Genomic DNA, 71822 nt, shown 5'->3' with positions numbered 1-71822 from the left:
GTTATTAAATTGAAACGTATGCGCGGGTGCAGTGAAGATGAATAAAAGGAGGAGAAGGATTTTTCCTAGTATCCCCATTCTGTATCCCCGCCGGTGGCTGACAGCCGAGGTGGAAGCCGGTGGTCAGAAACACGACAAGAAAGTGTAAGACTCCTTAAATTCAAGGTTAAAACAATTTTTTTTTTTTTAAAAAAAAGTAGGATATATAAAGAATGGATGTATGTATAAGTTATTAAGATTTCTTAGATGTTGATATTGGTAACTACATATATATTGATTCTTATTATTAATTGGTTTCCTAATATTCCAATTTTGAATCACCGGTGGTCAAAAAAAAATTGTAGATATATGATCAAAATAAATAGATTCATACCATAAAAGTCTTATGTTTTTAAAGTGTAATTGGAAAAAAAGGTAACTATCTTTTTTATTATTGATATGTCACAATTTTTTCGCAAAATTATCACTCTAGTTCACTTAACGAGTTTTATGGTTAACTCTTTTATCTTTTTTGCAAAATCAGTCAATTTATTTTTTTATAGAGACCGACTATTATTATTATTTTTGTTCTTTCCTTTACACCCTTTTCCCGAGTTCAACTTCAACGAGAGAAATGAAAGGAAATGGGTGGAAATGAGAAAAAAATAAAAGAAATTGGTATTCCCGAATTTCATTAAAGGAGGGAAGTGGAAGGAAGTAGAGGGAAATGGGAGGATCACTTTCTTTTCCTTCCGATTTGGGAGGATTTGGAAAGAAAGAACAAAATGATTCATTTTCCTTCCACTTCTCTCCAACTCGTGAACATAAAAGAAAATTTTGTTTTTCTTTCCTTTCTCTTCTTTTCTCTTCTCTTCTTTTCTTTTGTTAAACTCGGGAACTATGTGTTAGTCTATTATCAAATTGACAAATATTATCTTGAATTTAAACTATTGATATCACATATATAAATATGATTTAATTTACAAGTTACATCCGCCAGTTTGTGAGCCGCTCCAACTACAAGACGCTGGAGAACATGTTTGCTAGGGATCATGAGAGGGAGATTGATTTAGAGATTGAGAGGAAAAGGAAGCCAGAGTCGGTGTCTGGCGTGGAGGGATCGGGCAAGAAGCCCAAGACAGATTCCCGAAGGAAGGGCCAGCAGGGCCGAGGCCCTGCGGCAAGTATGGCAGGTCGTACAAGGGGGCGTGCAGGGCGGGTAGTTTAGGCTACTTTAAGTGCGGCCGAACTGGACATGTGAGCAAGGATTGTACTGCTGCTTCTACCACTACTACCACCGCATTATCTGATCTGATTTGCTTTCAGTGCAATCAGAGGGGCCACAAGAGGTCCCAGTGTCCGATTTTAGCAGCATCACGGAAGGTGGTGGCACCCACCCCTACTACATTGAGAATTACAGACGGACGTCAGGGCCGGATAAAGGCGCCAGTGGCAAAGAGCAGAGCCTTCCAATTGACAGCAGGGGAGGCACGAGCAGCTCCTGATGTCGTTACAGGATCGTTCTTAGTGAACAATATATCAGCTTTGGTACTGTTTGATCCGGGTGCCACCCGATCTTTTGTGTCACTCGCACTTAGCAAGCGATTCGTAGGAGCTCCGGAGGAGTTGGATTGCCCACTTGATGTAAAGATAGCATATGACAGGACCGATAGGGTCATGAGGGTTCACAGAGGATGTACGCTACAGTTATTCGATGAGCAGTTTTCAGTGGATCCGGTTCTTATTCCCTGCGAAGGAACAAGGTTATAGTGCGTATGGATTGGTTGAGCTCCAATGGAGCAGTGATCGACTACGAGCAGTATCTAGTGAGGGTTCGGACTCCTAGTGAGGGAGGGTTAGTGATTCAGGGAGAGAGACCGCAGCATGGAAACCCAAAAAAATACATGATCTCATCGTTGACCAAAAAAAGACAATCAAATGATCGCTCAGAAAACCCTAGATCTAGATCTAAGAGAACGACGATTCGGAGAACCCAAAAAACAATAAAACAAGGCGATCTAGATGAGATCTACACAGAAACCCCTACATCACACTGATATCACTAGACCGACACGAAGCACCCAAAAAAACGAATCGATCTATCACCTCAAACAAAAAGCAGAAGCAATAAGAACAAAAACATGATCTCATCGTTAAGAAGAGTTAAATCTAATTTTGATACCATGCTAAAACTCATAAAATGAACTCTTATTAACAAAAAAAAGCCAAGTATACAAGAAACCTTACTACAATACATGCTCTCACTTAGAGTATCTCGAATGGGAGCTTTTTTTTTATAGGTTATTACTATTGACTAATTAATAATGAACACTTATTCCCATTGGAGCAAATGACTTTTTTGCTTATTTTTATTGACCATTCAATATATATTGAGTGGTCAATATATTTTAACCATTTGTACATTTTATCCCCTCGTCTTCTAATCATATTTTAATTTAACCCTTATTTTTATTTTAGCTTTCAATTTATTTATTTGTTTACTAGTTAATTAATTCTACCATATATTTAGTGACATTTTATTTAAGAAATATAAATATAACGATAATATTAATTAGAATACTTTATATTAAAGTATGATGTGTATTTAAAAATGACTAACTAAATGGAGGGGGTTATATAGATAATTTTAAATAGATAATGATAGATTAATTAAATTTAAAGAAAAAGCTATTTGAAGAGTTTAACCATTGAAGAGACCATTTATTTAGAGGTTAAAATTATTAGAATGGTGATGTGGCAATAACTTTAAGTTATAAATAGCTTAACCATTGGAGATGCTCTTAGTAACAACAAGTACACAGTCTTGATTAAACATATTGTAGCAACAAGAATAAGATCTAAATTGTATCAATGAAACCCTAATTCTACCATATATATATATATATATATATATATATATATATATATATATATATATAGAGAGAGAGAGAGAGAGAGAAAGAGAGAGAGTCGGTGTGAACCCAGTGCAACTCGACCAAGCAGGGTTCGCACCTTTATTGACTTTAGGAGAAAGGAGTCATACCTGTCTCACTTCAACAATCAACACTTTCGATCCCTACACCTTTAAGCCTCTTAACCTCCATCTTTTTCTAACATTTACGCTTTCTAACCTCTTGTAAATATTTGCACTAAACACCTTAAGTTATTTATATTCAATGTCAATCTTGTACAATATAATGTGATATTCTCAACAATTTGATGATTATTGATCCTTTTATTTTAAATTTTTTTATCTATTGTGTTGCCGCAATTTTTAAACTAATTATAACAAGTTTCTTTTTATATTTCAAAATTTTATAGGTTGAATTATCCAATCTAATAATTTATTTACATTCTTCTCGATGTTTAACAATTCTATGTTCTCAATTCCATGCCTAACTTACTTATTTGCTTCTATTGACGAAATCAATTAATTAACAAATATCATCAATATAATGTCTTATTATTTTGTATCAATAAAATCCAGATAACATTTTGACCATCATTTTTTTATCATTAAAACTTGGATATTAAATTAGACTTGAAATAGATATATTATATCTTACCCAAATGAGTCCTTATGATACTATAGTCTTAAGTTGAAAATGTAATATTTACAATAATAAAAATAAAATCAATTATTAGTACCTTGAATGAATATCTTAATCCATTAACACCACACATTTTAAAAATAAAGTTAATGGAGTGTGAATGATAAGATAGAAACCAATTGTTTTGAAATGAATTGTCTATTTTTGTGTAAAAAAAATGAATTGTTTTGAGGAGTTAAATAATCATGCAAGGGTTCAATGATGAGAATAAGATGGTCATTAAAGTAATGAATTATGGATGTTAAAAAATAAAATTGTACATATATATATTTAATTAGTGGTTGTAGCAATCTATGAATTATGGTTACCACTAGTAAAAATAAGCATATATAGATATGCTGTTTTTACAGTAAACATTAAAATAACCAATAGATATAAATTGATTTTTACAATAACCATTAAAATAATAAACATACATAAGTTACTTCTCCGAGCATCCAAACATATCATATTCTGAAATCTGAACTAGCCACATTAAACACATTATATGAAAATACCAAAATTTTAACACACTGTTGATATATATTATTCCATACTTGTTATGATCAATCAAAAAATGAGAACATCAAATTCTACCATGAAAAACTAGCTCCTAACCGACGAAACAAAAAAACCATACTCAATATATGGAATTTAAAAGCCCAAGCTCCACATCATCCCCGAAACTCATCTTGGCTGCCTTTTCATCAACAATGCATTCGTCTTTCTCAGATGGCCTGAAAACGTAAAAGAGCAACATACAGAGCACAAGATTAACGGTTTCATCTAACACAATATTAAACACCCACGGGCATTGGTAAGCTGCATAGTCAGGCCCTCGACGTAAAAGAATGCTCCATATGTTAAAATATACAATAGACATCACCAGCCATGATTCTGGTCTTGCAAATCTAGCCCTCGGCGACCACTTAAAGGAGACAAAAACAGGCGACAAAAAACATCTGCCAAAATAATTGCTAGTATCCAACTCAACCGGTCTATATAACTATAAGAGACAGTTTTGCCTATCAAGATTAAGGTTACATTAATGATAACCTGAATGAGGATAACAGTCATAAAAACCAACTTGTCCCTTCCTTGCAAACAAGGCTTCCAGAAACACCATCCGCAACCTGTCAACATGATCACGCAGTAGAAAAGCACAATCCTGATAAACTGAAATATATAAAGCAACAGATCCCATCCATGAGGAGTACATGAAACCTCCAGGTAATGCTGATCGGCTAAGGCACACATAACAAGGTGAAAGAAAGTCGTAACAAGCAACCCACCCATGATTAAATGAACCCTGTGAAAACATCGCCGGTTTTTTAAGCATACTGAGATCCAAAACCCTAGTAAACACAGATAAGCGAGGGAGAAAACGAAGTAAACAAACGGGAGCTGCGGTGGCCGGGGTGGTATATAGTGTTTAGTAGTAACCTGATCGGTTTTATTGGATGGTGATTTTAGTGTGATGTTATTAAACTGAAACGTATGCGCGGGTGCAGTGAAGAGGAATAAAAGGAGGAGAACAGCAGTGAGGATTTTTCCTAATATCCCCATTTTGAATCCCCGCCGGTGGCTGACAGCCGAGGTGGAAGGCGGTGGTCAGAAAAGATGAGACTAACACGACGATAAAGTGTAGCACTCCTTAAATTCAAGGTTAAAACAAATTAAAATAAGGAGTATAAAGAATGGATGTATGTATAAAGTATTAAGATTTCTTAGATGTTGATTTTGGTAACTATATATAAATTGATTCTTATTGATTGGTTTCCTAATATTCCAATTTTGTATCACCGGTGGTCAAAAAAAATTGTAGATTTATGATCAAAATAAATGGATTCATACCATAAAAGTCTTATGTTTATGTTTTTAAAGTGTAATTAGAAAAACCGGTAACATCTTTTTTATTATTGTTATGTCACAATTTTTTTCGTAAAATTATCACTCTAGCTCACTTAACGAGTTTTATGAATTATGATTAACTCTTTTTTCTTTTTTGCAAAATCAGTCAATTTAACTTTTTATAGAGACCGACTATTATTATTATTTTGACAAAACTTCAAAAATGGTCCATGTGGTTTTCAGGAATATCAAGTTTAATCTCTAAGTTCAAAAAACCTCACAGATAGTCCCTATGGTTTCAAAACTTTTAACAAATGGTCCTTCCGCCTAACTCCGTCAGCTTTCTACCGTTAAGTGAGGGGCATTTTCGTCATTTCAATACACAGGGACCATTTATGAGGTTTTCTCTATTTAATATATATATATATATATATATATATATATATATATAGTGATTTAATTAAAGGGCCTCTCTCTCTCTCTCTTCTCTCTCTCTCTCTCTCTCTCCCTCCTAATTGGAAAATTGGGGAAAATTGACTCGTACATCCACCATACTCGTTTACCCCATTCCATTTTATCTTCATAGAAACAGGTCACGACCTTAATTGCTTCTCCAATCGCTACTCGATCATTTGGTTTGCGTTCAACTGCAAGTGACCCTACTTTCAACATTTTTCTTCATCCTTTCGTGCTATAGCATTGTGCTCCATCATGATTTCACTGACTTCTTCTAATGGAAGTCTCCATTCCTCGCCTAAATCTCCCAAATTGACTATCACTTTGCTTTTAGGAGCTGAGAAACTGTCAGGGGTTGAGGAGCTACAAACTTCAGCAACATAAGCTCCCCCTGAGAAGGTATCCTTTCTTTTTCTTGGAATGAGCTGATCATCATCAAACTCAATGTCACTATGAGACCCTTGAGGAATCTCCCCATCAGAGAATGCATCAAGATAGATGACATTAAGAGGAACAACAGTTTACCGCATGAAATCTATATTCAAAAAACCTTCATAATATTCATAATCTTTATCAGTCTCAAATTGATTATCAGTGTTTTCAGGCTCAGGATCTGGTTATGAGGAGGATAGGGTGTGCGAGAGAGAGAGAGAGAGAGAGAGATTGTCTGCGGAGGAAGCACTGAAGGTGGGAAGCTACAATGCATTGCTGAAGAGTACACTTCCAGAAGAGTACACGTACTACAAAGCAGAAGAAGAAACCTTCGAATCCTCTCATGACGTTTTCCGATCGGCGTTTCCTCGTGAATTTGCGTGGGAGGTGATCAGCGTTCATTCCGGACCTCCGGTGATATCGTACAAATTACGGCACTAAGGTTGCTTCGAAGGTCCGTTCAAAGGCCATAAACCTACCGGCAAAATGATTGATTTCTATGGCATGGGCATCCTCAAGGTACTCTTCGTTTCTCCGACTGAAATAAGTATAATTTCCGATGTATAAACTAAAATTCGATTTGGTTTTTGGATGAAATCGGAAGGTTGATGAATCGTTGAGAGCAGAAGATGTTGAGATCTATTACGATCCGGCAGATCTTATCTCGAAGCTGCTTAAGGGGGAGTTGATATCTCAGGAGGAAAACGCAGCCACGGATGCTCCTCCGGCGAACACCGCTAACTGCCCATTCGAGAAGCAAGTATGATCCATTGAGATCTGTTCATTCAATCTCGATCTGTTAATGTCTGATCTTCTAGTGTGCGTCTTTAATTTTGAGAGAGAGAGAGAGAGAGACCCTTTAATTAAATAATTATATTTTTTTCTTTTTTTTTAAATAGAGAAAACCTCATAAATGGTCCTTCTTGTGTATTGAAATGATGAAAATGCCCCTCACTTAACAGTAGAAAGCTGACGGAGTAGACGGAAGGACCATTTGTTAAAAGTTTTGAAACTACAGGGACTATCTGTGAGGTTTTTTGAACTTAGGGATTAAACTTGATATTCCTGAAAACCACAGGGACCATTTTTGAAGTTTTGTCTATTATTTTTGTTCTTTCCTTTACACCCCGTTCCCGAGTTCAACTTCAACGAAATAAATGAAAGGAAATGAGTGGAAATGAAAATAAAATAAAATAAATTGATGTTCCCGAGTTTCATTAAAGGAGGAAAGTGGAACTAAGTAGAGGGAAATGGGAGGATCACTTTCCTTTCGATTTGGGAGGATTTAGAAAGAAAGAACAAAATGATTCAGTTTCTTTCCACTTCTTTTCAACTCGGAAACATAAAAGAAAATTTGGTTTTCCTTTCCCTTCTCTTCTTTTCTTTCATTACTTTCTTTTCTCTTCTCTTCTTTTCTTTTGTTAAACTCGGGAACTAGGTGTTACTCTATTATCAAATTGAAAAATATTATCTTGAATTTAAACTATTGATATCATATATAAAAATATGATTTAATTTACAAGTTATATCATACGAAATATTAATTGTCAATAAACAAGTTTTTTGTTTTTTATAATTTTTTTTTCATAACATAAATATAATAACACTAAAGAACAAAAAAATAAATAAAAAAAATAAGCTGGAGCAAAATTATAATATAAATATAACTTTTTTATTTACTTTAATAGAAATAAAAAAAAAATTATAAAAACTATTAATTACCAAAATTGTAACATACTCTAATATATTAACAAATTTTATATTTTTTAAAAATGTTGAGAAAAAGTTAAAAATATGAAAAAATGAAAACAAATAATACGAAAAAAAATGAAAAAATTAAAAATAATATATATATATATATATATATATATATATATATATATATATATATATAATATGAAAACAAATATAAAATAACTAAAAAATACAAAATGTTTAAAAATGTATGAATATATTAGAGTAAATAAAACACTAAAATAAATAAAGTATGAGTGTGTGTATATATAACAAAAATAAATTTAAAAAAGACTAAATTACAAAGATGGTCCATGTTGTTTGCTCAAAATTGTCACTTTAGTCCAAAAAGGTTTTGACTAGCACCAGAGGTACAAACTTTTCATTTTGTTGCGAATTTGGTCCAATTTGCTATGGACTTTTCCATAATGACGAATTTGCCCTTTCTTTTTTTTTTCAATTTTTTTATTATTTAAAGATTTTTTCTGATTAAAAGAAAAATAAAAAAGAAAATTTTCCTTTTTTCTTTTATTTTTATAATTTTTTATAACAGAAAAAAAATATACAAACTCTCTCTCTCTCTATATATATATATATATCGTGTTTGTGTCTCTTTCCCACATCATGTTACTTTAAACTTGAAAGAAACCTGCATGCCATGAAAGAAATTTGCAGCCTCCACCACCACCACCGGATCTGAATACTTGGAGCCCTAAATGGGAGGAAATCAACTACCTCCCCCATCGTATCCATCTCTTTCTCTTTCTGTCATCTCTTAATAACCCAAAACGTGTGGAACTCAGCTGACGCTGCCCAATATATCAGCACCGTCGTCGCCCATCTTAAACTGACCACCGACGATAACTTATTATCCTCATATACGCCGATTTGAAACTCATTGACTGTCTCAACAAATCAGTTGTGTTAGAACCCTAACAACGCCATGATTGAGATTCGCCTTTCCTGATCTGAGTATGGCGGTGACCCTAGGGTTTGCTGTGGCTCAGGCGACCTCAACCTTCATCTCTGTCCTTATCTGGCGGTAGTACAGATATGGTTTCGGCTAAGAGATAGCGACTGTAATGGGAGGACGATGGCTAGGGTTCCATTAATTGTGTTTCCGTCAATGTTGGTTCACAACAGTGGAAGAGGAGGCGACAGGTTGGCGAAATCGAGAATGAAGGTTATTAGGTGAAGTTTTGCATCAAACAGGTGGCAATGACTGACGTTTGGTAGTATGGAATGTGTAACGCCCGTAGATCAGGGCTAGTCGATTTAGAGACGATAAGCGTCAAAAATGAATTTTTGATGAAAGATTATTTAGAATGAATAATCTTAACGAAGTTGTAACATATGTTACAAGGATTCCGTACATATAAAGAACGCCGAAATCCGAGTTATAACGAAGAAGTTATGACCTGTCGAAGTTTCGCGACAGAACCGGCACGACACAGCGCGACGTAAAAAGTGAATTTACGTTAGAGTGATATTTAGCCTTAGCAATCTAAATGAAAGTCGTAGAATATGTTAAACCATGAGCGTGCATAAAAAGAACGCCCAAATCTGACTTCGTATGAGGAAGTTATGATTTTTCGAAGTTTCGACTTAGCGGTATGCAGCCCGAATGCTCGATTTGAGACCGAGCGGTTTTTAGCCGAAACAATCTAAATGAGAATTGAAGATCTCATTAATTGTGGTAAAACGATAAAAAGATAGGTGAAAACGGACGTCGGATGAAGAAGTTATGATTTTATAACGGAGTTTTCCTGTCCCGGCCTACTAAAAATAAATAATAAAAATAAAGTCAAAATTAGCCGACGGAGTCTAAACGAAAGTTGTAGATCGTAGTCTCACCTACGCGTGGATATAAAGAACGTCGAAAACGGAGTTCGTATGAGGAAGATATGAATTTTTGAAGTTTATTAAATATTTTCGAAATTTAATTTATATATATATTGGCCGATATTATCCATCGGGGGAGTCAGCGACCTTATCGTCGTTACGCCCCGCGTAAATCGGCCTTCCAGCCCCTATAAAAGGGTGTCGAGGGCAGCCGAGTAGTTTGCTCATTTCTTCCCTTTTTCTTGCGTTTTTGCATCGGTTTGCGTGCCAAAAATACCCTGAAGCCCCGGTATTGTTCTCGAGCCCCGAGGCAAGTCCCGAGATCCCGAAGATCCCGAGAAGTGCGGTTCCCGAGCCGAAGCTCTGCCCGCGAGAAGTTCGATTTTTGTAGAGATCTTCCAGATCTACCGGAGAATACTACTTCTGCGAGTCGTAGTGCTGTCCGATCATCTTCTAATCAAGTGAGTGTGTGGTTACTTTCTTCTAACGCATAATTATGAAGTATTTTATACGAAATACGTGTTATGTGTATAGTTTTGTTGTTATGTGTGTGAATGTATATTCACTTTCTTCTATCTCATAGATCTGATTTATTCTCTATGAAATACGTGTTATGTGGGTGTGCCTCATCTGTTATGTGGAATAGGTATTGAATGAGAATGTTATACAGGTTTCAAACTATGTATAAAAATATATATTTTTATCTACTAATATGTTGGGTAGAACATGGGGAGATATTTGATGTGTGATAAACAGATGAGGATCAGATGGGGTGGGTTAAGAGTTGCCTTTATATAGTGAAATTGTGCAGGTTTGAATGTTCTATATTTATAAATATATGATATAACATTGTGGGATGAAAACCCTATATGCTCACCAGGCTCCCAAGCCTGACCCACTCAGTTTTCTTTGTATCACAGGTATTAATACGAAGACATATTTCACAGAGAGATTTAAAGGAGATATAAATCAATTGTGTAATTAAATGTAAGTTCTGTTTATGCTTATATGTCTGTATCGGAACATGACATCGCGAGGTTTTATTATTAAATGAAAATAAATTCTCTTTGAGAAATGTTTTGATAAGTTATTATCATATTTTGTTTTTGGAACAAATTCCGCAACTGTTTTCTTTAAAAGGATACTCTGATTTTAAAAGCAAGCATAAACAAATCGGTCTTTTCTGGCCGTGAAAAATGGGGATGTCACAGAATGGTATCGAGAACAAGAGTGTCACAGCTAGCATTTTTAGCTAGGAAACTTTGTCCTCATGTAGACATCAACTATTGTAAGACTTGTACTAACACGTTAAAGATTTCACTATGGATCCTAATGAACCATGTATTGTTATAATACAAAGCATATATATATATATATATATATATATATATCAATCTCTCCCAAATCTCTCTATGTATCTCAAATCTCTCTATGTATCTCAAATCTCTCCAAAATCTCTCTATGTATCTCACATCTCTCCCAAATCTCTGTATGTATCTCCCTTAGTCGAACCCAACTCAAAACAAAAGAAGAAAACTCAAAAGAACAAGCTCATTCTGGAATACACTATTCATGCTCAGAACCTCTCTTCCTGGTCCGGAACCCTCTTGGTCCGGAACACCTCCTACTTCAGAACATTCTGACTTGGCTTCGGAATCCCTTCACCCAGACAATCTCGCTCCGGAAGTCTGCTGATCCGGAACTGTTGGACTGCTCTGGACCATCTCGTCTAGGAAGTCCTCGCAGCTCCAAAAGATCACGCACTTCAAACCGGAAGCCTTCACCACTTCAGAACCCTCGACTCTGGAAGCTACAGTGCGACTCCGGAACCTGAACCTCGGAACTCATGGTTTGACTCTGGAATCTCTTGACCCCTTTGGACACTCGCAGATTCAAGACTCCACTCCGGATTTTTTTTTTCCATTTCGGACATTTTCTTCATTTTAAAGTATTTTGACGTCGGGAATCCCACCAAACTCGTATTTTTCATAACTTAAACCCCTATTTTATGCCAAAATTGAATATTTAAAACATATTTACGTAAAATAATATTTATAAAAGTATTATTTTATGCCAAGTTCGGAACCTTCTGACTTGGCTTCGGAATCCCTTCACCCGAACAATCTCGCTCCGGAAGTCTGCTGATCCGAAACTGTTGGACTGCTCCGGACCATCTCGTCTCGAAAAGTCCCCGCAGCTTTGAAAGATCTCGCACTTCGAACCGGAAGCCTTCGCCACTTCGGAACCCTTGACTCCGAAAGCTACAACCCAAAATACCCAAAATCCCCTAAGTCAAACTTGGTCAAAGTCAAAAGTCAACCTACAGCTGACCGCCACGTTGTAGCCATCCTTGGCCGTGTCATGGCAGCAAGACGACAAAAATAGATGTAATGTAATCATCCGCCACGTCATGGGGATCCATTCACCATTAAATTAATAAATTATTTTGATGAATAGATCCATTCACCACTAAATTAATAAATAGATGCAATGTAATCATCCGCCGCGATAAAATATGATGAAATCAATTTTAACCTTACCCAAAAATTACATCACCTAGACGGCTAGTCTAGACATAATCCATAATGGAAAACTTATTCTGAAAAATAATTTTTTTTATTTATTGACTTTTCAAAATACAAATAAATTAATAAATTATTTTGAAAAACAATTACAAACACCATTTTAGTTTTAAGAATAGGTTACATGAATAATTTTTAGGACACAATAAGTATCTTTTCAAAATATCACATACTCTTCTACAAATCTCTATTTACTCCTTCCATTTTCCATTTATGTTATATGTAACCCTTCTGTTTTCGACTTCGAGTCTCTTTTTTTTTTAACATCAACAGAGGCGCTCTCCCAAAACCGTTCGTTTCCATCTCTTTTTTCCCACTCAGACCACACTAGAGATTCGCCCACTCAGATTAGTACCGAGTACCGACTACTATCATCAGCAATGGCTGAAGCTTCCGACGACACTAGAGACATCGAAAAGCTTTATGAATACGGTGAACGACTCAACGAAGCTAAAGACAAGTCTCAGGTTACCAATCATTTTTTCTAGGGTTTACTTCGTTTATCGTCATTAAATCTGAAAATTAGGTTGTTTTTTCTACAGAACGTGGACGATTATAAGAATATTATCGCCTCAGCAACAAGTACAAGCCTGAAAGCGAGGCAATTAGCTGCTCAGCTGATTCCCAGGTTCTTTAAGTTCTTTCCTGGTCTATCGGGGACGGCGGTTGATGCTCACCTTGATTTATGTGAAGCAGAAGAACTTGGGGTTAGTCTTCGACATTTTGAGAATATATTATTGTGTTTTATGGATTTATCTATATATAACTGGATGTAACATAGTCAAGTGAGCCATTGAGCCATTCTATTCAGCATTTAAAGTACGTACAATTTCAAATTTGCTGAAAGAGTACTCATAAATTAAGCTATAAAACAGAAACCAAATGTCATAACTAGTAATGATAATGTATATCTAGAGATAATAGAAGTATATTATGTAAGTCTCATAGGTTTCTGTAATACATTATTTGAAAGGGGATGCTTCATTCTTATATATGAAACTGTGTCTTATATGTTGACCCTAAAGTTGAAATATCTGCTTTAATCATATTGTGAGGAAAACCGAAAATTACTGAGATAGTGTTCTCTTTATTTTGATGAAGCTATGTTATGTCCTTATGTTATATGTATATAGGAACTGCTCCCATATGAACTTATTTCTGTTTAACTCTTTGTTTATTTCTGGTTAATTGTGTTATAAAGATACGGGTGCAAGCAATTCGCGGACTTCCTCTTTTCTGTAAGGATACACCTGAACATATTTCCAAGATTGTTGACATTCTTGCTCAACTTCTTATAGCTGGTATATTCTTCTTCACTTTTTTCTTTTGAGGAGCTGTTGTATGATCATGTCATATATATAACTTGAAGAACTTTAATATTTTCAGAAGAAAATGTGGAACGTGATGCAGTCCATAAAGCTCTGTTGTCTTTATTGAGGCAGGATGTTAAAGGTAATTCAGTGACAATGATGCCATTAGAGCATCATAGTTTGCTTGTTTTCCAATTTGTCTTCTCCTTTTTCAATAATCCCTTATACATTTAATTCATACAACTGTAAATTAATGAGTTAAATTATGGATGCAGCATCCTTAACAGCTTTATTTAAGCACATTGAAAGCGTTGATGAACCAATCCCAGATGATAATCGTGAGAGGACCCTCATCTTTATCAGGGACAAGGTAGAAAACCAACTTATCATTTGTCATACATACCAACAATTCTGATTCTTTGTACAAATTTAAAATGCTTTTTTATGTGTAAATAAAATTGCAGGTGTTTCCTATAAAATCAGAGCTCTTAAAGCCTCAAGAACAGATGGAAAGGCATATAACTGATTTAATTAAAAAGGTATGTTCTTATTATTCTCATAGTTTTTGTATGTCACTCTTCCCTTCTCTATGTGTTTCATCAATTCCTAAATAGAAAGTTATATGAATGCATTTTGACTGCAGAGCTTACAAGATGTTACTGGAGCAGAGTTCAAGATGTTTATGGATTTTTTAAAAAGTTTGAGCATATTTGGAGATAAAGCTCCTACTGAGAGAGTTCAAGAGCTTATTGAAATTATCGAAGGGCAAGCAGATCTAGATGCACAGTTTGATGTGAGTAAACAATATTTATTTTATTCTCTTCTTTATGTACATATATATATTTTTTTCTTGAAATCTTTTTTGTTATATTGTTTACTGAATACATGGTCTTTAAGGTGCAGGTTTCTGATGGAGACCATATTGATAGATTGATATCATGCCTCTACATGGCTCTTCCATTTTTCTTAGTATGTGTTTTTGTTACTCTAAAACACATATTTGATTTTTCTTGGCATTGTAGTGAAATATAACTTTCTTTAAAACTTTATTCAGAGGGGTGCTTCAAGTAGCAAGTTTCTCAACTATTTAAACAAGAACATTATTCCTGTTTTCGATAAGGTAATGATGATGTTACTTTTTCATTTTGTTATATCATGAAATGAATATAAATAGTAACTTGACTTGTGTTGTTATGTTTTTGAAAAATAAGCAGCTTCCTGAAGAACGGAAAGTGGATTTGCTTAAAAACCTTGCAGAGAGTTCTCCATACTCAACACCACAGGATTCAAGGCAGATTCTTCCTTCTGTTGTTCAGCTGTTGAAGGTATAAATCTGTCATCAAAGATTTGCATTGTGGTTTATTTATTTATTTATTTTTATGTTTCTTGACATTTCAGAAATACATGCCTCTGAGGAAAACTGGGGAAGAGATGAATTTCACATATGTTGAATGCTTGTTGTACACATTTCACCATTTGGCTCACAAGGTGAGTAGATAGAGATTTATTGTATTATAGTTTTAGCATGTGTCATAAGTTGTTTACTTATGTTTTTTTTTTGATTGATTGAAAATGTTATGAATGAAATAGGCTCCAAATGCAACCAATAGTTTATGTGGTTATAAGATAGTGACTGGGCAACCATCAGATAGGCTTGGTGAGGATTTTTCAGAATTTTTCAAAGATTTCACAGAAAGGTAATTCTGTTTTTCATATATTCTTATTTTTTCTGTTTTCATAGTTCCTATTTTATCTGTTAGTTGTTAATTGTCTGTGTTCACTTTAAAATTAAATGCAAATGTTTTAATGAAGACATACCTCTTATGACATTAGTTGGGTACTTGGGTTTTATGAAGACAAATTAAAAAAAAAAAAAAAAAAAAAAAAAAAACATGTAATGAATTTTGATGATAGGATGTTATAAATGGAGTTGCAGGTTAACCTGTGTTGAAGACCTAGCTAAAGTGACGATGAAAAAGCTAACTCAAGGAATGGCTCAGCAAAACAAGACAATGGCAACTGCCATATCTGATGAGGAAAAGGCTACTGTTGTGAGTTTATTTTTTTTATTTTTTTTTAAAAAATATTATTATTTTCTTGTCTGAATTTCAAGCCTTATTTTGATCTGCAGAAAACCCAAAAGCAGAATGCCACAACAGGTTTACGTACATGCAACAATATTTTGGCAATGACACAGGTAACTTGATAAAACTACCTGATTATAGCATTGTGCTTTTGTAATAATATATTATTATAAAGATATGTTGTGATAATTTAATACTAATATTTTGGTTTTGTAAATCCAGCCACTGCATGCAAAGTCACCATCATTTATTGGAGATAAAAGAATTAACTTATCCTGGAAAGAAGCTGTCAAAACTGCAGCCCCATCAAATAAGGCAACTGGGTATGTTTCTTAATAACTTTTCATTTTAACATTTTACCTATTTCTCCTTTCTTCACAGAATTGGAATTTCAGATTCCGTTCCATTGTTTGTTTGATTGCCAAATGGATGGAATTCAATTCCTTCAGAATCCTTCCATTCCTAATGGAAGATGGAAGGAATTCAATTTCACCCTCTATTTCTCTATTAAAAGACCAAATTACCCTCTCTCTCTCTCTCTATATATATATATACACACACACACACTAAAAGACTAAATTACCCTCGTTTTTATCAGAGTGAAACGCCCTGCTAATGCAACAAACGGTTCCGGAAACTATACAAACAAACGGGGTCGTGGAGGTGGAGGTGGCGGCAACCAGCTAGTAAACAGGGCATTTGAAGGTATTTCGTATGGCGGAAGAGGTGGAGGTGGTAGGGGCGGCCATGGGCGGGGATGGGGCAGACGTGGTGGTGGTGGTAGGGGAAGAGGAAGGGGGTATTATTAGCTTTTTTAACTGGAATTCGACTGCTAACTCCAGGAGGGAAACAGATGAAAAAAAAAAACAAAAGGTGCTTCAGAATATTTGTGTTCTATGTTTTGCTATGATTTTTTTTTTTTAATAACTTTTGGATTTTGTAAGTGCATTGCTATGTTTTTTAGGTGATTTTAATCTGCGACATGTTAATTGAAGGAACAGCTAGTAATACAGACTTTTTTTTTGAGCAAATTGTTTTACTTTTCACCATCCTGCAAATCTTTAGATAAATCCAACAGAACAGTAAAGATTATAACTCTGTAGATCAAACATTCTTTGATCATCAAGTCAAATGAAACTTGATTTTTGATTTGATAAAAGGGAATTCAAGTATAATTAATTACGAGGAAGTTACAATTCATTTCGGTTTTATGGGATTTACTTTCAATAAACACATTTAAGGAAAACTTAAATCACTTCTAGAATATAATTTAATACATCTATGCTGTAAGAAATAAATTCCGATAGAGATATTCAAGTTCCATGAATCAACACTCAAAAACTATCTACTCAAAACATAGACAAAATCTGCATATACAAAATTTTGCATCCATCCAAAAGCTTCATACTACTAACAAATATGGGGAAAGTATCAATGAGTATCGTCTTATTGATCATGCTATTGAGTATGGCTTCACGTCCTCTCGTCCTCTCTCTCTCTCTCTCTCACACACACACACACACAATGTGCACAATTTGTTATGGGGTGGTATGGTTATTGAGTTTTATCGAATTTCCAATCCAATGTGGATTGAATTTCTAAGCTCTTATGAGAATCACCTGGCAAACTAATATGTACTTAATTTACATCTCACAAATTGTTGGAAAAATAATGCAAAAGTTATATAGATGATGGCATCAGCCCATGCTTATTTTCTGTATTTATAATAGAGTTAACACCGTTGAATCACAGGTTTTGTAGACTCACAAGCCTCGGGGAACGATTATGGTGATCTTAATGCTCCACCATGTAAAACAGATGTCGATTGCAAGGGGTATTGTTCATATTACTACTACTGCAACCATGCCGTGAATAGATGTTCTTGTCTCACTAGCGACATCCCATATCTTAATGGTGCGCAAAGCTAAATGTTCTTGAAGTCGACCATTATATAAAAATAAAAAAAAAGAATGTCATGAAACTTGATATATATATTTTTTTTATAAATGTTGCATCTTTGGCAACCCATTAGCCATATGTCCTCTGACTGGTTCTAGTGGCTTCATTATCTTAATTCACGACACTTCTCCTCGTGTATGTTTCCATGGCACAGCAATCAGCATTGTTTGTGCTATTGCATTTGATCCAAACCCGGCTGAAAAATCTATATTCTTCAAACTTATATCTATTTTTGTTCTTAACTTCGTGATTGTTGTTCATGCTTATCTATATTATACATGTTGTGATGAGCCTAGCTCCTACTTTTAACTACATAAAGTACGACACATGCGTATTGATAAATATGTCCCGAAAAATAATAATGTCATTGTCATTAACTATGATAATGGTAATTTTTATATAAACTATTGTAATTATTTAAAATAATATGTTATCTTATCATAACCATGTCATCTTAATGGTATCCATCATTGTGATGGAAAAATACCCTAACTTGATGGAAAAAACCGAACCCAAAACCTGTGAGCTAGGTAGATGGTTATGGGGTCGGATAGGAGATATTTTCAAAAAAATTTATGGATTTAGGATGGTTATGGTATTAGGGTTATACCTACCTGATTACTCGTTCCATTTATTTGTTCCCGAACCATTTATATTTTTATAATATATATATATATATATATATATATATATATATATATATATATATATATATTTCTTATTAGTATATATGATTTCTAATATATTAAAATATTACATGTAATATTATAAATAAAAAGTTTGTTATATAATTACTATTTACTTACGATCATGAAAATTATTGTTGAGTATATCATAAAATTTGGATATTATAAATCTTTTATGACGATAGTTGTATTTATGTAACTTTTGTTAGAGATTAAACATGTTAATGTTGTTAGAAATTGGAATTATTAAAAAATTAAAGTTATTGATGTGATTTTGAGAGTTTTCTAATTGAAAATTTCAATAGATAAACTTTAACCTCTTAAGATTATATACGGGAATTAAGTTTATAAATGGGATAAGCTAATACCTGTGTGTAGAAGTGGGCAAAAACATCGGTTCACGGTCCAAACCGAAAACCGCTTCACCACTGAACCAGTCCAACCTTGGACCGAACCGGCAGATCGTACCAATTCGAGTTTTTGATTGTTGGGACCGGTTTGGAACCGGTTCCGTCTGAACTGGTCTGATGAACCGTTTTTTCGAGCGTTTTTTTTTTCTTACCGGCTATGTAGCCGTTTGAGGGTGTGTAAGGCTCGACTCCTATTTGTCCATATTAAGTATTAACTATTCCTTATAGTATATATATATATATATATATATATATATATATATATATATATATATATATATATATATATATATATATTAGATGTTTAGCTCTCAAGTTTAGCTTAACCAAACCTCAAAAAACCTTTCTTAGGGATGAGAGAATCATTCCCTCCCAACCTAGTGAGCTCACTGTCACATCACTTTTTCTCTTTTATTTTTCTTCATTTTTCCCAAACCACAATACACGGAAATCCTATCTTTTTGAACTCATTCAACCTATTTAATTAAAAAAAATACAAAACAACTAAGATACAAGATTTAAAACACATGGTACAAGAGAAAATGAGAGAGAAAGTAGAGAGAGATGATGAAGTTCGTTAGTGAAACCAATTAAACAACCCGTTGAAGCGGGAGTGGTACCGACGATAACTCTATTGCTAATTAAAATTTTACTTTGATTGTTTTGTATTTTTTTTAATTAAATGAGTTGAGTGGGTTGGGAAAGATAAAGAAAAATAAAAAAGATAAAGTGATGTGGTAGTGGGTTGGGAGGGAATGACTCCCTCCTCCCTTAGATCAAAAAACACTCTCAAGTTAAGCAATGGATTCAGCTTCCGTTGGTGTTGGAGATTCATCAAACTATGTTACCGTTGTTAGCATCAAATAAACAAGTAGAAATCAGGCTATTTGGGGCAATTTTGATTTATGTATAACGTCGAACGGTCAAAGAAAAGCGTGATGCAAGAAATGTTGCTCTTTTTTCAATGAAGATGAGAATTCGACATTGAAAACTCATATGACAAAGAGATGCCCCGTGGTGAAATTTGGGCCGGGGCATAATCAAACAACAATAACGAAAGATACTACATTGTGGAATTAGTAAGCGGCTAAAGTTCGAGATAGGATGACGAAGTTCGTGATTCAAGAATGATTGCCTTTTGACCCGACAACAAACAATTGACTTCACTCATCCAAAATACTCTCCAACCGCGATATTACCATGTGAGTCGTACTTCCCTTAGACACGATTGTATTGAAATGTGGAAACTTGCAAAAAATGAAATGATTTGAGGATTTGAAGCTTTAGAAATCGATGTAAATTTAACTTGTGATGTTTAGACGGCACCTTACAGTTCACCGGATTCGTTCCTTTGTGTTACCGCTCATTGGATAAATCTAAATAATTGATTCATGATGAAGTGTACAATCGCATTTGAATTGTTTGAGATGCCGCAAGCTGGTAGAAATTTATTTAAAATGTTAGATTGCAGTCATTGCACAACGACATGAAGGGTGAAAAACAAATCCAAAGAACAATGACTACGATTAGGAATGAAGACTACGACGACGATGATGTTTTATATTTTATGTCTTTGTGTTTGAAGATGTATTAATTTGACAATTTAGATTTTTTGTGTTTTTATGTTTGAAGTTGTATTATGTACTTCTATATAAAAAAAACAAACAAAAAAAAACGTTGAAAATTGCTTGAAAGAATGGTGTTAATTCAAGTTTCTCAATTTTGTGTATACATATACACAAACATGCCACTGTCCCTTAAAAAAGTGGGAATTCACTCATTTTGAGTTAATTCAACAAAACAAAAAATACCCCTTCCTTATAATACCTACTTTACACCAAAAACAAAGTTGCAGACGTGGGTTTTTCTTTTTTAAGCCATATGCATCTCAATTCAATCCCATGGCCATATATGCATCAAGGGCTAATGGCACAAAAACCCTCAATTTTGCACAAAATTGACGGATTTGCCCAAAGTTCAAATTTAGGTCCATTTTTGCCTTGAACTTGCATTTATTGTGCCGTTTTTGCCAAGCAGCCGGTTTCCCTCTAATCAACCGGTTACCCACTTGCTTAGGTGGAAGGCTAATTAACGTCGTTTGTAAAAATCTCCAATTCCGTTAGATACGTTGTTAAACTGTCGCATCTCATCTCCCTCTATAACCCGATCACTCTTCACCTTATCCCATTTCATCGACTCTATACACAGAGAAAAAAAGGGTTTTCTTGGAGACGATTAGGTTAAAAGTGTTCTTCAACATTTCTTCGAAAGGTAAGGTTTTTACAGGTTGACTGAAATTACATTTACATTCAACATTTGTTGAAATGTGTTCCTAAAGTTAGTGTGTTGATGCAGGAGGGTGTAATGGCTTCATCAGACGAAGGGTACGCTGACCCCTTTGCTGGCATACATGAGCCATTTGCTGGCTTGACTGAAATGGATTATGAACTCCACGACATTTACATGGACCACGAACTAGAGGAAGAATTTGTGTCCTCACTTGATAAATGTAAGGATATCTTCCTAAATGTTCTATTAAGTGATGAAAACCTACGAAATTCTAGTATGGCAGATGAAATCAGAGCACAAGTATACCATGCTACTGATTGGCAGAGTGATGAAGATGAACAGGAGGTATTGAAAAACAACTATAGAATTCATGACCCAACCATCAAGTGGGACAAGATGGTACCAAAGCTTGGTGACATCTTTGAATCCCCTGCCCAACTGAAGTTTTGTGTCACCAATTATGCAGTCTCACATGGCTATAGAATATACTTTGAAAAATGTGATAGTCAAAGAATTGTAGCTAGATGTGGAAATAGGAAGGAAGAGAATAAATGCCCTTTCAGAATTTATGCTGCATGGATGTACAAAGAAAGATCTTTTCAGATCAAAGCTATGAATGGTGATCATAAATGTTCTAGGCAGTTTAAGTTTGGATCCATTGTGTCCCCTGAATGGATTGGAAGACATTATGTGACTGAAATTGCAAATAAGCCAAAGATGAAACTTCAGGAAATGATTGACGACATCAGACAAAGGTATAGGTGTGTGGTATCTATAGGACAAGTTAGAAGGGCAAGGAAATGGGCCAAAAATTTAATAGAAGGTAAACTCACTGAGCATTATGCAAGGATATGGGATTATGCCCATGAATTGTTAAGGTCAAACCCGGGGTCCACATGTCAAGTTGGTGTAACAACCAATCCAGATGGAAAGAATTATTTTCACAGGTTTTACATTTGTTTCAAAGCACTAAGTGTTAGCTGGAAAAGAGGATGTAGGAGAGTAATTGGGCTAGATGGGTGCCAACAACCAGGTTTATCTAATTGCTTGGGCTGTTGTTGATGTGGAAAATAAGTCCAACTGGACTTGGTTCCTTGAGCTACTCAATGGTGATCTAGACCTTATTGATGGAAGGGGGTTGGTAGTTATATCAGATCAACATAAAGTAAGTTTCTTTATAACATATTAATCCTTTTTCAAATTACTTATAAATACTTACATGTATGCTGGTTTTTGTATAGGGTTTGCTGCAATCTGTTAAAGATGTATTGCCACATGTGGAGCACAGGCAATGTGCTCGACACATATATGCAAATTTTAGAAAAGCTTACACTGGGTTGGAGTTCAAGAAGCTGTTTTGGGCTGCAGCTATGAGCTGTGTGGAAGGTGATTTCAAGAGACATATGGACAAAATTAAAAAGCTCAATACTGGTGCATATGAGCATCTGATGTCCAAAGAACCCGAAACATGGTGTAGAGCTTACATGAGTACAGGGTATGCATGTGAGGCAGTGGAGAATGGTATATCAGAGTGCTTCAACTCCATCATTGTGGATGCTAGGAAAAAACCATTGATCACAATGCTTGAAGAAATAAGGATATACATCATGGATAGGTTTGCTCACATGATTGAGGAAAGCACTAGATGGAATACCCGTATATGTCTAGCAGTGTTAAAGAAGATGAAGCTTTTTGGGAAGAACATGAGGTAACACTTTAACATGTAACTTTTGTTTTAATTTCATTAGGTAACACTTGAACATGTAACTTGTGGATGTAGGTTTTGGTTAATAATTCATAGTCAACAACATGTGTTTGAAGCAAGGAGAGGATGTGATAGCTACATGGTGGATTTAGATGGAAGGCATTGTACCTGCAAGTTATGGGATCTAGCTGGGATCCCATGTGTTCATGCAATTGCAACCATCAACTACATCCATCAAACACCTGATGAGTATATTGATGTCATGTTTTCCAAGGAACAATTCCTTAAGTGTTACTCTGCTAACATTAGTCCAGTAAATGGTTCAAATCTGTGGCCTCAAACTGAATACATAAAGCCCTTGCCACCAGTGTCAAGGAGAATGCCTGGTAGGCCAAAGGTCAATAGAAGGAGACATGTAAGTGAAAATGATGGAAGAGTACACACCCCAAGAACTGTAAGGTGTGGTAAGTGCTTTGAGTATGGCCATAACCAGAAGGGATGCAAGAATGCAACCAGGGAACCTATCCCTATGCCACCAAAGAAGAAAGGAAGGCCAAGGAAGGAACAAGATGAACCCAATCAAGTATCATGTGATAGGTCCGAGAGGCAGGAACCTGTCCCTATGCCACCAAAAAAGAAAGGAAGGCCTAGGAAAGAGAGGCAGGAAGCAGTTCCTATGCCACCAAAGAAGAAAGGAAGGCCAAGGAAAAAGGTCCATTCTGACCCAAATCAAGCATCAGGTTCTAAATCTGTTAAAAGCAAAAATGATGGTTTAGATGGTCATGTTGAAGGTAGGGGATGTGAGGAACAAGTGAAGGATTTGTTTGACAATGAAGATATTGATGATGACAGTCTGGTTGATATGATGTGCACTTTTGAAGCTTCTCTTAGCCAACCAAAGGATAATTATCAGAAAAGTGATGGATTCCAAGATGCAATGGATGCTATTATTCAAAGTATTCTTCATGCTAATGATGACAAAGGTGTTGAGGAAGTTGAACCTGACCTGACAAAACAACTTGATGAGGTTGAAGATGCAATGGATGCTATTCTTAAAGGTACAGATGAAAAAAGTCAGTCTGAGAATGAGGGTAATCCTGAACCTGAATTCACTGAAGGAAATGCAAGTGATGTTCTCCCAGAGATGGTGATGATAGATCTAGAAAGTGTAGCAGACCTACTTGGAGCAGGATATAGCATGGCTGAAATAGAGAGCTTGAGAGGGGTTAAAGTTGAATTGGATGATATGCCAACAGTTGAGATGGTTAGTTTCACTCCATCATTTTATAATTGCTAACATTAGTATCAAACATGTTTATATCTTTTATTAATAAGTATTCTTCAAATTTTTATTAACAGGATGTGAATGAAGTTGAGGATATTCCATATGTTGATGGTGTGATGGAAGGAAATGAAGATGATGGTCTTATAAATGATGGTGTGGAGGGAAATGAGGGTCATGGTGAAGGTGATGATGTTGATGAAGTAGCAGGTGAGGGTGATGGTGAGGTTGATGGTGATGGTGCTGGTAAGGGTGATGGAGAGGGTAATGGTGCTGGTGCTGGTGAGGATGATGCAGCAGATATGGAGGGAAATGATGATGATGATGAAGGTCATGTACCACCTAGAAGGACAAGAAAGCCCTCAGAAAGGATCATCCTGCAAAAGCTGAAGAAACCTTGTTTTGACAAAGATGGAAGGGGTTCCACATCTAGCTATCCAGTAGATTTGGAGTAGTTACCTAGGTATATGGGGGCAAAAGTGGGGATGGTATCATTGGGCAATTGTATAGGTAGCCCTTTTTGGTTAGTTTTTGATATACACCCACTACTTGCAGCATACATCCATTTGTTTAGTGTTACATTATTGCTTGCCTTTTTTGGATATTGTTTAGGCTTTTGGGTACATGTTTTGGTATACAAAATGGATGGCTGCTACATGATAGTAAAACTTATGTAATGGATGCTTTATATTAAGGTTTATAATGGATGCCCCCTATTATGGTAACCATGATGTTTTTATTTTATTTTCTAGTACATGTTAAGCATTAGCAATGTACTTTCATTAGTGCAATTCCTTTTATGCAAGTTATTGCAATTCCACTCATGCAAAGTTTACTTTCATTGTGAATGTAACCAAGGGTATTTTAGTACAATTCCTTTTATGCAATGTACTTTGATTATACTTCCATTCATGCAACATATACATGTGATAGCAATTAACTACCATTAATAACATTACCATTAATACCCTTAATACATTACAAACATGCAACATTCAACCGTATGCAAGTTAGTGCAATTCCATTAATACCTTTCATGCAATTCCACTCATGCAATTCCATTAATACCATTAGTGCAACATTCAGCCATATGCAAAGTAAGATAGCAATTAACACCATTAATAACATTACCATTAATACCCTTAATACATTGGTGCAATTCCATTCATGCAAAGTTTACTTTCATTGTGAATGTAACCAAGGGTATTTTAGTACAATTCCTTTTATGCAATGTACTTTCATTGTATTTCCATTCATGCAACATATACATGAGATAACAATTAACTACCATTAATAACATTACCATTAATACCCTTAATACATTACAAACATGTAACATTCAGCCGTTAAAAAAAACATTACAAAGATGTAACAATTCTTGATTATCCTTAATATATTACTAATACAGGAAAACCAACAAAACTACATCTTAATAACTACTATTCCTAGCATCAGCGATATAACCACTAACAACCCTATGATCACTTCTAACAATGGCTTGATCTCCTCTGTATGACACATCTCCATATTTTGACCTAGTTCTTCATCCGTCCATTTGAAAAAACCACAGTTGCCTCCTTCCACCTACAACAAAAAAAATAGGGTTCTATAACATACGTTCCTCTTTGGGTAGTTAGAGCAGCCCTAAAATTTTAGGGAGAAATTAGTACAAAAATAAATAGATTTTTACCTGATAATTAGGGCAGCCCCAAAATTTTCGTCCTGGATTATCAGGTGTTCGTGAGACTGATACACCACAAACATCACCACAGTCGCATCTTATTACCTTCTTGTTCCTCATTCTTGTACCACCATTAAAGCTTGATCTTGAAGACGAAGTTGTCATTTTTCCGTTGTAGTCTGTGACTAATTGTGGCCTGTGGGGGTCGAAGGGATCAATTGCACACGAGGATGTCTATGAAAGAGTTATTAAATGATAAATGCCAAGTATCTTCCACCTAAGCAAGTGGGTAACTGGTTGATTAGAGGGAAACCGGCTGCTTGGCAAAAACGGCACAATAAATGCAAGTTCAAGGCAAAAATGGACCTAAATTTGAACTTTGGGCAAATCCGTCAATTTTGTGCAAAATTGAGGGTTTTTGTGCCATTAGCCCATGCATCAAATGTGGGATATGCCCACTGTTTCCTTTTTTTTGTGCAACTTCTATCTGCGTGTTTACCTACAAATCCAATGAATATTTACTAACCGATGACACGATGGGACGAGATCGAGTTTGGAATATAATTTTATAATCGGGCATGGACTGAGATCACCGATATCATCTCATCTCGTTCCATAGTCATCTTTAGTTGCATGTAAATAAAATCAAATATAATTTTCGAGTTAATGTTGTTTTAACTATTATAATACTTAATTACTTCAAATATCAATCATTGTTTCTAAAACAAAATAATATAGTTTTTGTTTTCATTTTATTTAAATATTATTATTGTTAATCTTTTTTAAATAAATACTTTTGTAGAAAAATTTTAATTATTAAAAAAACAGCTTTTAGATATTTTTAGTTAATTTGACATTTTGATTTATGTTTTACACTTATATCCTATTAAATTTTTTAAATATTATAAAATTTAGTCTTCAAAGTTATTTAATATCTTAATTTAAACTTTTATTTAACATCATATTTAAATTAACAAATTAAATATATTCAATTGAATTCAAAAATTATATTAGTAAATATTTTTATTAGTTTAGTCTTATTAAACGGATATTACTTTTTAACCACAAAATACCCTATATCTATGAATGTTGTATTCAAAAGAATTGATTTTACCATACAAAAATACTTAACGGCGCAAATTGTTGTCAAACTTCACTCGTTGTATTGTGATATCTAAGAAAATATATATTAAAATTTATCGTTTATCGAAAAAGATATCTTCTAATGGTCAACAAAAGTCAACACCAAGATTTTTTTACAACTAATGGCATACATAACAACATAGTTACGTATTTGAAATCCTTACACAAACTTTAACACTTGTCTAAGCCTAAACCCGGCATGCATTAACTTATGTTCTAAATTGACTTCAAATATTTTGTCAAATTGATGATACACTTGTGGTTTATACTTTATAGTTTATACTTCTTTTTCATTGGTTTCTCTCTCACATACAGAGAGACACACACAATAAGGGAGGGGCAGTACCTACCACTAATTACATAAAAGAAACACTACAAAAAATTTTTGTTTAAAAAATATTATCTAATAGCCTTCCTTTGTTACACAACCAATCGAGATACTTAAAAATCTACAAAAATAAAAAATAAACAAGATTTCATTTCCATTTTATAAAAAAAGTCAATCTCCAAGCCTCTTTTTTTGAACAACTTTTGTAAAACAAACTAGCAAGTTGTAAAATAAAATAAAATTGCAAGTCATAAAATCAAAGCTGGTTCCTTAACTAAACCACTCCAATGTATTTTTTTTTCAATTATGATATCTACTATAAAACCAAAAATAAGATTGAGAGATTTCTTTTTATCAGATAATATTTGCCAGTTCTAGGCTTGGTTGTAGCAAACAAAATAACATTCCAAACATACCCATAAACCATTTAAATCACCATAAACATCTTCTATACGTAGACGTTTTATGTTCACCATGATTTGCAATTTTGCATTAACACTTTATGGAGTTATTAATAAGTAATCAAAGCTCCAGGAAAAGACATGGCAAAGAAAAACTGAACTTATTTATCATCTTCTACTTTTTCAGCTACACGTAACAAAGATATGTGTCAACTATTTACCTTTTCAGCCGTTCTAAAAAAGAAAGAAAAAAATATTTACCTTTTCTTAACTATGATGGATGCTTATATATATATATATATATATATATATATATATATATATATATATATATATATATATATATATATATATGATTTACTAAAAAAAATGTTCATATTAAAACATATATAAACTAAATTAAATATATATTTTTAATAAACATAACCCCTTTACAATCATTGCTAAACACACACCAGAAAGATGCCTTCATACAACCCCACCAACCAAAAACATTATTAATTCTCTCTAGTCCCTTCCTAATTTTCTCCCAATTAGTCCCGATTTTTCTTCTGTTTCATCTTAATATGTCATCTTTATGATCCGGTTATCAAAGTTCATCAATAAATATGGTCTAAATACATATTAATACCAACGCATATGAACCGCAGAAGATAATCCATTTTCTAAGAATCTCTAATGATTGGTAACAAATAATTAAATTATTTTGAAATGCTTCCTTTCTCCAAAAAGATATATTTCTTTTTATAATAAACGTATTTTTAATCAAAAGTATCTATCACCAAACACACGCAATAATAATCAAGATTCTTTGCACAGTGCTTTTGATTACAAACCCCGGCCAATTGAAAATATAAGCCATCACAATGATTGTCAATTATTTGTTTTCCTGTTGGTGTAACCTCTCTAATTCTTTTTTTACTTAATTGTTTGATATGATACTCTTTTAAGTCCAAAGAAAATTATTAAAATTAGTTTTTGTAATATAGATAATATCAATAAGTCTTGCCGGTGATATAATAAATCATCATTGAACTCATTTTGACACATAATCTAACAAAATATATATGAATATTAACAATATCTAAAATATGTTAAGATAAGGGAATCGTACATATGGAGGAGAAACTTGTGACCTAAAAATAACAAAATCAAAATTATGTGATGTGATATCAAAGTAACAATAACTTTTTCATGCAATTAAATTTAAATATTTTATGTTGCAAAATATACGAAAAACTTTAAAATAGACACAATCATTATAACATTAGAACACGGGCTTGAAATAGGAGTATAGGACATTGTGTTTCATGTTAGTACTACAAACAAACCTTTTATTTAAATCAAAATCTTGAGAAAATTTATAAAAATATCTTAAAATGGAAATGTTCCATTTTTAATGAGACAAAAGGAGTTGTCTTTTTCATAAAATTTAACAGCTTTGAAGAAGATGAACAGTTGTGGGCCATGGCAAAGATATCCACAGTTTCTTCACACCCACCTTTTTGTTCTTTTTCTGCTTTCCTTCTTCATTATTCTTCCTATTTGTATTACTACCCTTTCCCAAACGTAATATCACCACTCACTCACTTCCTTTATATTCTTTCAAGAACTTCTTGATTCAGAATCCAAATTTGAAGTTTTTTTTTTGCTCTGGTATGTCGCTCTCATGAACGCCTTCTCAATTTCTTTTACTACAAGTTCTTCGATTTCTTCTATTGAATGTATGATGCGTTGACTTTTCAAGTAATTCGACTAGTGTTTGTTAATTTAATTTGTTGCACATAAACATTTTCTGGTTTTTGTTTGTGGGTATTCCGATATTTATCCAAGATTTTCTCTACATTGATATCTCAGTTATTGGGTTTTATTTTTCTGACTTTGAAAGTCAACAGTATTTGCTGCAGTAAAGTTCCCCTTTTTATTATGATTTCGGGATTTGTGTTTTGACTTGTTATGATTTCGTCTACTTGAACAGATGATGCTTTGACTTAAGTAACTTTTAAAATAAGATGCTAATTTTATAGCACGCTGTTATGGTTTTGTATATTAGATTATTAGTATTCGTCAAAGATCTGAAGAACCTTCAATTGCTTGATTATTATGGTGTTTGTTTTAAATAAGATGCTAATTTGTATGATTATTTATGGTTTTGTAATATAATACACAAATACATGAAAGTAATTTCCCATTTTCTCTTGCAGCAATCACAAAGTATAGCATCAACCATGGGATCAAGTGATTGGTTGAAGAATATAATAAGCTCAAATAAAGCTAGGAAACAAAAAAATAACAAGACAAAGGTATGCAATTTATAAAATTAGTATTTTATACGTCAATTTTTATCGTAATCTAACCATGTTGTATGGAATTTAACAGTTTTAACCTTCTTTACTTGTGAATATCTTTTCTAACACTGCAATTTTTACAGGATAATTCATTACCAGAAACAAATGGTTTTATTTTGAAATCTCGATCTAAAGAGGAACAAAAAAATATTGTTAATGGTGTTGCTAAAGGACGCCGTGTATCTGTTAATCTGCCTGATGAGGATGTAGCAGCAATACGGATCCAAACTGCGTTTAGGGGGTTTAAGGTATTTTTACATTTGGCGATTAGTAAAAGTCTAAAATGCCCTTTAGCGGAAATCTTGTGAACCAAAGTCATAATCTTCTACATTTGTGATGATGATAATACGAAAGTTGGTCAATTAACGTCAAGAGTCAGAAAGAAATTCTTTATATGAACGTAATCTTGTAGAAGTGTAATCAGTTTCACAATTTGTTGATGATCTTGAATCTTTTTTCAGGTTGACTTTTTTGTTTGACTTTTTTGTTGTGATATTTTCAGGCGAGAAAGTATTTCTGCAATTTGAAACGATTAGTAAAGTTGCAGATGCTTATGGAAGGGGATTTTGGCAAAAAGCAAACCTCGAATACATTAAGAAATCTTCAAACATGGAGCAAGATACAAGCCCAGATAAGAACTCGCAGACTGGCTATGGTGGAAGACAGCGGGATCAAGCAGAAGAAGCTTGAGAATCAATTGAGGCTTGATGCTAAGGTATGTGATCTAGAGATAATGCAAATTTTAACTCGATTTTTTTTATTTGATTAAAGAAGCCAAATCATGCTATTTATTCAATAATTTACCATGAAAAGATTCAATCTTTTTTGCACTATGAAAATCTAATTGATTTTACTTTGCAGATGGAGTGGAGTGGGAGCTCTCGTACGATGGATGAGGTTCTTGCACGGATGAAACAAAGAGAAGAAGCATCTGTAAAGCGTGAGCGAGCAATGGCATACGCCTTTTCTCATCAGGTAAACTCAAATCAAATCCATGTCAGCTTAATTATGCCACGTCAGCAAATTAAATAATGGGATGATCTATACAAAAGGGAGCCACTTACCATTGCTATAATGGGTAGATATGTAAAAGTACAAAACATTAATAAGATATGATATGATAGTAATATGCTATAATTAGAAACTTTGAAAAGCACATTGCTAACTTTCCATTTATTTGTAGTGGAGGGCAAATTCGAATTCAAATTTAGGCATAAATGAATCTGATGTGGCGGCATCTAATTGGGGTTGGAGTTGGATGGAGAGATGGATTGCTGCTCGGCCTTGGGAAACTCGAGCTCTAGTGGGGTCCACTCCAAAGAAAGTCAATAGTCCACCAACTAAGAAATCGCCATCAATGAAAAAGTCAAATTCACCTAATGGTAAGAAAGCATCGAGAAATCGAAGGTTATCATACGGGTCAACCGCTAAAGTGGGAGATGCAAAAACAAAGCTTGAAAAGCAAACAACAAAGTAACTCAAATCGGTTGAATTATATAATAGAATCAGCTATTAAGTTGTGGTAATGAATGTCACTTCATCAGTTGCGGGAGTGATGTTGTTATTATGATGGAAAAGGTTAGAAAAGATGGTTGAAAATTTTACATTCTTTTTGTTTGGTGTGGAGTGGTGTGATAGAGGAGTGTTTGTTGACATGAAGTGGAAAAATAAGTACGCACTCTCTTTGGAATTTATGAATATTTTGTGATGTATTATTGAGTTATTTGTAATTTATGTTGTAAATAAGTTTAAGAATGCCTTTTGGGCTGAACTTAGGGTGCATAAGTATGGAATCAAAGTATCAAACTCAAGGAGGTGGCAAAGTTCGGAATAAACCAGGAATATTTGAATTTATTCCAATTTGGCTTGCGTATGTACTATTATTTTCAAAACACCTTTTTTCGTTATTTGCATAACTTTGTAGGGCAGTTTGTTGGTTTATATAAAGCTTAACGTTGTAAAATATCAACTAATTATCAGAAACTCAAAATGATATCTTTCTTGTTGATGTTGATGATAATAGTAATAATGATATTATTATTTTTTTATTAATAGAAAATTAGAAAAATAAAGTTAAAACCAATTGAAATAAATTAGCACACATAATAAATAAATCAAATCATCTTATGAGAATTCCAACCATTTTTTAACCAATCAAACCGGTTATCAATTAAATATATACTATGTATATGCCTGTTGCACAAGATTAGTATAACCTGATAAGATAGACAATTTTATCTGAAAAAAGACTTGCATGGAAAATATGACATATCAATGATTTTTAATTAATTATTTATTTGAAGCAATAACATAAAACAAATAATCATCATATTAATATAACATTTTTATCTCAAAAAAGAGTTACATTGAAAATATGACATATCAATGATTTTTAATTAATTATTTATTTGAAACAGCAACATAAACAAAAAATCATATATAGCATATTTAATTAGATATTATACACATCACCATATAACATATGATCGATAACATGTATATAATTTAATTTATATTAACGGTTCAATGACGACATACAACGTTTGTATTAAAATAATACTAAAACCAAGAAAAAAAGAATTGATATATAACAATCTTATAAATTAAAAATTCTAACATAATCACATGCCTCAAAAACTGATCAAAAGAGCTCGTACCAACAAAGAAAACCTTTAAACTTGTTTTCGAATTTTGTATGAACGTCTCCTTAAAAAATTAGTTTTTTTATTATAAACTTTCGATTAAGTGTTTATTAAACAAAATATATAAGTTATAAAACTTTTGAATGGTTAAATCATTATTAAAAAGATTTTTGAGTGATATTAGTTAAAAGAAGAGGTTTAAATGAAAATGGTTTGAGCAAAAATGTCTCTATTATATATATATATATATATATATATATATATATATATATATATATATATATATATATATATATATATATATATATATATATATATAATGAATTTGAAAATTAAACTTTAGAAACTATGATGGCATGTTTAGTTACGGAAAAGTAAATTGTTTTTCGGAAAAATTTCTATGAAAAATGAGAATATTGAAAATACTTTTAGTTCTACAATTTTTAAAATTTTCACAAAAATTGAAATATTCTCCGTTTCTCAAATTTACAAAGAACATAATTCTTTTTAGAAAACTGATAATTATTTTTTCTTATATTTTTCTAATTCCAATTTTTTTATATATATAAACACACATCCACTCTCATGCTACCCCTTCTACCCCACTTCCACCCTTACCGACCCACCCCCAATTCCCAACACCCCCACCCCTACAAACGCAACTACCCATCCACCCATCACCACTACCATAATCACCGACACTCTACTACACTATCACTGCCGTCATCACCACCACCTCCTTCGTCATCAACATCACCACCATTGTCATCACCAACACTATTTTGCCACCGTCATCCCCACCACCACCGCCGCCACTTCCACCACCACCATCGCCGCCATCCCATTAATACTACAAAATGAACTGTAATATCGGAAGTGGATGTCACATCCATAATGATTTAATGATTCAAAGTTAACAAAAAATGCAAAAATATTAAAGCATAATTATATAGGAAAGTTTGTGAGAAGGTGGAAAAGGACAATGCAGACAACCCACGAAGGCACACATCGAAGTAGACTTGAATTGAACCTTTGGAATCCCAAAATCTGTAGTATTTTTCATCACAAAGCTCATCACAACATCTGCGACGACGCAATTGAATGGTAAGACTCTCGTCGATACGTTTAACTTCTGCAACAACTCCTTGAACGGAATCAAACAAGTTTTTATGGTCATGTCACAAAGCATCAATATGTTCGTGAATGGTGTCTCGATATGAGTGGTGCATGCCGTTGGGATGGTCTCGAGCGAAAATCCGGTAAACCTTCGACGGACTTCGGGCCTTCGGAGTGGATGAGACAGTTGTATTTGAATTCAGTGTTGACGAAGGTGATGCAAAAGCCATTAAAGTAGAGAAGCTTCGCTAGCTTCATAAAAGGGTTTACATGACCTTGTGTTGGTAAGGCACAAGAATGGAAAAGCAAAGCAACGTCGATGCAACCTTAATTAGATCCTTCATAGAGATTAGTACAGTATTTATGGTCTTCTTTGAGGCATGACTTTACAAAAGCCAAAGCACAATGGTACCATATACACGTCATCTTTTTTAGCGGTGAAATCGGAAAAGAAAAAGATTAACACCTTTTTTTAATAGGTCAATAAGGACTGTATGTCTCCACAATGCCAAAAAATAACATCGGGAACCTTTTAGACAAAAAATGAAGAGTTTGATGGGATACACTAACATTATCCCTTTAAAGTTTGCAGAATAGTTTGGTTCCAAAAATTAAAATAAACACAAATTTTAGATCACACGTGAGGAACTAACATTAGTAACAAAACAAAGTTTAAGAAAAACCATTACAAGTCCTGATATTCTGTGTTCTTCTTTCTTATCTTCCTCCTCAAGTCTAATATGATCACATATCAAAACAAAAGTGAGACTCGAACCCTAAATTGGTATCAAATATTAGTTTAAAATGGCTAACTCACACAGTTAATAAAATACTCCTAAATTTACACGTTTCATCCAAAAAGAGACTTAAACTTTCAACATTACCATTGCACCATATGCTTTTTGTTCGATGGTATAATATAAGAACAATAAAATAAAGGGTTAATGTTACTAATGAGAAAAATACATTTTTTTTATTTATAAAACATCATTGTTCTTTAAATGTAATAATGAGTAATAAATTATTTCTATTTGTTTATAAAATACTATTTAAATAATAATATTTTTTGAACAAAAAATTTTAGTTGGTTAACTTTTGATATCATTTTTTAAGCAATTTTATTTTATGACAAAAAACAATTTTTTTTTCACGGTCAGGCTAAATTTACAAAATAAACAAACAAAAAATCGTAAAATTACAAGCATGGAGGCGTTGAGGAGAGACAAAGTGGGCAGGTGTACATAATCCAAAATTTATTGTTCTTATATATATATATATATATATATATATATATATATATATATATATATATATATATAGGATATAGATCCGGTAAGAAATTTTTTTTGGTAGGAAGGTAAGAAGTTTTTTTCTACATATTTTTTTGACGAACAAAAGAAATAAATCACTAAATGATTCATTTGTAAGATGATTCATAAGAAAAAATTCCCAAAAAAACATCTTTATGATTCATTTTTAAGTAAATTAAGAAAAAATTCACTTTTGTGACAATTTTAGTGAATAACAACAAAATCATTGTATAAATGAATCATCGAGATGTTTTTTTGAGAATTTTTTTCTTGTGAATCATCTTACAAATGAATCATCTATGATTCATTTTGTTTGTTCGCAGAAAAAATATGTAGAAAAAAACTTCTTACCTTCCTACCAAAAATTTCCTTCTTATTTGATCTTGACTATATATATATATATATATATATATATATATATATATATATATATATATATATATATATATATAACGTTAAGGACTCTTTTTTTTGCTCGTCCTGGGTCTTTAAGAATATTTAATTCTTCAAGATCTGTCCTGATTACAAACAACAAAAAAAAAAAAAAAAACATGACACAATACAAGCTATAAAAATTAAGAAAATTCAACAAGAAGTAGGCACCAATGCAAAACAAGTTTTACAACAAGACAACGAACGAAAACAATCTGACCTTTGGGAAAATGGAACTCCAAATACATAATTCCAACCCACGAAAGAATAGCAACGGACTTTGAAATTTGAATGACATAGAAAATTATTTTATTAAAATTACCAATCATCATTAACCATCAGATTTTGCAAACCCCCCATCACCTTACAAAATAGTCTATTACTCATTAATAACATCAATATGTGATAAAATTGCATATTATTTAATGTATTTTACCATTATGGAAAACTTAGCGAACATTTAATAAGAATATTTAATTTAGTATCTTTATGAATTAATTTGCTTTACTCTACTTAAAAGAGTTAAATCATGGCCCTTGTAAGCAATTGTTTTATTAAAAGAGATATATGCGTGTAGGAATCGTTTAAAAGCAAGCTGAGGTGCACGTGGGTGCAAGTTTGCTATATACCACTACAATCACAACCGGGAAGAGGGCCAATTCCACCGTCGGTATCTATATTCGCCGCCACAAATCGCCGTTTCCTCGCCGGAAACCAGCCGCATGTTTGTTTCCCCCACTTCATCTCCTTTATCGTTATTTCCCTCTTATTTATCTGGTTACTTACAAGAAAATACACACAAACCTACATATTAATTATACACTCACTCGCGCAAATGGTTAAGTAGAAATTGGGTGAATTATCCATCAATCGATCTGTTCGAGATGGGCGACTCTACTGCCAGGGATGGCGGTGATAATAGCTTGTCGGAGAGAAACGTCGCTGAAGAAGTTTCTAGGCTTGTGGAACAAAGTAAAGAGTTGCAGGAATCAGCGTCGACCTTAATTTCTAGAAATTCACAGGAGGAATCATCGCTACGCCAACGAGCCCTAGCTCTCGATTCAAGTATCAAAATGTTAAGAACGTTCATTGGTTCCTCCGTCAAGAAAGGCAATTTAGATTCCAAACATGCAGAAAAAGTAAGCCCACTCAGATTTCAATTTACATGCGCATTTTATTTGTATCAATTTAGGGTAGCAAATAATACATATGTATCAATGTTGAAAATTCAAGTTATCATTGTATAAACAGCGCTTCTTCCATGATCATATAATCATAAAAACCGACGGCTTGCTGGTATCTGTTTCGTTTTTGTGTTTAATGTTCTGATTTTTTCAATCGGGCATTTACAGTTAGCTGAAGAGCTGAGTAGAGCAAGTTTTACATTGGGGGAAGGAGATGCAGCCACATTTCTTCCCTGCAAATCACATGGTGCGTTGCTTTTATTAGTTAAAACAAGCTGAGCTATTTCGCTTCTGGCCTTTTGTGTGTAATAAGTTTTTCCTCCAAACTCAGTTTGTTGATTGGGTTACAGGAAGATTTTTGAGGATGCTTCTTGGTCCAATAAATGTTCGTGCTAACAGACAAGATGTTCAATTGAAAGTGAAAGAAGAATACTATAGTTTCAGAGTAAGAAATTCTCTTCCCCTAATTAGATATTGTAGGTATTTCTAGTGTTCTAGTTATTGCTCATAAGCATCACCCTTTTTCTTGTTTGGTTTAATTTTTACACTTATATGATTTTCCATTGAATTATGGGCAGGATAGAACTGCATATCTGTTTCTCTTTTTTCCTTCATTGCTACTGGTGTTAAGGTCATGTCTTTGGGATGGATGTTTCCCTGCTTTACCTGTTCAGATTTACCAGGTACACTTTTATCTCTTCATCCATAATTTTATATTTTGTCAGTGGAAAAGACATGAATGCTCTCTTCATTGAAAATAGCCCTAAAAATGTTACTAAAACATAATGATTATGCCCTTTTCAGGCATGGTTGCTCTTTCTATACACAGGATTAGCTTTAAGAGAAAATATTTTGAGAGTTAATGGAAGCGATATACGTCCATGGTAATGTTCTATTGTGTGGTTTGAATTTATTATTTATATAATCTAATGAAGTTTTTCAATGCATTATGAATATATAAATGATACGATGTGTAGGTGGATATATCATCACTATTTTGCTATGGCCATGGCACTCATCAGCCTCACTTGGGAGATAGAAAGGCAACCTGATTGTGCCCAAAAGCAGGTTAAAATATTGTTTATACATTTTAGGTTCGAGGACAAAATCGTCATTTGTGTATTCAACATGTTTTGCAGAAAGGTATACAATTGTTTCTGAGATGGGCAATCATGCAAGGTGTAGCAATGCTTCTACAAAACAGATACCAAAGACAGAGACTCTATACACGCATTGCACTTGGGAAGGTGGTGTTATTAAAATCAAATTTTGAGAATATATATAATTTTCTTTTTTTTTTTTTTTTTTTTTTTTTTGTAAATAAAAATCAATCTAAGTATTTGTTGTGATTGTAGGCTAGAAGAATGGATGTTGTGTGGGGGGAAACTGCTGGAGTAAAAGGTCAATTATGGATATTATTGCCCATACTCTTTGTCTTGCAGGTGATTTATTATTTATTTCCTAATCAATTCTATTTTAATAATGTGGAAATTTAATTATTGTTATTATTATTTGTGATTACAGGCTTTTGAAGCATATGTAGGTGTGCTATTGCTAAAAACTGCAGTTGTAGGTGTCATTTCTGAATGGCAGGTAAGAATACCTGATTTACATTTCACATGATGCTTTTAAGCAGTACAGGGTGAGTGTGGGCCAGCTCAGCTCAGGGGTTGATGGAAGAATAACCTTTTTGCAGAAACCTGAGAGATTTTTTTTTTGGGCAGGTTGTTACGTGTGGGATTCTGCTGATAATTATGGCTGTTGGGAATTTTGCAAATACAGTTCAGACTCTTGTACTGAAATCTCGGTTTAAAGCAAAAATGAAGAAAGGTAAAAGTAGGAGTGACTTAACAACATCCACATCCAAGGATGAATGAATGATTCAGAAGAAGAAGATGGTATCAATAAACGGAATGAGGATTCTTTAACAAGTTCCTAAACTATCTGATACTCGGTTTTATTTGGAAATGTGGACTCTTTGGATTTCATAAATGATTAGGTTAGAGCCAGTTTGTTATAGTTTGTACCCAAATTAATAAAACAACTGGTTTGTTTGCACTTCTTATTGCATGTTGCATGCTTTGGGGAATGTACTTTCTTCTTTTTTGTTTATTATATTTATTTTTTCTTTTATGTCACTGTATTTGCTATGGTTAACCTTTTTGTGCTTTGAAAAATCTACCAAATTGTTGTACTATACTTTTGGGCTACTTTTGGGCTGCACTTGATTCTCCCCCAATGCCCATTAATTACAAGCTCCCTTGTTGGAGACAAATCATTAAATGATGCTGAAATCCCTTCTCACTTGCCACATAAGCTCATGATAGCTTCCCCCCTTTGTAGCTAATCAACCATGGCTTTTGAATAGGGGTGATAATTGGGCCAGGTTGGCGGTTAGAATAAATTGACCCAACACAACCTATATATGTATCCAAGTTGGCGGGTTGGAAATATCAACCTGTACATAACCCACATCACCCGTTTAATTATACAGGTTTGCAGGTTCGCAGACCAATTTTGGGTCAGAATGCATAACTTTAAAGAAATAAATCGGAATCAAACATACTGATTGAAGGTGGTGTTCTTCACCAACGATGGTGGGTTGTGGAACGAGGAAGGGAGACATCCAATGACGACGTTATGATGACGGCGTCAAGTATCCGATGAGATGAAGGGGTGAGCTGGTGAGAACGCAGCGAAACGAACTGCGAGCTACAAAAGATGTTACTGATTTGAGATTCTCAATTCTAACCTTCTAGTTCTAGGGCATGCTCCAAGCAAATACCAATTAATCATTAAATATTAAATCTATTTTTTTAAAATCCTATATATTTGGCAGGTTGACCCGCAAACCTAAACACATAACCTACCTATGAAATAGACGGGTTGACGGGTTGAGATATGCGGACAATACATTTTAATTGCTTAATGTCTGATACTTAGTTGTCATGCAATATTGAGCTGCTTTGTTGGATAATGTGAACATCTATTACATGATAGAAATTGAAGGAAATAGCAATGGGCTTGACTATTTTTACCCATATAGGGAATATACTTTAGTTTTTACATGTAATAGCAACTCCTTACCTATTATTGCAATGCACTTTCATTTTCTTACAATTAATAGCAATGTACTTGGTTGCTCTGTTTAAGGGAAAAGTAGTTGGAGGAATTGGTGAACATGTTCTTAAAATTTTAATCTTTTGATGGAAATACCCTTTGCTTTTGGTTTAAAATGATGAATACGCCCTTCTTTTTTAAGGTCTCATCCCTTAATAATTTAAGAGGTCTGCACCAAAATTTCAAGCTAAAACATTCAAGTTAATTCCTTTTGCACACCTAATTAGTGGCACTTTTGAATAATAATAATAACAAATCAAATGTCTACTTTATGGAAAAAAATTAATAGAACTAAACATAAATAACTCAAAGTTTATAAGTTTTCTTACATGACGGTTTAAAAATAAAAAATCACCCTTATTTCCTTGATCTCAATCACCATATTAAATTTTAAATATTAGAACCATTCACCCTCTCATCCCAAAATTTTAAAACTCCACTTTACATTATATCAAATAGTTGTAATTAAAAATAAATGAATGTTCAGTTATAATTGTGATAAATAAACAAATATTTCAGCCCACTAGCATGTTATTCACTTACAATGATTATCTCTTTTGCTATTTTTATATATTGTATACTTATTCTTTATTTCAATTGTATTCTATTCAAACTTATATTTTATTGTACACAATCATGGTTTTATCAGATATTGCATAAATAATGTAGATCATATATATATATATATATATATATATATATATATATATATATATATATATATATATATATATATATATATATATATATATAAGTTTTAAATAATCATTATAAGCTTATAGGTAAAACTTCTATCTTTGTAAATTTGTATTTTTTTTATTTTTTATTTTTATTTATTTATTTATTTATTTGCAAATCTTTGATTAGTTATTATAATTTAAATTTATCAATAATGGTTTCCTTTTGTTAAATCTGATTTTCTGCATATTTTGTTTTTTTTTTTCAAAATCCCATTACACACTAGGACATACTCAAATTATCTTTTTTCCAAACTACATACTCAAATTTTATGTAGTAACTCTTTTTTCCAAACTATCATTTCATATTTATTATCAACGTACAAGGATATAAGCAAGTAGTGCGTTTTTTTCTTTAAATATAAAGTCCTTTTTATAACATCTAACTTTAAAAGTCATCCAACTATAACATTCTTTTTTTCTTTAAATATAAAGTCCTTTTTATAACATCTAACTTTAAAAGTCATCCAACTATAACATTCTTTTTTTCTTTAAATATAAAGTCCTTTTTATAACATCTAACTTTAAAAGTCATCCAACTATAACATTCTTTTTTTCTTTAAATATAAAGTCCTTTTTATAACATCTAACTTTAAAAGTCATCCAACTATAACATTCTTTTTTTCTTTAAATATAAAGTCCTTTTTACCATCTACAAAAGGGTTTGATATTTCAAAGTGTGAGTACAAATCGCATGTTCCCACTGATTGAGCAAGTCGGTGAAACCGAGATGCAAGAGGGGTCAAATTTTCTGTACACAAATGCAGAAAATCTACCTTCATTATGGCACCAAAGGTATGGGCATCTTAGCAATGCAAGCATGGAAACACTAGAATGAAAGGGAATGGTAGAAGGTTTGCCAAAGTTCAAGGTTGAGAAGGGAATTTGCACTGAATGTCTTGGTGGAAAGCAACATATAAATTGTTTTTTTTTACAAGGATCATTTATTGGATCTCAAAAAAATTATTTTTTATAATTAATAAAATAAAATTAACATGATAAAAAATTATATATTATAGAATTTATAAATTCATAAACAAATTAAACAAGCCGATTTAGTCGCCCGTACTCCAATTTTGACCGGTAACCAATAAATCTTGCCACCAAACAGGAACTGAGGACCACTTCTACAGTATTACGTGTTGAATCTTGTTTATGGATTCAGATAATAACTTTACAAGATCACAGAAGCTACTGGACTTGTCTCAACGATTTCGTCAATCGAAGTCTGTTTCCCCAATTTCAGATGACCCCTCAATTGGTCAATCCAACCAATCCCAAAGATCCAAAAACCCCAACCGAGCTGCAGTTCTGATATGCCTGTTCGAGGAAGGAGACGATATCAATGTAATTCTAACTCAACGATCATCGAAACTGTCATCCTACTCTGGTAAAGAAAGTCGTGCACATTAGATGTTTGATTAAATGTCCGAAAGAACTTGACATGAGTCCGTTCTGCTTTATTTTGCAGGGCAGGTATCTTTGCCAGGAGGTAGAACCGACGAAGAGGATACAGATGATATTCGAACCGCATTGAGGGAGGCTGAGGAGGAAATTGGATTGAATCCAGCCCTTGTAGATGTTGTTACTGTTCTTGAACCTTTTGTAACCAAGGTATGTTGTCATATTCTTGAACAAATTTTAAGCATCATTTATCTAGACAACTTTGATTATTCGAACTTCACAATTCGTCTTCAAGTTGAAACTTGTGTATAAAATTGCTTAATTTGATAAAACGGAATTTTAGGGAAATGTTAGTGTGGTTCCAGTGATTGGAATATTATGGGATAAACAAGCATTCAATCCAATTCCAAATACCGAAGAAGTAGAATCAATATTCTATGCTCCTTTGGAAATGTTTCTCAAGGTTCGTATTCATGCTTTTTTTTTTTTTTTTTCTCTTTAATCTTTCTTTTTGTATTAAAGGGGAAAAGAAACATGGGGTTATTTAAAAAAGTGGGATTTTGATGGATGATGATTCAGAATGAAAATAGAGGAGAAAAAGAGTGGGAATTAGGAGGACACAAATACTTGCTTCACTATTTCTATCACAAAACAAACGACAGCAGGGTGTATGAGATATGGGCTCTAACCGCCGGAATCTTGATAGCTGCCGCCTCCATAGTTTTCCGGCGACCACCGGAATTTCAACAAAGGATGCCTAAATTCTGGAACAGAAACCACAGCAAATTTTAATGTTAGTGGAATCACACTCCAAAAATGAATAAACATGTCATTAGTTGAATGTAAGTATACATTGATCACACGACTAGAATCATTGTATCCAATGTATTGAAACATTCAATGTCGTGAAGATTAAGTTCCAACTTTGTGTAGTTACCAAAGATTAAATTGTAAGTTTATTTGTATCAAATTAAACTTTTATGTTTCGTATATTTATCAATAGAATCATTGTATCCAATGGATTGAACTTTTGGTTCTTAACTAGTGGAGATAAGGGTCGACATAGGAGATAAAGTTCGACTATATATGCAATAAAACTGTCAAAAGAATAACAAATACATATACAAACAAAATTACCTCCTTCAACCGGAAACATCATAGACTTTATCAAAAACAAGAAAACCCAAATCATTAGATGTCCCGATCAATTAAGAATCACAACCGCAGTATCTTTAAATGTCACACAATCTTCCAAAGCTGCTAAAACTTTCTACACGAGATCTTAGCACCACAGAATTATCCTATTCTTGATAAATACATCAATCATTAATATAGCCTAGCAAGCATACAGAGTATCTTTGTACAAACATGCTTAGACAGAACCATTTTAGCTTCCTGAATAATTAATGATCAGAGTAACATAAATCATAAACCGACACTTGAATAGAATAAACCAATCTCCTTCAGCATTTCATCCAATACTTGCTCCACATTTCTAATTTGGCCACTTCTAGAAGGGAGTAGAACCAAAAAAAAAAAAACTATGAGATTGTTTGTCACAACCATGTAAATACATCAATCATTAATATAGTCTAGCAAGCATAGAGAGTATCTCCTTCAACGTTTTCTTTTAATTGGTTTTAGTTTCGTAATACTAAGGTTAAACTGGATTGGGTTCATTGGCTTCAAAATCCTTTGTTGCCTTGATTCCTGATTCCTTGTTCTGTTCTTGTTTTTTTGATAGTGACTAGCTAGCTTTATCAGCTGAACTATGAGTTTTTTTTTTAAAATTGAAATATATATATATATATATATATATATATATATATATATATATATATATATATATATATATATATATCTATATATATATAGTTAGGTTATTTTGTTTTTACTAACTATTGTGTGCCAGAATGCACAGATCTGGACCAACGAATGAAATTAATCAATAAACATGATTTGAGGGTGTATAATATTACAATCGGATAACATTTACCATATAATCACACAAATTTTGGCAAAAGGGTATTTCGGACAATTAATTACATTTATAAAAGGAAATTTCGGATTTTCAGGGATAATTAATTCTCTTAATTTTAAAAATCTGAATTTTTTTAATTAATTTAATTTTAATTCTAACGTAATTTGTATACATAACCGATTTTATTCTGTTAGAATATATTTTTTTGTTAGAATGATGTTCTTTCAGAATTTTATTATATTATAATATTATTGAAGAATAACAACATTCTTGAATCCGAGGTTGAAAAATAACAACATTCTAATATATTCGTATACATCCGAACTTAAATACAAATTCATACATATTCTTACAAATTAAAAGCCTTTTACATTTTAATATAATTATACATATTTTAAAAGAAAATCAACAAAAATTAAGAAAATTCTAAAAAAATAACAACATTCTATTGAGAGTATGATCAAACTTTATTCATTCTTCAAGTTATTCCTATTAGGTCTTCATAGCATTCTTCCAGCCATTCCTATCACAAAATACAACAAAAACTAATAATGATTAAAAACATGTTACTTGCAATTAACTATCACTTTATATATTCTGGCAGAATACATAGAATATGACAGAATACATAGAAAAAGAATAATAGACAATCCAAGAGAAATATCTATTACAAAAAAAAGATAATCCAAGAGAAACATCTATTACAAAAAAAAATAACAGGTAAACAAAGATTCTAAAAGAATCATTAAATATAAAGTGTAGTTACCATTCAATTCTGATAGAATATATATATGCAATTACCATTTATAGCATCATACAATTACCTATTACTATTGTGCAACCAAAATATATTACAAAATTTTTAACAAACATTCTTAAAGAATCATTAAACCTAAAGTGTAATTATCATTTTAAATTCTAACCGAGTGCATTCTAACATAATACACTATACAAAGCATAATGTATTCTTATAGAACCTACTATATTGTGTATTTGATAGTTCCTAAAAAAATCAGTATTCTGTTAGAATACATTGTATAATAACTTGCAGTGACTCAGCTATATATCACTTTTCATTTCATCAATAAGCTAATTAAGCAAGCAATGTTCAGGGAAAATCAGAACCCCAAATGAAAAACAAAACCTCAAGTATATTTCAATAAATTTAGGAATTAAGGTTTAATTCTGACCTGATTACTTGCAATAACCTCTGCCACAAGCATTGTAGTCTTCTTAAACTACAGTTGTCAAGTAAACCATAGTGAAATCAGCAACATCAAACGACTTCTCCTTCATTGCTTTAACGATGTCATCTTTGTTCAACATGGTGCGGCGGATGGGTGGGCAGTTATAGCGCTGATCGCGAGAGAAGTATTTGATGTTGAACACGGTTTCTGGATCAGAGGTCGCGAGAGAAGTTGAAGGAACCAATCCTTTATAAAGAGAAAAGAATCCTTCTGTTTGAATAATATGGCGAAAAGCCCCTATCACACCTCCCAATCATTCACCTCCAGGCGCCACTAACTTTGTTCGAGTCTGTTAGATCCCACGATGACTTTTATTATATAAATAAAAAAATTAATAAATGGAAAGAAAGAGTTGATGGAATTTAGTCAATTTACAGTGTCGAGTGGTAAGCAAAGAATGCTAGCAGTCATGCTGGCGCCAACACCGACGAATAGTCGTTCAAAATTTGTTGTTTCTTGATTTCCGGTTAACCGGAGAAGTTGCTTTCTATAGGAATCGTATGCACAAAAATTCAGGGCTTTAAATGGAGCTGTGTGAAGAATGTTAACAAAGTTTCCCTTCCAAAACCCTTTTAAACCTTGAGAAGAAGCGATTGATTTAGTTAGCTTGAAAAGATTCTTCTGTTCACCACGAAGCATGTATTCAAGCTTTATTCTTTCAAGTGGCGCAACAAATGTTCTGTTAAAAACATTAAAATTTTCAAGATTGATTAAAAATTTCACTTCTTTTTTGCCATAAATTCAACTGAAAATTCGAAGATGGAAATAAGAAGAAACGAAAACCTTGAAACCATGGCAGCAACAGCCCCAACCCATAAATGCTTTGTAGTGTTCATAACAGCAAGCAGGTTTTCCCCTTAATCTTATAATAACCTTCTTATTACTCTCCTCTTCCACCACACAATCGTCGGCGCCAGCTGCCATTAACTGGGTAGTGGAATTTCTATCAATGGCGAATGGTGTCAACAATTGTGATGAACTGGTTATGGGTTTCGGCAAAAGGGGTCGATGATATAAAGGGTTTTAAAACTGACTTTACTAAATTAAAGGGATATTAAATGGTTTAAATTTCTATAATTAGATATAGCAAGATTACTATCATACCTTTGTATTAATTAATAATGAGTTAATTCTTCTTAATTTTCAATTGGTGCATTTAGGTACACAATATTTATTGAAAATATTTCCACTCACACTCTCTCCCTCTCTCTCTCTCTCTCTCTCTCTCTATATATATATATATATATATATATATATATATATATATATATACACACACACACACACACTTCTAAAAAAAAACTAAAAGATATACTTTTTAGAAATATAAATACGCATTTTGAAGTACACATACTTATTTTTATATATTTAAAAGTATAGACTTATAGTATAATTTTATATTTATAGAAGTATAAATATTTTTTTTGCATACAAATATGTTTTTGATTGCTATACTTCTAAATACGTAAAATTATGTATTTATATTTTCAAAAACCATGTTGATATTTAAAAAAAATTAAAAATACATATTTATATTTCTAAAAAATTTATCAATATTATAAATTTATATGTATATTTCTAAAAACGTATTTTAAGTATTAAACCATATACATAGGCAAAAAAATCATATATACAAAAATAACATTTAAAAAGAACGTAAATAGAATGTTTATGCAAGTTGTTTCGTGTATGTTTTTTTCTGTATTAGTACGTATAATATGATAAAAAAAATTAAGGTAAAAACATAAAAAAAAATTTACAAATAATTTATTATGAATTTTATTTAATAACCTTGAAAAACTGGTATAATAGATAAAACTAACAAAAATAAATAAAACATAAAAAAATTATTAAATTTTAGTCAATGATAAACATAAAAATGAATTTAAATGTAAAGTCGTGTATTTTTTTAAACCCTTTTTCTTTTAGGGAAAATCTTATAAAAACTAAACATATTTTTATGAAAGTCTTAAAAAAACCACTATATTATTTATTTATACGTTAAATTCTTATATTTTTTAAAATTATCATTTAAGGCATTGAGCTCAGTAAATCCTAAATAATTATAAATGTTAGGTAATTGATTTTTAATGTTTTGATTTTTACAATTCATTAGATTACAATTCAAAAAAATATAAAGGTTTAAATACACTAAAAAAAATAATATAATGCCTTTTTTTAATCTTTTCATAAAAATAGATTAGGTTTTCCGAAAACCTTAATTAAAATTTTAAGAAAATACTGTATAAAACTTTAGTGTACTAAAATATATATATAATACTGTATAAAACTTTAGTGTATATATATATATATATATATATATATATATATATATATATATATATATATATATATATATATATATATATATATATATATATATATATATATATATATATATTGGTTTTTTTTAAGTAAAAATACGATTAGGCTGTTCTAATGTTCTTTCATTTATTGTAACTTTGTCATTGTATTCCAACGTTGACCATTGGCCAAAAAAACTTGCCACTGAACAGAACCAGAGGATCATTTTCACTATTTGGGTAGATCTTGTTCATGGATTCCAATAGTTTTACAAGATCACAGAAGCTATTGGAGTTGTCACAACGGTTTCGTGAAACGAAGTCCGTTTTCCAACTTTCGGTTGACTCCTCAAGCAGTCAATCCAACCAATCTGAAAAATTGAAAAAACCCAGCCGAGCTGCTGTTCTGATCTGCCTATTTGAGGAAGGAGATGATATATATGTTATTCTAACCCAACGATCGTCGAAGCTGACGTCTCATTCTGGTAAAGAAATTGGTGCACTTTAGGTGTTTGATGAAATGCCCGAATGAAATGAAGATCGTTTTCCTTTGTTTTTACAGGGGAAGTGTCTTTGCCTGGAGGAAGAAGAGACGAAAACGATACAGATGATATTAGAACTGCGTTGAGGGAGGCTGAGGAGGAAATTGGATTGGATCCTGCCCTTGTTGATGTTGTAACTGTTCTTAAACCCTTTGGAAGCAAGGTAAATTTTTTATTCCAATATGAATTTATTCGAAGCATGAAATTGACTATTTGATTTATTAATGTCAGGGTAATGTTAGTGTGGTTCCAGTGATTGGAATACTATGGAATAAACAAGCATTTAATCCACTTCCAAATCCTGAAGAAGTAGAATCAATCTTTTATGCTCCTTTGGAAATGTTCCTCAAGGTTTGTAATTCATTCCTTTTTCTATTTAAGTCAAAAAGTAGCAGCGACTTGTTCTTGAAAATGGGATTTTGAATTTTGGTGATTCAGAATGAAAATAGACGAGAGAAGGAGATAGAACACAGGGGAGAGAAATTCTTGCATCACTATTTCTATCACAAAACGAATGACAGGGTGTATGTGATATGGGCTCTAACAGCCGGAATCTTGATAGATACAGCCTCCCTGGTTTTCCGGCAACTACCGGATTTTCAACCAAGGATGCCTAAATTTTGGAACAGAAACCACAACAAATTATAATATGGGTCCCCCAACCAGTGTCAAAAGGAGTAGACATGTCAGTATTCATTGACATAATGATACAATGTTGTGACTTGTGAGGATAATATAGTAACTTTGTACTAGTTATCAAGGATTAAATTGTAACTTTATTGTATGAATAAATTTTTTGTCTTTGGTATATTTGTTAAGGGAGCTGATATTTCACTGTATTATTTTATCCATCTACTTGAAATTAAAGTATTTTGACTTTTTTTGCTCTTATTGATAATTTATAAGATCATCTTCTACATCCCAACCACAACCTCCTAAACAACATAAAAATGCAAGTTCCAATCCGACCATACACTAAAACTTATATCAAAAGCTTAGAGCATTGGGTGTGGGCAACAAGGTGCAACACCAAGTTGTACCAACTCACATGCCACATAAACAAATGGTATTATAACATCAAGTGGGGAAATGAACAACAAGATGCAACAACAACGGTCATTAAAGCCAACGGTATAAAATCATGCCGTTTCAATTTGTCACAACGCCCACGAGACTCGCCACAACGAGTTAGGGGGGCGGTGTTCCCCCCATTAAGACTGCGTTATGAGCATCCATGTCAGCATCTCCCGTTCTCATTATGGCCCATACCATGTGGTCTTATTTTTAACTTTTTAGCGGTGCAGTTTATTGTTTGTTTATCATCTTACTCGTTGTACGATAATAACTAAGATATATTAAAACCACAATGAAAATCAAATTATTATTTTTTAAATTATTTTTAATTAAAACCTATTTTCTTCGATCTTCATAATTCATACAGAACACCATGTATGGTTTTCATCCCAAAATGGGTATACCATCGGCAAAATCTATATTATATTATAAAACATATTAGTCATATCTTGAATTTTAAAAGATATAAGTTACAAAGTTATTTGTAAAAATCAAATATGCATAAATAAATCATTAATATTTGCCAAAATTTTGAAGAGGTAGATTGAGGAAGGTAATCAAAAAGTTCAATTTGAAGCAAAAAGACAATTTTAAAACATTGAATTCATGTATATAAATTAATTTATATTTCATAAACTAGACATCCTTATTAGTATAAACATACAATATAAATAAAAGATCTAAATATAAATATTTTATTTAAAAATCGTTATTTTTTTATTCTTAATAACTAATAATAAAATCTAATTATTATTTAATTGTAAGAAAACTATGCACAAAAAAAAAAAAAAATTTTGTCGCCACCGCTTTACGTAGGCACACATCTAGTCCTAATTATCTGACAATTTCATTTTTGTTTGAAGGATTAATATGTAGCGGCAATAGATGATTGAAGAACAAAATGCACCAAATCAAAGGGATGACACATGTGATGGAGGGAAGAACATAGATCACTTGGTAGAAACATAAATGTCAAAATCTCCAAATTCAAGGGTTACAGTAAAATTAAAAGTTTGCATTTGGAGGAGGCAAGAACATAAAGCACCCAATTGTTACCCTATAAATCATTCCTCCTCTTCAACGATTAACCCTGTTGAGATCATCATCACCAGATGACAATCGCAAATATTAACCACCATGATTTTCATTGAGAAACTCTTATCATCAGGATCCATGTTCAGTCCGTTCACGCCATCAAGAAGTGAAGTAAAGATCAAAATATAGACGTGCACATATAACTAGCATCGATTGGGGGCAGGTATCAGTTTATTAAGGTGTATTTGGATTATGTAGCATCGATTGGGAGTGGGTATCAGATTATTAAGGTGTATCTGGATTTTGTGGATTGATTCAAAAGGGGAACTGATGAATTAGAAGAAGCAACGACGACCAATAAATGGAAAAAAGCAACGTGTCCGATGAACTACGATGAAGAAACATCGATTCTTGAATGGTGACTAGGAATCAACGTTTCGTCTTTGGGAAGAAGCGTCCAAGGAAGAAACTGATATTTCTTTTTTTTTTTCTTATTTTGTAAACTTAAAAGAACGGGTAAATGGTAAAAGAACTTCGATTTCAAGTGGATTGATAAAAAATTAAAGTGGAAATATTACCTCCCATTTGTTAATGTTTATAAACTTGAAATCGTGTACCACCATGATGGCAGTTTGTAAATTGTATTTGGGTGGAGTCGGTATTGGATTAGTGCCTAAGCTCCTAACTATATTTGGTAAGTACTTGACCCGGTTGTGCATGGTCCTCTTGGGTTGCCTTCACCAAAGCAACTTGACAGGGTGATTTATGAATAGAGAGGTTAATATGGTTTATTAATATATTATATGAATAATATATTAAAGGAGTAATCATATGGTTTAATTAATATTAGACAATAATTAATTAAGAATTAATTTTGTGGCTAAAAGACATTAATTAAATAAAAGAGACTTAAACTGTCAAATGTGTGATAGTTGAGTATTGGGCTGAGGAGCCTCTTGGACTAGGCATGGATGAAATTAAGATGTGTCCATCCATAATTTCGGCCATAAGGGCCTTATTCCAGAAGCTTCCTTGGATTGCTTAAGGCCTAAGCTGTCAATTAGGGTTTAGATTGAAACCCTAGTAGCACCAATATAAATAAGACACTAAGGCTTCCAATTTTCCGCCACTTGATAGCCTAGAGAGATCATAGCCGACATTGTGCCTCTCCCCTCTCTCATATCATCCTCTTGCTTGTGTGATGTTTGTAAGCCATTAGAGGAGTGACATTTGTGACTCTAAGCTCCAAGACAAGAAGATTCAAGCCATTGTTCAAGAGGTAATCATCTAGATCTGTTTTCTTATGTCAATTTCGAATCTTGTATGCTAGATCTAGTGTTTGTAAGTCTTGGATGAATTGTATGTACAATAGAGAAACCTAGATCCAAGCTTTAGGGTTTTCATGAGCACATATGATGCTATTTTGTGTAAAACCCATCAGTGGTATCAAAGCCTTGATTGGTTTCTTTTGTATTGATGCCTTGCTTGTTCATCCTCTCTGAAAATCATTTTTTCTGCCTCCTGCCCGACCTGACTCAGCGAGTCGGAGCGTCAGACAGAGGGATTTTCGGGGTTTCTTGCTGTTTTGCTGAAGGATAATTACCCAACTCGTTTTTGACTAATAAAATCTGAATTTTATTGTTGTTATATGATTATCCTTACCAAAACAAAAGATAATTACCAATTGTTTGAATAATAAATTCCTTATATGATAATATTTGATTATTTAAATTAATTGATGAATTATCTTGTGAATAAAATGGATTAGGTCAAATTTAGATAATCATTAAATTAAATGTTTAATTTTAAATTATTTTCTATTTGATCCTGTGTGTTTTGAAAAGTTCAAAGTTTGCCTTCAAGTTTTGAAATTTAATTTTTTTTGCTTAAAAGTTTAATTTGAATTATTTAAATTTCAAACCCGAGAATTTTAAAAGTTTAAAATTCAACCTTATACTTTATAATATTATAAAATTAATATATATATATATATGTATATATATATATATATATATATATATATATATATATAACTTAAATGTTAGTCTTACTGTTAGTAGGCCTCATTCACGAAGCCAATCTATAGGGGGGGGGGTATAAGGTTATGACCTATAAAAAGGTCGTTTAATGGGTGTCCACTCACACCCACCGCTTCCTTGATTGGTGGAGGGTCGTTAGCCGAACGGGTAGGATAGGACAACCATTCCTCATTAAAAGTATAATGAATTTATAAAAGTAACTAAATGTTTTTTCAAAAATTCCCAATCTTAGTTACTTTAGGCAAAAAGTGAAATTGATGCAATTCCATGAAATTACACTTTGTACCATTGCTAAGACGTTAGTGGAGCGTGTGTGGTTAACCGGCACACTAATTGGGCGCTAAGAAAAGGTGGCAAAGGGTGACTCATTGTTTTTCATAGTTCGATGGAGCATGTGTGGTTAACCGGCACATCGAATATGTGACTATAACAATGAGGGCACCATGTACATTTGCATGGTTATTCACACTCGCTTTGTGATCCTCGACATCCCAGTCACAAACTTGAGGGGCATATCGAGATTTAAACATGTCATTGAAAAGTTCAATGAATCTTAAAAAAAAATCTAGGAGTTTTCAATACATTTAAAACTTAATATCTTTTTCGTTTTTCATGGTGGAGAATTAGTGAATCGTCATTCACTTACCTTCAAATTATTTGCATGTTAGATTATGGTATCCCTCTTCTAATTTGTAAATAATGTTGTTGGATCCTAGCCCTAATTTCTCATTTGGGTGTTTAATTGGGGATTCATTTCTAATCAAACTTTGTCTTTTTCTATTTCAGATGTCGAACGTCAACAACAACGCTTCCAACTCAAATTCCTCCGGCTCGTTCTCACTCATGAACTTGTGTGGGAGAGTGATTTTTGACGTGTCCAATTTTAATGATTGGATCTGTAACATCCGAATGGTCACGCGTTATGAAGACAAAGAGTATGTCCTCGATGAAAAGCTAAAGGAAATCAAACTCAACACTACCACTGCTGAAGAGATCATTGCCTTGAGGCCCATGAGTGTGACATCCCCAAAATCTCGGCCAGAAAAGACCGATTTTCATTTATGCTTTTAAATAATTTCAGAGTAAATCCATTTGATTTGAAAGAGTTGCGGAATTTGTTCCCAAAAACAAAACATGATAAAACAATGTTTACCAAAGCATTTCATAAAAGAAATGTATTTTCATTATATAATCAAAACTCGGGGTGTCATGTTCCGATACAGACCAATAAGCATAAACGATAACATTACAAGTCATTCAACAAATATATACATATACAGACTTGTAAACAAAACAACTTGATGGTTCATCCATCTTATGCCCTCGCGCCACTTCTTGTAATACAAATAAAACTGAGTGGGTCAGGCTTGGGAGCCTGGTGAGCATATAGGGTTTTCAACCCACAATAAATAATTATATTTAATTTCCACCAACCAACAATAACCCAATTACCCATTCCCGTTATTCTCACTTTATGTCCCTAAGACAACTAACATAAGGGACCTAGTCTAAGAATATTTCATCGGGGCGATAACACATGCTTCGGGGGTTCCTCAGCAATATAAGTCAAATAATGCAACCATGAGGGGGATGGAGTACAGCAAATGAACACCCGAGTTCATTAACACATACAGGTGGCGAACCTGCTAATGTTCCACAAGACTGTCTAGAAAAGTCCGTGGTCGTCATCTAAACTCCGCTAGATGACTGAATCAAAACAACAACGAGGCCTCTCATCTGTTTATTACACACCAACTATCTACCCATGTTCTACCCAACATATTAGTAGATAAAAATATACATTTTTATACATAGTGTAAAAACCTGTATAGCATGCTTTAATCAATACATATTCCACATAACAGATGAGGCACACACACATAACACGTATTTCATAGAAAACAAATCAGATCCATGAGATAGAAGAGAGTGAATATACATTCACACATATAACACAAATATACCCATAACACGTATTTTGTATAAAATACTTTATAATTATGCGTTAGAAGAAACTAACCACACACTCACGCATATAAACAACAATATACTTAATACACTCAAACCATACTTGTATTATTATCGTGTTTATGAAAGGTAGTATACACTCACTTGATCAGAAGATGATCAGACAGCACTACGACTTGCAGAAGTAGTAATCCTCAGCAGATCTGGAGGATCTTCACAAAAATCGAACTTCTCGCGGGCAGAGCTTCGGCTTGGGAATTGCACTTCTCGGGATCTTCAGGATCTCGGGACTTGCTTCGGGGCTCGAGAATATTACCGGGGCTTCGGGGTATTTCTGGCACGCAAATCGATGGAAAACGGGAGAGAGAAGAGAGAAAAATAGCAAAAGAGTCGGCTGCCTTCGGATCCTATTTATAGGAGGCTGGAGCCTCAGAGTACGCGGGGCGTACTGCGTTACACGGGGCGTACTGGTCCGAAATCGTCATTGCTTACGTATCTGAAGTGCTCGAGTGCGAGTGTCGACATTCCTTGATGTACGCGGGGCGTACTTCGGATGAGTCTGATGACTCCTCTTCGGATAATGCCGGATTTTCCAATTAAATTTAAATACAAATTATTTAATAAACTTCGGAAATTCATATCTTCTGCATACGAACTCTGTTTTCGACGTTCTTTATATCCACGCGAAGGTGAGGCTACGCTCTACAACTTTCGTTTAGACTCTGTCGGCTAATTTTAAATTTATTTTTATTATTTATTTTTAATAGGCCGGGACAGAAAAACTTCGTTATAAATTCATAACTTCTTCGTTTGATGTCCGTTTGTCGCCTAACTTTTTATCGTTTCGATACCAACAACGAGACCTTTGATCCTCGTTTAGATTGTTGCGGCTAAAAATCGCTCGATCTCGAATCGAGTATTTCAGGCTGCATACTGCTAAGTCGAAACTTCAATAAATCATAACTTCCTCATACGAAGTCAGATTTGGGCGTTCTTATATTCGGAAACCTCGTTTCTACTACTACAACATTATCCAAAGATAACGAGTTTATTTTACACTTAAAGTTTGACGCTTATTTTTATTCTTAATTAATCAAACCACATAATTAAGCAATTAAGCACAAAACACATAATACTCAAATAATACAATCTTATTATTTCAAAACGGGTTACAAAGGTTAACCTAGACTATTACATTGCTAAAAATGGCAAGCCCGGAAACACAGGCGTTACAATGAGCGTGATGCTACGAAAGTCCATTGCATCATGCTAGCGACGATGACTGCAGAACTCCAGAAGTCCTATGAGGACATGTATCCCTATGAGATGCATCAAGATTTGCTGGATCGGTACCACCAGAGCGCTAGGCAAGAAAGGTACGAGATCATCACTTCGATGATCACTGCCGAAATGGGTAATGGAGAGTCCCCTACCGCTGATCTGCAAAAGATGCAGAGATATGTTGATCGCCTGCTGAAGTTAAATATTAACTTCGATGAAGAGCTGGCAATTGACATCATCCTTCATTCCTTGCCTCCCTACTACAACCAGTTCTGCATGACCTACCACATGAATAAAGAAAAGGTCACTTTGAGCAAGCTTCAAGGCTTGCTAAGGACTGCTGAGAGCAATCTCAAAGATAAGTCTGTTGCATCAACTCCAACTCCCGCTACTGCCCCTGTCTTGGCAATAGGGCATGGGAAGGGTAAGAAGAGGAAGTCTCCCTCAAAGAGCAACCACAAAGGGAAGTCCCAATATGGTACCTTTTCTAGTGGAATCAAGGTTGGTTCTGCTAAACCCAAATTTAACCCCAAGGAGGCAGAGTACCACCCCTGCCACAAGATAGGTCATTGGAAACAAAGTTGCCCAGAGAATCTGCAAGCTATCAAGGATGGGAAGATCAAGCCATCTTTCACAAGTATTTCCACTATTAAATCTAATGAATCATTGTATGCTATTTCTTGGGTTCTTGATACAGGATTTGGTTTTCACATCTGTTCTGTCTTGCAAGGACTAATAAGAAATAGAGATGTGGAGCATGGGAAAATAAACTTGATCATGGGAAATAGAAGATCGTCGTCTGTCACCAAGATTGAAGTTTATTCTTTAGTTCTTAGTAATGGATTAGGTTTAGATTTAAATAATTGTTGCTATTTGCCAGATATGGCAAGAAACGTCATTTCTTTTCATGGTTTATTTAGACAAGGATTTAGATATTCATTTGATAATAAAAAGGGTTCTATTTATGCTTATCTTAATGGTGTTTTATATTTTGAAGCATTGCCTTGTAATGGAATATATGAAACTGTGATGGTTGTAGATAACTTAGGAAATGATGTGTTGTGTATTTATTCTTCCAAGCATGCTTGTGGCATTGTCGTCTTGGACATGTCAACAAGAAACGCATAACCCAACTCCAAAAGGATGGAGTGTTGGAGTCATTCGACCTTATGGACGATGATGTGTGCGGGTCTTGTTTACTTGGAAAGATGACCAAGTCACCCTTCACTGGCACTTGAGAAAGGGGTAAGGGTTTATTGGATCTCATACACACTGATGTGTGTGGGCCCTTTAGATCCACCACAAGGGACGCGAACCGCTTCTATGTGACTTTCACCGATGATTATAGCAGATATGGGTATATCTACTTAATTAAGCACAAGTCAGAGACCTTTGTAAAGTTCAATGAGTTTAAACAAGAAGTGGAGAATTAGTTGGGTAGGAAAATCAATATGCTTCAATCCGGTCGAGGAGGATAGTACCTAAGTCCTGATCAATTCCACGACTACCTCAAGGAATGCGGAATTGTTTCGCAATTGACACCACCTAGGACATCGCAGTTGAATGGTGTGGCTGAGAGGCGTAATCAAACCTTGCTAGACATGGTTCGTTCCATGATGAGTCGTTCTTCGCTACCTATCTCATTCTGGGGGTATGCCATAGAGACTGCCGCCCATGTCCTTAACTTAGTCCCTACGAAGAAGGTTGCCAAAACACCTCACGGGATGTGGACAGGGAAAGTGTCACACCCCCAAACCGAAACAGCGGAAACGTTATGGGGCAGAGGACGCCATGTACAGTATCATAACAATGCATAATAGTAAAACAAGCAACAACATCATCTATTGCATTAATATTATAATTTATACATGTATGTTCTGAACGGATATATAAGACACCAATATATATATATATATATATATATATATATATATATATATATATATAGCAAAATAAAAGATGAGTCTTGATAGCACACCGTCTTCTCAAAACATGGTCATCTGTACCTGTCTACCGGTGACCTGAGAATACAAGTTATTTTGAAAGAGTAGATCAGCATTTAAGATGGTGAGTTCATAAGTATTTTAGTGTCAAATGTTGTATAAGTTTGATGAAAGTGTTTGTAAGTGTTTGTTGTAAATCTTTGTATCTCCTAGAAAATCCTATATTTTCTACCTGAAATGTAGCCTTCTACCAAGACCCGGATGTTCTGTATGTTTTTTGTTTGTAAAAGTGAGTGTTTTTCCCAAGTATGACTATAATTACCAAAATATAGTTTACATTTCCATTTATGTGAGAAGATCACAATATGAATGCAATGGGAAAATAAAGATGTACTGTAGTATTGTATATAGTAACTACCGTTGTACGAACTACCTTAAACCAATTTTTTAATTAAGGTAAAATGTGATATGATTATAACTCATACTTGATTGACTAGTAAAACACGACGATCAAAGGCGTCGAAATGGTATGACATTCGTCACCCGTAGACTTGCAGGTCCCACTATAGCTAGCAACAAGGTGTAGGATGGTCAATCCCGTATAGATCTATACACAAATTCACGCTCTCCTTCCAGGAGACTCTGGTTACAAAACGTGACACAACAGTATATTGCTATGTCATGAAGTAGTGGCTCACATTAATGTTATAGTGTTCTTGTATTTGTATAGTATGTTCTCTCTGTTCTAGTGTATTGTATGTTCTCTTTGTATAGTATGTTCCTCCCTGTTTCTCATTATAGTATGTTCTTTCTGTTTCTCGTTATAGTATGTTTGAACTGACTCTTGTATGTTTCATTGTACTAGAAATAGTGAGTAGTAGTCCTCTAAACTATACCTATTATAGTTACTAGTAATGTTGTTTGAATGGCTGAGTATGCTTGTACACCTTTGCTACCTAAGGGTGTTGAACTGATGTAAGAACTTTTATATTTATACACATATACATAATATATAACTAATATCCAAACGACACTCGGACAAACAACCGATACCCTAAGTCCACAACCAAACAAGGAATAGGAATTAAAGCGAGTTATCAGTCCTAAGCCCTTTCAACCCTACTTATATAACTATATCTGTATAGACATGATTTTGACAATAAATAATTTTAAAAGGGTTTAGCATATAAAAGAGTTTAGCATATAAAGGGATTTTAACCATTTGAATGGTTACAGATGAGTTGATGCCAGTTTATAAGACGTTTTGAAATAGTTTGTTTGATAACACAATTTTGAAGTATAAGAAATCCACTTGTTTGATAGTTATTAATAACATGTGATTGATATAATAACTATAATGTTTCTACTTGTATTCCCCCCATAAAAGCATTTAAAATTCATTTAAAAGATAAGTTAAGGGGTATGAACTCACCTGTATTGAGTGATTAGAAAGTAAGATCGATATAGGGTGCTAAGTGTCAAGTGCAGCCTTGAGCACAAATGGATCCTATTAAGCATATAATGACACATATATGTATATAATTAGTATATATAACAACTAATCATGATAGGAACCACCTTAGGGACTAGGAAACACTTGGATTGAAGTGTTACAATCACATATGATTGTTCTAAGGAGTTTACGGCCACACAAGTGTGTTCAAGGCCATGGTGTTTACGGCCATGGGAGTTTACGGTCAATGAATTTCACGACCAATGATGTTCTTCATAGGGGTTTATGGCCAAGGGAAATGCTATGGCCGTAAAATCTTATTGTTCTTCGTGAAATGGTTTTTTTCAAGGGTGTATTTCAATAGCTTCTAATGGATAACTAGTATATGGAAGGATACTTATGTTTTGAAGCTTGAAGGGGGTGTTCACGGCCCAAAGAACTAGTAGGTGTTATTGGTGTAAGTGATGAAGATTTGAAGATCTACCCAAAAGAGATGAAATCATAGAGTTTTACTAGATTAAGAAGGATATCAACTTATAAATGGAAGAATCACTTACAATTTGTTAGGAAATAGAAGTGATCTTGATGATACTTGAGAGAAAATTGAGTGTTCTTGAGTTGGAAGTGCAAAAAATGAAGAATAATGAAGGAATATCCTTCCTAAGGGAGGAGTTCATGGCCATCCAAGAGATTACGGCCATAATCTCTAATTTGCGGCCGTAAACTCCAAGTGTTGGAGTTTTCCGGCTTGAATGATGCACAATGAACTCTAGCAGATACTTCCTAACACCCAATCCTTGAATGTACTAGGCTTAGAACACTCATACAGACCCTTAACAAGGCTAAAAGATAGCAAAAAAAAACAAGTCTGACATTAGACTGAATTAACTGGCTTTACAAGATAGAAATTTCGGATTGTCACAGAAAGCTCCCTCGTTAGCACATATTAAGGTTTGGGGTTTCGAGGCTTTCGTAAGAAGAGAGACTCACGATAAGCTCGAACCTCGTAGTGAGCGGTGTATTTTCATCGGCTACCCGCATAAATCCTTTGGATATCTCTTCTATAGACCGAGTGACAATGTTGTCTTCGTTACGAGGAGAGGGGTTATCTAAGAGAGAGAGAGAGAGAGAGAACTCATAAGCCAAGGGGAAAATGGGAGGCAAATCGATCTTGAAGAGATTCAAGAGTCGAGAGATGAAGTAACCTCTAACGCTGGTGCTCAACCCGAAGAGGAAACTCCGGTTGAACCGATTGACGAATCATTACTTCTTAGACGTTTCGGTAGAGTTAGTGTTCCACTGTAACGCCTGTGTTTCTGGGCTTGTCATTAATAACGATGTAATAGTCTAGGTTAACCTTTGTAACCCGTCTTGAAATAATAAAGATGTATTATTTGAGTATTATGTGTTTTGTGCTTAGTTATGTGACTTAATTAAAATAAGAATGAAAATAAGCATCAAAATAAAATGTTAGATAAAGCTGATATCTATGGATAATGTTGTAGTAGTTGAAACAAGGTTTCCGAATATATAAAGAATGCCGAAATCCGAGTTATAACGAAGAAGACCTATCGAAGTTTCGCGACAGAACCGACAACGTTGAATGACGTAAAAAGTGAAATTTACGTTAGAGCGGTTTTTAGCCGAAACAATCTAAACAAGAATCGAAGATCTCGTCAAGGGTAGTGCAATGGTAAAAAGACAGACGAAAACGGACGTCAGATGAAGAAGTTATGAATTTATAACGGAGTTTTCCTGTCCCGGACTACTAAAAATAAATAATAAAAATAAATTCAAAATTAGCCGACGGAGTCCAAACGAAAGTTGTAGAGCGTAGTCTCACCAACGCGTGGATATAAAGAATGTCGAAAACAGAGTTCGTATGAAGAAGATATGAATTTCCGAAGTTTTTAAATGATTAATATTTATTATTTAATCTTTAATTCGGATGATTATCCGAAGGAGTCATTGATCTGATCCGAACTACACCCACCGTACCCCGATGCATGCACCGCCTCACACTCAAGAACTCCGATTACGCATGCAGTGACGTTTCGTACTACGCCCAGCGTAATGTGAGGCTTCAGCCTCTATAAAAGGCATGCGAGAGCAGCCGACTTCTTTTTCTAAAATCTCTTCTTTATGTGGTAGAAATATCCCGAAGCCCCGGTATCATTCCCGAGCCCCGAAGCAAGTCCCAAAGCCCCGAAGATCCTGAGAAGTGCAATTCCCGAGCTGAAGCTCTGCCCGCAAGAAGCCCAGTTTTTGTGAAGATCTTCCAGATCTACCGAAGAATACTACTTCTACAAGTCGTAGTGTTGTCTGATCATCTTCTGATTAAGTGAGTGTGTAGTTACCTTCTTCTAACGCATAATTATGAAGTATTTGATACGAAATACGATGCTGGATCGTCAGATGGAGGAAACTAGATGTCTGCTTTGGCAGAATCGCAAAGAACTGTCAATTCATGTCGAAGAGCCCGAAGTAAATGGAGGGAAGTCTGAAGGAGGAAACTTAGTGGGATCATTGGTCAAGAAGACCCACCGATTGTTAGGCAGAATAACCAGGATAGAGGAAATGATGTTCGTAGGTGCAAGTATAAGGATTTCATGGCATCCAAACCACCGTGTCTATCCGGAAGCCTGACGCCAGTGGAAGTGATTAATTGGATCTCCGAAATGGAGACTATGTTTGAAAGTTGCGAGTGCAGCAACCGACAGAAGTCAGCTCTTGCGATCCCTCTGTTAAAATCTGGGGTACTAAGCTGGTGGAAGTTACTAGCTGACTCGATGCCCAAGGGAGAAGTTAGCAAGATGTATTGGGAAGACTTTGTGGAACAGCTGAAATTACAATACTGCTCAGAGCAGGACCTTCTGGAAATCAATAACGATTTTCAGAATTTGAAGAAGGGAAAGATGAGCGTTATTGAATACGCTGCAAGTTTCATGGAGAAAATGAAACTTGTTCCGTACCTAGTTCCAACTGAAATAGCAAAGGTCAAAAAATTTGCTCGCGGTTCACCAGCGGACTTTGGTCCAATGGTTAAGCAAGCAACGACCTTGAAAGCTGCCATCTGGGTTGCTAGGAATATTGAGACCCATATCATGGAGAAAGGTCTGGAGAAGTCAGAGGTTGGTGAAGAGAGTAAGTTCGATGGACCTTTAGGGTCCAACAAGAAAAACAAGTTCTCGAAGTCTGGTTTGAGGGGAGGTGGAGGCGAAGCCAAATGGTGCGACAAATGTAAGAAGAAGCATCATGGAAAATGTGAAGTGGTGGCCACATGTTTTAAGTGTGGAAAGCCAGGGCACTATGCCAACAAATGCACCCCCACCAAGAAAGTTTGCTATGGTTGCAGTGAGGAGGGGCACATCTTGAGAGATTATCCAAAGAAGAAGGATGAGCGTTATTGAATACGCTGCAAGTTTCACGGAGAAAATGAAACTTGTTCCGTACCTAGTTCCAACTGAACTAGCAAAGGTCAACAAATTTGCTCACGGTTTACCAGCGGACTTTGGTCCAATGGTTAAGCAAGCAACGACCTTGAAAGCTGCCATCTGGGCTGCTAGGAATATTGAGACCCAGATCAGGGAGAAAGGTTTGGAGAAGTCAGGGGTTGGTGAAAAGAGGAAGTTCGATGGACCTTTAGGGTCCAACAAGAAAAACAAGTTCTCGAAGTTTGGTTTGTGGGGAGGTGGAGGCGAAGCCAAATGGTGCGACAAGTGTAAGAAGAAGCATCATGGAAAGTGTGAAGTGGTAGCCACATGTTTTAAGTGTGGAAAGCCAGGGCACTATGCCAACGAATGCCCCCTCACCAAGAAAGTTTGCTATGGTTGTGGTGAGAAGAGGCACATCTCGAGAGATTGTCCGAAGAAGAAGGAGCCAGCAAAACTCAACATTCCGCCAAAGCTGAAGGCGAGAGCATTCCAGATGACACTGGAAGCTGCTAAAGATGAAGTTGATGTCGCTTCAGGTACCTTTCTCGTAAACAAATTGTCTGCCCAAATTTTATTTGATTCTGGAGCCAACTACTCCTTTATATCGCATGAATTTGGTAGAAAACTAGCTTTGCCTGTTGATAGACTAGATAATGCTTTATTAGTCGAAGTTGCTAGTGGCAAGTTTGTACCTGTTAGCCATCGTATGAAAAAAATCTTAATTGATTTGAATGAGAATAAGTTTCACGAGGAATTATTGCCTATCGAACTTAACGGTTTCGACATCGTGCTTGGAATGGATTGGCTTAGCGCCAATGATGTCGAGATATTGTGCAAGAAGAAGATAGTCAAAGTAAACCCGCCAGGGAAAGAGTCATTTATGGTGTATGGGGACAAACGCAGAGTAAATTCTGGAATCATTTCTCTAATGAAAGCCAAAAAGTGTTTGGCCAAAGGATGTACATTGTATCTAGCATTTGTGATCGATGTTAAGAAAGAGAAAAAGGAGGTGCAGAGCATTCCTGTGGTGTGTGATTATCTGGAAGTGTTTCCCGAAGATCTTCCTGGATTACCGCCCGATCGACAAGTAGAATTTCATATTGACTTGTTACCAGGAACCATGCCAATAGCAAAAGCACCTTACCGACTATCACCGACGGAAATGAAGGAGCTAATGATGCAACTTCAGGAGTTATTGGACAAAGGTTTCATTAGACCTAGTTCATCACCCTAGGGAGCTCCGGTGTTATTCGTGAAGAAGAAAGATGGAAGTATGAGAATGTGCATCGATTACAGAGAGCTGAACAAGGCAACAATAAAGAATAGATATTTGTTGCCAAGGATTGATGACCTATTTGATCAACTACAAGGTTCAAGTTATTTTTCAAAGATCGACCTAAGGTCAGGATATCATCAGCTGAAAGTAAGAGAGCAGGACATCGAGAAGACTGCATTCAGAACGCGATATGGACACTATAAGTTTTTGGTTATGTCTTTTGGACTAACCAATGCTCCAGCAGCATTCATGGATATAATGAATCGGGTTTGTAATCCATTCCTAGATAAATTTGTGATAGTGTTCATAGATGACATTTTGATTTACTCGAAAAGCCAAGAGGAGCATGGCAGACACTTGCTAGAAGTGTTGGAAGTGTTGAAGAAGAAAAAGTTGTATGCTAAGTTCTCCAAATGTGATTTTTGGATTCGAGAAGTCTAATTCTTGGGTCAGGTGGTCAACCAATAAGGTATAATGGTTGATCCGACAAAGATTGAAGCTGTGACAAAGTGGGAGCAACTGAAGAATCCCACGGAGATCCGAAGCTTTTTGGGATTAGCCAGATATTACCGAAGGTTTATCCTAGGCTTTTCTTTGATTGCTAGTCCATTAACAGCTTTGATCCATAAATGAGCTGTTTATGCTTGGAATGATAAGCACAGAGAAGCTTTCGAGTTGCTAAAGAAGAAGTTATGTGAGACACCGATTTTATCTCTACCCGATGGAGTTGAAGACTTCGCTGTTTATAGCGATGCGTCTGGGTTGGATTGGGTTGTGTTTTGACTCAAAGAGATAAGGTGATTGAGTATGCATCTCGACAGCTGAAAGAGCATGAAAAGAACTACCTGACTCATGATTTGGAGTTGGTAGTGGTAGTTTTCGCTCTGAAAATATGGAGGGATTACCTCTATGGAACAAAGTGCAAACTTTTCACTGATCATAAGAGTCTCCAATATCTCTTTAATCAGAAAGAATTGAATATGAGGCAACGACGCTGGCTAGGAGTTACTTAAGGACTATGATTGTGAGATACTTTACTACCCCGGTAAAGCAAATGTTGTTGCTGATGCTCTCAGTCGGAAAGTCAATCTTGAAAGGAAGAGGCCAAGAGCGTTGAGAATTAAAGTTGTATCGACAATTGTGGAGAGTATAAAGAAATCTCAAGAGGCAGCTTCTGAGAAGAATGACCGAAAGGAGGAACGTTTGGGCAAAACGTTGGTGTTCGGTATAAATAGTCATGGACTGAAGGTGTTCCAAGATCAGATTTGGATACCTAAGACAGGAGGAGTCAGAGATCTTTTGATGGAAGAAGCTCACAAGACCATGTACTCAATTCATTCCGGTAGCACTAAAATGTATAGGGACCTGAAACCCTACTACTGGTGGCCGACGATGAAGCTTGATGTTGCAAAGTATGTGGCCGAGTGTGTGACTTGTGCGAGAGTCAAGACACAACATCAGAGAGTTTAGAACCATTTACTGTGCCTATGGGTAAGTGGGAAGACATTGTTATGGATTTTGTCACTAAACTACCCAGAACAAATAATGGTCACGACATGATTTGGGTGGTCGTTAATCGATTCACTAAGAGTGCGCATTTCATAGGAGCCAAGGAGAAATGGTCTATGGATAAGCTTGCGAATTCTTACGTGAAGGAAATTGTGAGGCTTCACGGTGTTCCGTTAACGATTGTATCAGATCGTGACAGCCGTTTCACCTCGCAATTTTACAGAAGTCTACAAGAGGAATTGGGTACCAAGTTGTGTTTGAGTACAACTTACCATCCACAGACTGATGGTCAGAGTGAACGAACAATACAAACACTTGAAGATATGCTGAGAGCATGTACCCTGGAATTCCAAGGTAATTGGGATGAACATTTACCTTTGGTAGAATTCTCCTACAATAATAGTTTCCACTCGAGCATTAAGATGGCACCTTATCAAGCTTTGTATAGACAGAAGTGTCGTACGCTGTCTTGTTGACTTGAGGCTGGGGAAAAGTAGTTTATGGGACCGGAGATAGTCCATCAAACTACTGAAAAGTTGAAAATAATTAGGGAGAGAATGTTAGCAGCTCAGGATCGTCAAAAGAGCTATGCTGACAACAAGCGAAGACCGATGACTTTTGAAGTTGGAGATTCGGTTTTGCTTAAAGTCTCACCGTGGAAGGGACTTATAAGATTTGGTAAAAGGGGAAAATTAAGTCCAAGGTTTATTGGACCGTTTAAAGTTCTTCAGAGGATTGGGAACCAAGCTTACAAGCTCGAACTACCAGAAGAACTGAATGAAATTCATAAGACTTTCCATGTGTGTTATTTGAGGAAGTCCACGGGAGAAGTTCCCGACATGATTCCACTTTCAGAGTTGAGAAATGATGAGAAAAAATGGTTGATTGAAGAACCAGAGGCAATCATTGACCGAAAGACTAAGAAGTTGCGACGCAAGATGGTCGAGTTAGTGCTTGTCCGATGGAAACACACGAATGGGCCAAATCTCACCTGGGAGACGGAGAGTGACATGATGAGTCGCTACCCGCATTTGTTTGTTGATGTGTGATTCTGGGGACGAAATCATTCTAAGGTGGAGAGAATTGTAACGCCTATGTTTCTGGGCTTGTCATTAATAGCGATGTAATAGTTTAGGTTAACCTTTGTAACCCGTCTTGAAATAATAAAGATGTATTATTTGAGTATTATGTGTTTAGTTGTGTGACTTAATTAAATTAAGAGTGAAAATAAGCGTCAAAATAAAATGTTAGATAAAGCTGATATCTATGGATAATGTTGTAGTAGTTGAAACGAGGTTTTCGAATATATAAAGAATGCCGAAATCCGAGTTATAACGAAGAAGTTATGACCTGTCGAAGTTTCGCGACAGAACCGACAACGCTGAATGACGTAAAAAGTGAAATTTACGTTAGAGCGGTTTTTAGCCGAAACAATCTAAACGAGAATCGAATATCTCGTCAAGGGTAGTGCAACGGTAAAAAGACAGACGAAAATGGACGTCGGATGAAGAAGTTATGAATTTATAACGGAGTTTTCCTATCCCGGACTACTAAAAATATATAATAAAAAGAAATTCAAAATTAGCCGACGGAGTCTAAACGAAAGTTGTATAGCGTAGTCTCACCTACACGTCGATATAAAGAACGTCGAAAAAGGAGTTCGTATGAAGAAGATATGAATTTACGAAGTTTTTAAATGATTAATATTTATTATTTAATCTTTAATTCGGATGATTATCCGAAGGAGTCATTGATCTGATCCGAACTATGCCCAGCGTACCCCGATGCATGCACCCCCTCGCACTCAAGAGCTCCGATGACGCATGCAGTGACGTTTCGCACTACGCCCCGCGTAGAGCATTACACCCAACGTAATGTGAGGCTTCAGCCTCTATAAAAGGCATGCGAGGGCAGCCGGCTTCTTTTGCTAAAATCTCTTCTCTTTCCCCCGTTTTGCATCGTTTTACGTGCTTGAAATATCCCGAAGCCCCAGTATCATTCCCGAGCCCCGAAGCAAGTCCCGAAGCCCCGAAGATCCCGAGAAGTGCAATTCCCGAGCCGAAGCTCTGCCCGTAAGAAGCCCGGTTTTGTGAAGATCTTCCAGGTCTACCGAAGAATACTACTTTTACAAGTCGTAGTGTTGTCCGATCATCTTCTGCTCAAGTGAGTGTGTAGTTACCTTCTTCTAACGCATAATTATGAAGTATTTGATACGAAATACGTGTTATGTGTATATTTTGTTGATTATATGTGTGAATGTATATTCACTTTCTTCTATCTCTTAGATCTGATTTATTCTCTATGAAATACGTGTTATGTGTGTGTGCCTCATCTGTTATGTGGAATATGTATCGATTGAAAATACTATATAGGTTTTAAACTATGTATAAAAATATATATTTTTATCTACTAATATGTTGGGTAGAACATGGGTAGATAGTTGATGTGTGATAAACAAATGAGAGGCCTCAATGTTGTTGTTGTTGTTGATCTAGTTATTTAGCGGAGTATGGATAACGACCACAGACTCTTTCTAGACAGTCATGTGGAACGCTAGCAGGCTCATAACCTGTAGGTGTTGTGAACGATGTGTTCACCGGTGTACTCTATCCCCCTCATGGTTGCCTTTAGGACATCTATGGTTGAGGAAACCCCTTTGCAGTAATGTCCGTCCCGATGAAAATCCTAGATTAGGTCCCTTGAGATAGATGTTGTTTTAGGGATGTAAAGTGAGGATAACGGGAATGGGTAATCGGGTTATTGTTGGTTGGTAAAAGTAAAAATAATTATTTATTGCGGGTTGAAAACCCTATATGCTCACCAGGCTCCCAAGCCTGACCCACTCAGTTTTATTTGTATTACAGGAAGTGGCGCAAGGGCATAAGATGGATGAATCATCAAGTTGTTTTGTTTACAAGTATGTATATGTATATATTTGTTAAACGACTTGTAATGTTATCGTTTATGCTTTATGGTCTGTATCGGAACATGACATCCCGAGTTTTGATTATATAATGAAAATACATTTCTTTATGAAATGTTATGGTAAATATTATTTTATCATACTTTGTTTTTGGGAACAAATTCCGCAACTCTTTCAAATCAAAAGGATTTACTCTGAAATTATTTTAAAAGCATAAATGAAATCAGTCTTTTCTGGCCGTGAATTTGGGGATGTCACATCCACCCGTGTTGTATGGTTTTCATATAACAAATAAGGGTGATATGTATATTAGTGATAGTACACTAATAAATTTGGACGAACCTAACAACTATAAGGAAGCCATGGCAGGCCCGAAGTCTGCACAGTGGAAAGAGGTGATGGACAACAAGATTCAGTCTATGTATGATAACCAAGTTTGGAGCTTGGTTGATAATGTGTCGGGTTGTAAAACGGTCGGTTGCAAATGGATCTTCAAGAAGAAGACCGACATGGATGGGAATGTGTACACTTATAAGGCGCAATTTGTTGCAAAGGGGTTTACTCAAACTCCCGGAGCTAACTATGATGATACCTTCTCACCGGTTGCGAAGATAAAGTCTATCAGGGTGATGCTGGCCATTGCTGCATTTCATGACTATGAAATATGCCAGATGGATGTCAAAACCGTTTTCCTTAACGGGAAGTTGGCTGAGGATGTTTACATGGATCAGTCGGAGGGTTTTGTCAATGTGAAGCATCCCAATAGAGTGTGTAAGCTTGAGAAGTCCATTTATGGATTGAAACAAGCATCTCGCAGATGGAATCTTTGTTTCGATGAGAAAGTCAAAGAGTTTGGTTTTCTATGAAGCAAGGATAAATCATGTGTATATGTTAATGCCAGTGGGAGTATATTTGGCTTTCTCGTATTGTATGTCGGTGACATACTACTCATTCAAAACGACATCCCGACGCTGCAGGAAGTAAAATCCTGGCTTGGGAAGTGCTTCGCTATGAAGGACCTCGGAGAGGCTACCTATATTTTGGGAATAAGGATAGTGAGAAACAGAAGTAAAAGACTAATAGGACTTAGTCAGAATACTTACTTGGACAAGATACTAAAACGTTTTAGCATGGAGAATTCCAAGAAAGGGGAGTTACCAATCCAAAGTAATGCCAAGTTGAGTAAGACTCAAAGTTCGAGTACCAAAGTCGAGATAGTAGAGATGAGCCGAGTACCTTATGCTTTAGCAGTTGGCTCGATTATGTATGTTATGACTTGTACTCGCCCTGATGTGGCCTTCGCTTTGAGCATGGTCATCAAATATCAAGGGAACCTTGGCAGAGCACATTGGACCACAGTCAAGAATATACTTAAGTACCTTCGGAGGACCAATGAATGGTTTCTAGTCCTCGGTGGGGGTGATGACTTAAAGGTGTGAGGGTACAGTGACGCCAGTTTTCAGACCGATAGGGACAACTACCGTTCGCAGTCGGGCTGGGTCTTTACCCTTGATGGAGGAGTAGTGACTTGGAAAAGTTCCAAGCAGGAGACTGTAGCTGATTCAACGTGTGAATCAGAGTACATTACAACGATCGAAGCGTCAAAGGAGGCAATATGGTTGAAAAACTTCATTGGAGACCTTGGAGTTGTGCCAGCCATACATGAGCCTATGAAAATTTTATGTGATAATGAAGGAGCGGTTGCCTTGACCAAGTAACCGAGGGATCATGGCAGATCTCGACATACGACAGAAAATATCACTTTATTCGACATCGGGTAGAAGAAGGACTCCTCGTAGTGATGAGGGTATCATCGGACGATAACCCAACAAATCCGCTTACGAAGGGACTGTGTAGGGTTAAGCACTTGCACCACGTTAGGAGCATTGGGCAGAAGGACGATATTAGTTTAGATTAGATAGTTTAGAAATGCGTAATAGATAAATTGTAATTAACATTCGATGATTAAACAAATTGGTATTATTTATTAGTAAAGTTACTGTCTTATGTTAATTGTTTACCTATTGTTTCAATTTTTGCATGTTTTGACTTCCTGAATAAAATTTTATTCGAATGATTCACAGTCGTTCATATGTTAGAAGTAGGTATGAATGAAGACTGTCATGAATTGGTGTGTAGATTGTCTAAAGTGTATTAGACATAAGCCGAAATTATGGATGGACACATCCTAATGGATAGCTTAGGGTCTTATTTAACCTCTCTATTCATAAATCACCCTGTCAAGTTGTTTTGGTGAAGGCAACCCAAAAGGACCATGCACAACCGGGTCAAGTACTTACCAAATATAGTTACGAGCTTAGACACTAATCCAACAGTCCAAGAGGCTTCCTAATTATGGATGGACACATCCTAATTTCGTCCATGCCTAGTCCAAGAGGCTTCCTTGGATTGCTTAAGGCCTAAGCTATCCATTAGGGTTTAGACTGAAACCCTAGTAGCACCAATATAAATAAGACCCTAAGGCTTCCAATTTTCGGCCACTTGATACTCTGGAGAGATCATAGCCGAAATTGTGCCTCTCCCCTCTCTCATATCATCCTCTTGCTTGTGTGGTGTTTGTAAACCATTAGATGAGTGACATTTGTGACTCTAAGCTCCAAGACAAGAAGATTCAAGCCATTGTTCAAGAGGTAATCATCTAGATCTGTTTTCTTATGTCAATTTCGAATCTTGTATGCTAGATCTAGGGTTTGTAAGTCTTGGATGAATTGCATGTACAATAGAGAAACCTAGATCCAAGCTTTAGGGTTTGCATGAGCACATATGATGTTATTTTTTGTAAAACCCATCAATGGTATGTCTCTATGTTTAACATTATATATTGTTTGTTTTGTTTGTTTGTTTGTTTTATGTCCTACCTTGTTTTTTTAGGTTGTGGCTTAATAATATCTCGTCATTTCCAAAAAAAAGTGTCCCACCATGATCATTTAAGAGTTTTGTTGAAAAGTACACATTGCACTAATAAATTTCATTGTGTAATATGTCTATGTCTATTTGTTTGATTACCTTCCTACGTATTTTTAAAAAGTCATGATATCAAAATAATTTTCTATTTGTCCTGTTTATTTCAAAATAAAATCATACAATGTGTAGGTTACGTGAATAAATAGATAAAACAAGTTGACGAATGAATTAAGTGGAGCGTTTGTGTTACTATAATGACTTGGTATCTATGAAAAAAATCACATGACTTGAACAAACAAATAAAAAATGTTATCCTATGACTATTTGGACGACAAAATGACAAGTTTGTTACACATATTGTAGTTTTTGACAAGCAATGCATCTAGACACAATCGTTTTGCAGATCATGAAAAAATTCTTAACAACATTAATTCGACACTTGGCTTCCATTTCAAACGATTGTAGTTTGAGTTTCTATGATTATGCCAGAATCACCATTGGCGATTTTCAGATTAATTGGCTACTTGACTGACCACCATAGCCGCAAAGTAGACATTTGGGGTTGATTTTCATTTAAGTGCTGAACTTTACTAATTTTTAGGGCTAGTTCTTCTAGTTTGTATCTAAGGTGATTTTGACGATTTTTCTTGCTTTTGATTATCTAATGTACACCTAGTTAGTGTTGTAGTCCCTCTTTAATGAAATAAACTAAATATATTTGACCTAGTTATGTTTGTGGCCGAACACTTCATCATCGTCATCAACACATCACCATCACCGATTATGCTTTTTCTTCTACAGTTGACGGATCCAAAAGGGAGCACGTACTCTCGTCTCACAATCGATGATGGA

General features: G+C 34.5%; 7 protein-coding genes across 8 annotated transcripts; 5 read left to right on the top strand and 2 right to left on the bottom strand.

Moving 5' to 3' along the window:
• Nucleotides 1-12714: 12714 nt before the first annotated feature.
• On the top strand, nucleotides 12715-16891 carry LOC145101994 (apoptosis inhibitor 5-like protein API5). Of its 2 annotated transcripts, none has more exons than XM_079039308.1 (16): nucleotides 12715-12933; nucleotides 13009-13173; nucleotides 13668-13767; nucleotides 13853-13918; nucleotides 14052-14146; nucleotides 14241-14315; nucleotides 14420-14569; nucleotides 14680-14745; nucleotides 14831-14896; nucleotides 14991-15101; nucleotides 15175-15264; nucleotides 15367-15473; nucleotides 15713-15827; nucleotides 15908-15973; nucleotides 16083-16183; nucleotides 16459-16891. In XM_079039308.1, the coding sequence occupies exons 1-16, from the start codon at nucleotides 12847-12849 to the stop codon at nucleotides 16667-16669; spliced, it is 1671 nt and encodes a 556-aa protein (XP_078895434.1). In that variant the 5' UTR covers nucleotides 12715-12846; the 3' UTR covers nucleotides 16670-16891. The 2 variants fall into 2 exon arrangements, with proteins under 2 accessions (XP_078895434.1, XP_078895433.1); XM_079039307.1 differs by having other exon boundaries at nucleotides 14674-14745.
• An 8722-nt stretch (nucleotides 16892-25613) lies between these two features.
• LOC145098549 (uncharacterized) lies at nucleotides 25614-26037 on the bottom strand. Its single transcript, XM_079036180.1, has 2 exons — nucleotides 25882-26037; nucleotides 25614-25775 (listed from the first exon to the last, which is right to left on the bottom strand). The coding sequence occupies exons 1-2, from the start codon at nucleotides 26035-26037 to the stop codon at nucleotides 25614-25616; spliced, it is 318 nt and encodes a 105-aa protein (XP_078892306.1).
• A 3227-nt stretch (nucleotides 26038-29264) lies between these two features.
• On the top strand, nucleotides 29265-31822 carry LOC145101993 (protein IQ-DOMAIN 10-like). The gene is made up of 6 exons (XM_079039306.1): nucleotides 29265-29400; nucleotides 29949-30047; nucleotides 30176-30340; nucleotides 30595-30807; nucleotides 30954-31067; nucleotides 31276-31822. The coding sequence occupies exons 2-6, from the start codon at nucleotides 29973-29975 to the stop codon at nucleotides 31567-31569; spliced, it is 861 nt and encodes a 286-aa protein (XP_078895432.1). The 5' UTR covers nucleotides 29265-29400; nucleotides 29949-29972; the 3' UTR covers nucleotides 31570-31822.
• A 4333-nt stretch (nucleotides 31823-36155) lies between these two features.
• Nucleotides 36156-38909, top strand: LOC145101992 (uncharacterized). The gene is made up of 11 exons (XM_079039305.1): nucleotides 36156-36316; nucleotides 36440-36731; nucleotides 36945-37023; nucleotides 37127-37221; nucleotides 37355-37459; nucleotides 37581-37660; nucleotides 37754-37844; nucleotides 37916-38023; nucleotides 38132-38218; nucleotides 38301-38369; nucleotides 38501-38909. The coding sequence occupies exons 2-11, from the start codon at nucleotides 36477-36479 to the stop codon at nucleotides 38651-38653; spliced, it is 1122 nt and encodes a 373-aa protein (XP_078895431.1). The 5' UTR covers nucleotides 36156-36316; nucleotides 36440-36476; the 3' UTR covers nucleotides 38654-38909.
• Nucleotides 38910-41715: 2806 nt separating this feature from the next.
• LOC145101991 (nudix hydrolase 15, mitochondrial-like) lies at nucleotides 41716-43029 on the top strand. The gene is made up of 4 exons (XM_079039304.1): nucleotides 41716-42023; nucleotides 42105-42247; nucleotides 42381-42500; nucleotides 42617-43029. The coding sequence occupies exons 1-4, from the start codon at nucleotides 41789-41791 to the stop codon at nucleotides 42827-42829; spliced, it is 711 nt and encodes a 236-aa protein (XP_078895430.1). The 5' UTR covers nucleotides 41716-41788; the 3' UTR covers nucleotides 42830-43029.
• A 1288-nt stretch (nucleotides 43030-44317) lies between these two features.
• Nucleotides 44318-46253, bottom strand: LOC145100213 (putative mitochondrial adenine nucleotide transporter BTL2). Its single transcript, XM_079037578.1, has 4 exons — nucleotides 46049-46253; nucleotides 45641-45944; nucleotides 45209-45554; nucleotides 44318-44541 (listed from the first exon to the last, which is right to left on the bottom strand). Exons 1-3 carry the CDS (start codon nucleotides 46099-46101, stop codon nucleotides 45519-45521), a joined length of 393 nt encoding a protein of 130 aa, XP_078893704.1. The 5' UTR covers nucleotides 46102-46253; the 3' UTR covers nucleotides 44318-44541; nucleotides 45209-45518.
• A 1453-nt stretch (nucleotides 46254-47706) lies between these two features.
• Nucleotides 47707-48999, top strand: LOC145101990 (nudix hydrolase 11-like). The gene is made up of 4 exons (XM_079039303.1): nucleotides 47707-48053; nucleotides 48131-48273; nucleotides 48342-48461; nucleotides 48549-48999. Exons 1-4 carry the CDS (start codon nucleotides 47822-47824, stop codon nucleotides 48756-48758), a joined length of 705 nt encoding a protein of 234 aa, XP_078895429.1. The 5' UTR covers nucleotides 47707-47821; the 3' UTR covers nucleotides 48759-48999.
• Nucleotides 49000-71822: the final 22823 nt, after the last annotated feature.

This window comes from Lactuca serriola, chromosome 4 (genome assembly GCF_051521515.1).
Source record: "Lactuca serriola cultivar US96UC23 chromosome 4, Lser_US96UC23_V15, whole genome shotgun sequence".
NCBI lineage: Eukaryota > Viridiplantae > Streptophyta > Magnoliopsida > Asterales > Asteraceae > Lactuca > Lactuca serriola.
Note: the sequence above shows the minus strand (reverse complement) of the source record. Positions and strands in the feature narration are given on the sequence as shown.

Coding starts and splice junctions, on each gene's coding strand:
- LOC145101992 (XM_079039305.1), top strand. CDS start 36,477: ATGGGCGACTCTACTGCCAGGGATGGCGGTGATAATAGCTTGTCGGAG. Junction 37,024..37,126: donor TCTTCCCTGCAAATCACATG/GTGCGTTGCTTT, acceptor ATTGGGTTACAG/GAAGATTTTTGAGGATGCTT. Junction 37,661..37,753: donor GGAAGCGATATACGTCCATG/GTAATGTTCTAT, acceptor TACGATGTGTAG/GTGGATATATCATCACTATT.
- LOC145101991 (XM_079039304.1), top strand. CDS start 41,789: ATGGATTCAGATAATAACTTTACAAGATCACAGAAGCTACTGGACTTG. Junction 42,024..42,104: donor GAAACTGTCATCCTACTCTG/GTAAAGAAAGTC, acceptor TTTATTTTGCAG/GGCAGGTATCTTTGCCAGGA. Junction 42,248..42,380: donor TTGAACCTTTTGTAACCAAG/GTATGTTGTCAT, acceptor ACGGAATTTTAG/GGAAATGTTAGTGTGGTTCC.
- LOC145098549 (XM_079036180.1), bottom strand. CDS start 26,037: ATGACAACTTCGTCTTCAAGATCAAGCTTTAATGGTGGTACAAGAATG. Junction 25,776..25,881: donor GGGGCTGCCCTAATTATCAG/GTAAAAATCTAT, acceptor TTTTTGTTGTAG/GTGGAAGGAGGCAACTGTGG.
- LOC145101993 (XM_079039306.1), top strand. CDS start 29,973: ATGGGATCAAGTGATTGGTTGAAGAATATAATAAGCTCAAATAAAGCT. Junction 30,808..30,953: donor AATTGAGGCTTGATGCTAAG/GTATGTGATCTA, acceptor TTTACTTTGCAG/ATGGAGTGGAGTGGGAGCTC. Junction 31,068..31,275: donor CATACGCCTTTTCTCATCAG/GTAAACTCAAAT, acceptor ATTTATTTGTAG/TGGAGGGCAAATTCGAATTC.
- LOC145100213 (XM_079037578.1), bottom strand. CDS start 46,101: ATGAACACTACAAAGCATTTATGGGTTGGGGCTGTTGCTGCCATGGTT. Junction 45,945..46,048: donor GTTGCTGCCATGGTTTCAAG/GTTTTCGTTTCT, acceptor TGTTTTTAACAG/AACATTTGTTGCGCCACTTG. Junction 45,555..45,640: donor TTTGCTTACCACTCGACACT/GTAAATTGACTA, acceptor GGGATCTAACAG/ACTCGAACAAAGTTAGTGGC.
- LOC145101994 (XM_079039307.1), top strand. CDS start 12,847: ATGGCTGAAGCTTCCGACGACACTAGAGACATCGAAAAGCTTTATGAA. Junction 14,746..14,830: donor TGGCTCTTCCATTTTTCTTA/GTATGTGTTTTT, acceptor AACTTTATTCAG/AGGGGTGCTTCAAGTAGCAA. Junction 15,974..16,082: donor ATATTTTGGCAATGACACAG/GTAACTTGATAA, acceptor TTGTAAATCCAG/CCACTGCATGCAAAGTCACC.
- LOC145101990 (XM_079039303.1), top strand. CDS start 47,822: ATGGATTCCAATAGTTTTACAAGATCACAGAAGCTATTGGAGTTGTCA. Junction 48,054..48,130: donor GAAGCTGACGTCTCATTCTG/GTAAAGAAATTG, acceptor TTGTTTTTACAG/GGGAAGTGTCTTTGCCTGGA. Junction 48,274..48,341: donor TTAAACCCTTTGGAAGCAAG/GTAAATTTTTTA, acceptor TATTAATGTCAG/GGTAATGTTAGTGTGGTTCC.